This window comes from Macaca thibetana, chromosome 4 (genome assembly GCF_024542745.1).
Source record: "Macaca thibetana thibetana isolate TM-01 chromosome 4, ASM2454274v1, whole genome shotgun sequence".
Lineage (NCBI taxonomy): Eukaryota > Metazoa > Chordata > Mammalia > Primates > Cercopithecidae > Macaca > Macaca thibetana.
The window spans coordinates 99,330,995-99,403,083 of NC_065581.1; positions in this window are offsets into that span (position 1 = coordinate 99,330,995).

A 72,089-nucleotide genomic window follows, 5' to 3' on the forward strand; every position below is an offset into this window, starting at 1 on the left:
GGCGCGGTGGCTCAAGCCTGTAATCCCAGCACTTTGGGAGGCCGAGGCGGGCGGATCACAAGGTCAGGAGATCGAGACCACAGTGAAACCCCGTCTCTACTAAAAAAATACAAAAAATTAGCCGGGCGCGGTGGCGGGCGCCTGTAGTCCCAGCTACTCAGGAAGCTGAGGCAGGAGAATGGCGTGAACCCGGGAGGCGGAGCTTGCAGTGAGCCGAGATCGCGCCACTGCACTCCAGCCTGGGCAACAGCGTGAGACTCCGTCTCAAAAAAAAAAAAAAAAAAAAAAAAAAAAAAGAAAGATTTTCCTTTAGCCCTTGTACTCCACCCAACAAACACACACATGCATATATACACATTTCTCTATATCCTCGTCTTCTTTTAACTATTTATTGTGAATTTTTAAGATTACAGCTTCAGGATTTTGGACATTGCAAATAGCTCTTCCAGATCTGTGATCCATGAAATAATTTTGGTTGTGTTATTTTTCACAGAACACAAAACCTTTGTCTTTTCTTCGTTGCTTCTGTTTTGTGGGTATTAAATCTTTTTCCCACTCAGTTCTACTTTTTTTTTTTAAGTTACTGTTTTGGTTTATTATCCATAATTGCAATCTCGTTTGGTATAATCTACTGGGAACTTATTATTTATATGGTAATTATATTTTATAAAGTGATCTAGTTATGCAATGTCATCAGTGTTTTCTCCCACTGATTTTTTTACACAGTATCTATCAGTTATTTTGTTGCTTTTGATATCTAGGTCCATTTCTGGGTTATGTGATTTTATTGTTTTATTTATTTGTTCCAGTACAATATTTTTATTATTATAACTTTGTAGGATATTTAAAATCTGGTAGGGTAAATTCTGATATTTTCTCTGTTTAAAAAACTGTGCGTCTTATATTGTAAATTTTAATTTTTCTACTTAAATTTTACATCTATTAAATTTCATATTGTTGAAATCATGACCAGAATTGCATGTAATATATACATTTTCAAAATCAAAGCTCATATAATTTAATGTTTGTAATTCTACATATGAAAATGATATATTTTGTGTATATTAGAAAAACTTATACTTAATTATAATTCTTATCTTTCCCTTTACCTTAAATTCCAGGTCTTTATTTTCATTAATTTTTGATGGGTATTGCCCAGCAAATATCCTTTTTAAATTTTTTTAAAGGGACATACAGTAAATATAACTCTAAAATTTCCAAAGTATCTTTAGTTTGCCCATGTATGCCTTTGAAGAAATTTTTCTAAACTCTTCTGGCATCTATTGTTGTTAACTTTATTTCCATTATGTTGAAATACATTGTTTTTATTTTTTGGAAGATTTTACTAGCATCTTCATTCTTATCAATCTACTTATTTAGAAATTATTAACAATTTTGTCTGTTTATGAAACTTTCAAATTTCAATTGGTTTTTGTAGACATGGATTTGCTTATGGATGTGGATAGATTTATATAGATAAGGATACACAGTTATCTAGCACAATATCTGTTTTTAAGTGATTCAACATATCTGCCTAAGCCACATTAATTGAGAAACTCTGGTTTGTTTATATTTGTTTATTCTCATTCCTTTAAGAAAGTTTATTCCATTAATTAAAAAAAAAAAATCAAAAATGGGTATCTGTAAGCTCTGACTTTACTTTTTTATTCCAAACATTTTAGATAGAATGTATTAACTGCATTTACAAAATGCTCTAAAATCATAGATATTTATTTAAAGAAGGGTTATTTCTCACTCATGTTATAAGACAGTATGAACTGGAAGAGAGGAACACTCTATGTCATCATTTAGGAAGCCAAGTTCCTTTCTTTTCGTGGTTCAGGCATCCTCGTGGTCCTCAGAATCCTCCACTGGACCTTCTACATTCATCAATAAGAAGAGTGATAAGAGAGCATTGAAGAATCCTACCAGATTTTTTTATGGCGTCAGACAAGTATCTGTTCACCAAACTGTGGAGAATTCTGAGGAATGTAATGTAGCTTTGGGCCCAGGAAACGTGAGGAATTAACTTTAATGAATAGCTACAGTTGTCTCAGTCTCAGTTTCCCTTTTTTGTCACCAAATGTGTCAGTATGCTTCGAGTAGAAAAGCAGAACCACTATGAGTGAAATACAGTTATGAATATATAATTGGGACTGGGCATGGTGGTTCACACCTGCAATCCCAGCACTTTGGGAGGTGGAGGCAGGCAGATCACGAGGTCAGGAGTTCGAGACCAGACTGAGCAACATGGTGAAACCCTGTCTCTACTAAAAATACAAAAATTAGCCGGGAGTGGTAGTGTATGCCTATAATCCTAGCTACTCAGGAGGCTGAGGTAGGACAATTGCTTGAATCCAGGAGGTGGAAGTTGCAGTGAGCCGAGATGCACCACTGCACTCCAGCCTGGGCAACAAAGTGAGAGTCAGTCTCAAAACATAAAAAATAAAATAAAATAAAATAAAATAAAATAAAATAAAGAACATACAATTGGGATTCAATCTTACACAAGTCTGAGAGCAGCTGTGGTGGTAGCATCCACTTATTGGATATGGAAAAAAGACACTAAACAAAGACTGAAGAGCTGCTGGTGAAGAAGTCTACAGAAGGCTGCTGTATCTGCATCTGGTGATTAATCTGAAGTTGTTGTAGGTAAGCCATACAAGTAGACAAGAAAGTAAGCTCAAGCAAAATAGGGATAAAGTAGAATAGACAGGATGACAAAAAAAAAAAAAAAAAAAAAAAAAAAAAAAAAAAAATTGGAATCTACAAAGACAAAGTGCAATTTCTGAGAATGAGCTGGAACCCACTTCTGTGTCTCCTGATATTTAACATTGACAACATGAAAGACTTGCAAAAAATACTAAGTGCCCTTTTTCACAGAACTGCGCATGTGCTTAATCTGGGACTCATACTAAAGGAGTAGATCTTGCAGGTGTAGAAGGACCCGTAATCTAGTTGTCTAACTCAGAGCCAGATTAGTAAATGTGAGCTGCAGTGATGCCTTTGGCTCTGTACTGATTGTTGAGAAAACTTGCTGCTCCTTTACTTCCACTTTTTAAATCTAGCACAAATTTCTCCTGTGACCAAGTCTGACCTAGAAGCTGATGAATGAAAATCAGACAATATAATTGCGATTTAACTTCAACTAACCACAAAATAATTTAAAATGATTTTGAAAACCCCACTGTACTATGCAGATATATCATTCTGACTCTGTGGTTACAAAATTACATTGGCAAAATAATTGTTTTATGTGCCCTGAGGTTCTCCATATTAATACATTCTTATGCTATAGACTCAGTAGTGCCCGTCAAGTATATAATTACATATTAAGCTCATTTAAAAAAATCATAGGAGCCCGGGTGCAGTGGCTCATGACTGTAATCCCAGCACTTTGGGAGGCTGAGGCAGGAGGATCACCTGAGGTCATGTGTTTGAGACCAGCCTGACCAACATGGTGAAACCCCGTCTCTAATGAAATTACAAAATTAGCTGGGTGTAGTGGCACATGTCTGTAATCTCATCTATCTGCAAGGCTGCAGAAGAATCGCTTGAACCCAGGAAGCAGAGGTTGCAGTGAGACGAGATCGTGCCATTGCACTCCAGCCTGGGCAACAAGAGTGAAACTTTGCCTCAATAAATAAAATAAAATAAAAATGTCACAGGAGAGAAAACAATGCCTCATTTATTTCTAGACTCATGGAGGGGAAGTATCATTGACACAGTTGAAAAATCATAACAACATTTTATAATTTTACTAATTTCATTATTTTCCTTAAAACTAACTTTTCAAATTCTGCAATCTTAAAGAATGTAAAGCTGTAGACTCTTTAAGATGTAAGCCTCTTAAGTTCAGCAAACTTTCCTAACAAAGTTTGCTTGCCAAGCAATTTTTCACCAGTTCTCACAGCTATCTAAACACAGCTCCTTTTTTCAGTATCTGACCTAAATGTATTTTCTTTAAATGGAAAGAACCTAAAGAACAAGGCCTCAGGGATATGGTATTACTTGAGCCATTCACTTTGAGACAAAGGAAACATAAATTCATTCTTTCCAAGGTAGTGGGGGTTTGGGAGGCACTGTAAATTGTTTTGTGATAGATGAACCCTAGGAAAATACATTGGCTGTGGAAGAACAATCAAAGAAACTATATTCGAGTAAAGAAATACACCCTAGGGTACATAGAGACATTATGTTATGAAGCTAGTGGGTTATGACCCTTCTATGTATGGCACGGTTGAGACAATGGTTAAGATACTACATATAGTGCCATAGTATCTGAAAGATGCCAAATCCTTACAACCAGGAAAATGTCAACAGAGTCGAGGTAATCATATAACCCAGATACTACAGCCAGGCAGGATGACAAATGATTACTTTAAAATATAAATGGATATATTAATATCTCACAATTCTGAAAAAAATATACACTCTTATGTAGTGCTTTAGAATAATCAATTTTTCACATATTTGCTATTATAGGGAGAAGGAAACATTTGTCATTCATCCCGGCTTTCTCTTTCTGGGTTTGTAGGTTATAACATTCATCATAGCTGATGAAAATAGAAAACAAAGAAATATTTTGCTTTACATTTTTCCTGTGTTGTTTCTCTTAAGCAATCACCTAATTTTGCTTTGAAATTTGATTTTTTCTTTATAATTTCTCAGCTAAGTGAAGTTACATAATATTGTAACTGATGTTAATTAAGAGAAAGGAGGAAAAGATGATGGCAAAAATGGAACATTTATATATAAATGGAATCACATATAATGTTATATAACTTATGCAATTATATATTGTGTGTTATATATAATGTGTATATATAACTTATAAATATATTAACATATAAACAGATACATGTTTACATTTCTAAATATACAAATTATCTGTTTACATAAATGTATAAACAGTTTATATACATGTAATATATTAAAATATATATTCACTTTCTCTTTCACATTCTTACTTGAAAAATAGAGAACTATTTTCTTCTAGTTCAATGTGAGGTGATGCAAAAACAAAATGGGAATATGTGGGGTTCTTGTGACTACATTTCTGTTGATGGATTGATGAGACTGAGATAAAAAAAAAAAACAGATCCATTTCTGAATGATTTTTCAGGGGTTGTTTAATTCCGATTTGGGTTTAGCTGAGAAAAATTAAAGAGAAAAGACTCTGTGTATTCTAATACAAGGAGGTTAAATAAACACCCTAGAGTAGAGAAGAAATTTTCCCTTTATCCTTTAACTGTACTTAACTATGTTATGGAACAGGAAGTAATGAAAACAGCTTCTCCTTAGAAGAGCAGTGCTAATACAATGTAGCATAGTTTGACATAATTTCCCAGAAATAAATACTAATTCATGTACAAATTTTATATTACCACAAAAGAATAATAGTTGAACAAGGGACTGAATTATTCAAGAAGGAAACACATTTTCAGGTCATCATCCCAAGACATACCCACAAATATAAGCATGTATGAAATAACAGGTGGAATAAAGTTAAAATTACTATATATAATTCTTATATACACAATATATAGAATATATTACTGTTGTGTTTAAAAGCAGAATCAACCAAAATGAGATTAACAGATTTGCCTCTACAAACATGTAAAAGTTTCTGTCAAAATAATAACCACAGAACCAAAATGAACTTATAATTAAAATGAAAGGACCCACACTAATTTAGGTAAAAAAATTTTGCTACAAGTATGAAGATGATCAATATTTATAATAAATAAATTCATATCAATCAATAAAGACACTGATACAAGCTTAACAAGAAAAAAAAACACAGATCAGAAAGAGAACATCTATATAAAAAATACAAAGGACTCTCACATATTTTTCAATGTTCAGCTTCAGGAAATTAATAAAATCAAGTAACAATCACTAAAAAATATTTCTGTACCGAGCAAATTAACAAAATTTGGAAACATTATAATATTATAATATTTAATTCCAATTATTAATGTCAATAAAGATAGTTTCGGCCGTGCATGGTGGCTCATACCTGTAATCCCAGCACTTTGGGAGGCTGAGTCAGGAGGATCATGAGGTCAGTAGACCAAAACCATCCTGGCCAACATGGTGAAACCCCATCTCTACTAAAAATACAAAACTTAGCCAGGCGTGATGGCTCACGCCTGTAGTCCCTGCTACTATGAGGCTGAGGCAGGAGAATCGCTTGAACTTGGGATTCAGAGGCTGCAGTGAGCTGACATCATGCCACTGCACCCAGCCTGGGCAACAGAGTGAGACTCTGTCTCAAAAAAAAAAAAAAAGATAGTTTCAAGTAATATTAGTAGGAGTTATATTTGTTAAAACATCTTCTAAGTTTTTTAGTCTATTAATTCGTTAATTATATTTAGTGTGATAATTTTACTCCTGATAAATCTATTGTTGAAACTAGCTAGAACTGCCAATCAGTATCAGGAAAATATCCTAAGACTTACACATGGGCAAAAGGGACTACTGAGTATCCTTTTGTAGATACTTTATAATAGCCTCTTCTAAGATAATCTGATAATATAAGGAAATTAATTAGAATGTGAACCTTAGTATGTATTAGGATATAAGCATCTGCATTTTTGATTTTCATTCCAATGTCCAGTCTAGTTGATAGCTCTGTAAGTGTACAAGCTGTTTTGTTGAATAATAATAACAATACAAATTACTCTTATCCTTAGCAATGCAAATGGATGCCATCCACTACAGATAAAATGGGCTTATCACCTCAAAAACATAACCCTAACCATTACATTTTATATTATCAGAGGACACAAAACAAAATTATATTATTAGCATATTAAGTTGAGCATTTCTAATTGTTTTTATTTATCTCTGGTTTTCAAATTTTCCTTTGCAGTACTTAACATCTTAATGGTTTCCTCATTGATCAACAAGTTGAACAAAATATTTGGTGAGTGATTGATTATATTTGCATGACACTCATAATGCAACATTTTGAAAAGTACATTTTAACAAAAGATTATGCTCTACAACATGCATTGTAGTTTTATTTACAATAATAATTTTATAATAACCAACAGTAATAAAATGGATAAAGGTAAGATCTTAGGATGGAGCAACATACTTGAGAATTTGTAATAACCTTGAAACATTCTTATGTTATAATGTAATTAAAAGCAAATATCACATTAGATTTGGAAAAAGAGGGAGTCTAGCAATAAATACATCAAAGCTAATAGAGTTTTTCTCTATTTATTTTTCTTTTCTGCATTTTTTCATTTTATATTATAATCAAGTTTTACACTTTATTTTATTGACTAGCCTTACGTCTAAAAATACTGTTGATTAGAAATAAGGTAATAGAAATATAAGATGTCATATACTTTTGCTAAACAAATGCTGTATAATATCTAATTAGTCAATAGTGAGGTCTTTGTCTAAGAGGTTAGATGTTACATTTACGAAAAAATATGCTATGCACACTTTTCTAAACACACTGGTCTACTTTATAGTGTAATTTAGAGAGGCACTTCATAAAGATCTCGCTCACAATCCTAATAAATGCATATACTGCTTCATTATGATTTTCTAAACCCACACTAATATTCTAAAGGATGACTAGAATCTCTGCAGCTAAGTTAAGACCATGGATTCAACTACCTTCAGGAAAACCTGAACCCAGACAGGAAAAAAAATCTTCTGCATCAAACTGAGCTTCATATTCTCTGTATAAAACAAAACATTATTGGCTCTCCTCAAGACGTGTAAAGTCCCTTTGGTAGTTTCATACTACCTTATTTAGATCATTAATTTTCTGAGGATAAATGTGTTTTTCTCATGTTCACATGTGCCTTCCAAGCACTCTCTATAGATAGTCTTAGAGTGTTTGAAATTTATGATATCAAATTTGAAGAAACTATTCATATAATTCATAATTAATTCTGACTATAAACAGACTATGTGAAGAAGTCACACAGGACATTAATATAAGGGAGAAATTGAATCAAGGATTAGCCATCAACAATGAATTTGGGCCCAAAATAAAACAAGACAGAATTACCCATATCAAAGATGAATTCAAAGAAAATATATGTAATGGGAGAGTCAGCAAAACATTTACATATTAACATAATTTAAAAAGGAAATGAAGTGACAAATAACGTTTCGTGGTAAAGAAGGAAAGAACCTTTTGTAGAAGTGATATATTCAAGAAAGAAAATATTTCCCTCCTCTAATAAATACTTCTAACTCAACACAGTGGAAAAAGTGATGTAATAAGAATTGCAAAATCAATTAAAAGAAAACTGATTAGGATGAAAAAGCAAAATTATATAATTTTAAAAAATCTATTTGACTCCAAAAAGATCATTATTATATAATCAATAGAGGAACAAAATTCACCAGGCAGAAAATTCAATCAGATAATTAAAAAAGTTTCCTGGTAATGATAAATGCACAGCAAAGAAAAAAACAATTGGAGGAGATAGTAGTTTTCAAAGATAGGTAATCGAGACAGATCACAGACACTGAGGGTATTCTATAACTAGACAGAAGATTAACTATATACCAACAATCTTAAAAGTGTTAAAGATAAAAAATTGTCTTAAATGAAGAAATAACAGAATCTACACATTTAGGACAATATATCACGCTAATGAAAAATTCAATTCAGTCTAATCAACACTACTTAGATTTTGTCTAAGTTTTTTCTTTTTTTAAGCAAGAAGGAAAAAACATCAAGTCCATAAAAGAGAATGTGTCAGATGGCTGCATAGCCTGTATATACACATTCAAAAAAGTTAAGTAAGGTCTAAATGAAGTAGCTTTGAACTCAATAATTTTCCAGTCAAATTTCCTTTCAGTCATAAATGCAACGTAGAAATTTTTAAACAGTCAAGGCCTTGGGGCACAGTTCTATTTCTTCTCTCATCCTTTTCTTTCTGTGCCTTTTATCTTAAACAAAGGGTAACATTTTTCTCCAGTCTGGGAGTTGGCATATGTAGGGTATAAGGGAATATTTTAACCTTGTGTTAATTCTATAGCCTTTTAATCTATGTTAGAAATCTTCTGCAGCCTCCTATAGATTAAGCAGTTTGGCACAGCAAATCTAGTTTTAATTATACTTTTTGCCTTGGTGCATCCTCCCTCTGAGGTAAAGAATACGAAGTGATTTATCTGATTTTATGATGGTGGGGTGGGGAAAATAATTAGAAAAAACAGGAGCAAATTTTAATCTCAAAGAACTAACACACAACAATCTATTAATAATAAATATTTGCATCCTTATTATATCAATCAAGGTCCCATCAGGAGGCAAAATTATACCAGTAATTTGAACAGGGAAAATTTAATGTCAATGTGTTAAATAGTAAAGGGGAATTAGCTACTAATAAAAATAAACATACATTTATAAGAAACAGGAATAGCAGATATGAAGGTACAGCTAGAACTATTGGGGCTGAAGTACATTACCTAAGGAAGAAAAAGACTTGGGAGAGTCACCAACCTCCTATCTTTAGTATCCTGAAGCTAAAGTTAAAATATGTTAAATAAATTTAATCTCTTACCTCCGATACCCTAAAGCAGAGCTTATTGTGTTAGCACACTTCATAACAAAGTTAACTGAAGAGAAACTTGCTGTGGTGGACAGCAGAAAGCTTCCCACTGGGGTGCTGGCTAGACTTGTTTGGAATCTACTCAATAAAATATTGTAAAAATTCCCTCAAAGTCAATGGTGTGCCATAGCCCATCTGGAGTATTGCAAAGGAGAGAAAAAAAAGGGTGAATTTTAACAAAGAGCCAGTAAGTTGATAACTAACTGGTAAACCCATAGAAATAATTACTATATCCAAACTTTCTCTCCTAAAAAATTAGAACTTGGACATCTATACTACATTGAGTTTACCATAACCAAAACTGCAACACTAAAAATTCCTTTATTATTTAAGGACATGAATTTAAATTCAATTAATGTGTTTGTCTTATTAAAAAATTAAGTTTATACATTGTTCTTCCAAGTACTATTGCATTGAGTTTTTCTTGTTTTGTTTGTTTGTTTTGGTGTGTTTTTGTTTTCTTTTGCTATCAAGAAAGGGGAAAAGCAAATAAAACTTTGCCCTGCCTACATTGATCAAGGGTTAAACAAATGAATAAAAACAGTTGAATATCACCAAGGAGATTTGAAGAGAACCTCATAGTTATAAACAATTAAGAAATCCCTCTGATTAAACTCCACATGATGTGATCAGTGGCAATGAGAAATTGTTAGTAAATGTCTTGATTAATTCAGAGACAAATCTTAAAGCAAGTGAGAGTAAATAATCAAGTTACTCTGCTATTCTAACAAATTGGTGATATGTTTGTTCAAGAAATATGAGATTCAATAAAAGATGAGAACTCTTAAGTATGCTGCTTCTAGTCAATGCTCTCCAAATTAGAGGCCAGAAGATTCTTCCAGGTGCAGTTACAAAAAAGTCAATCTCCACCTGGTTTCTAAATTATACATCCTTCCTGAAGGAAAAGTCATCAGCCTAATCCATTACCAAGCACACAATTGTTTTTAACAGGACAAGCATAATAGGTTTGAGAGAACATGCTGTGGGTCTCCTGTCGATAGTCATCTGAAACTCTGGTTTCTTAATATTTGGCCAACATCATATTGACTTGGTTTGCTGGATTTTTACATTATAATTTTTTAAAACTTTCCCAAATACCTATTGATTTAAAGATAGAACTTTTATTTTTAATTAACTTGCTGGTCTTAGCCTTTTCTAAAAGATAGGATAATGAATTTTAGCCTCTCAAAAATGGAAATATCTCTGTAGAATTTTCTATTTAATTATTAGCAAAATTAATCCAACTTCATATTGAAATTTGATATTAATTTTATATTTGTCTGGTGCATATTTTATAAACTAATTCTATTTAAATATTACATTTATATAATCTTCATACATCATGACCAGGTGGGGTTATTCTAAAAATGCAAAGGAACACAAGACAAGGATGCCCTGTCTCACCACTCCTACTTAACGCAGTATTGGAAGCTCTGGCAAGGGCAATCAGGCAAGAGAAAGAAGTAAAGGATATTCAAATAGGAAAAGAGGAAGTCAAATTGTCTCTGTTTGCAGATGATATGATTGTATATTTAGAAAACCCCATGGTCTCAGCCCAAAATCTCCTTAAGCTGATGAGCAAATAGCAAGTCTCAAAATCATTGTAAAAAAATCACAAGCATTCCTATACACCAATAACAGACAAATAGGGGGCCAAATCATGAGAGAACTCCCATTCACAATTGCTACAAAGAGAATAAAATACCTAGGGATCCAATTTACAAGGGATGTGAAGGACCTCTTCAAGGAGAACTACAAACAACTGCTTAAGGAAATAAGATAGGACACAAATACATGGAAAAACATTCCATACTCATGGATAGGAAGAATCAATATCGTAAAAATGCCCATACTGCCCTCAGTAATTTATACATTCAATGCTGTACCCATCAAGTTACCACTGACTGACTTCACAGAGTTGGAAAAAACTACAATACATTTCATATGAAACCAAAAAAGAGCCTGCATAGCCAAGACAATCCTAACCAAAAAGAACAAAGCTGGAGGCATCATGCTACCTGACTTAAAACTATACAACAAGGCTACATAAGCAAAAGAGCATGGTACTGCTACCAAAACAGATACACAGATACATAGACCAATGGAACAGAACAGAGGCTTCACAAATAATACCACACATAACAACCATCAGATCCTTCACAAACCTGACAAAAACAAGCAATGGGGAAAGGAGTCTCTATTTAATAAATGGTGTTGGGAAAACTGCCTAGCCATATGCAGAAAACAGAAACTGAAACCCCTTCCTTACACCTCATACAAAAATTAACTCAAGATGGGTTGAAGACTTAAATGTAAGACCTAAAGCAATAAAAAATACTAGAAAAAAACTGTAGGCAATACCATTCAGGATATAGGTGTGGGCAAAGACATCATGACTAAAACACCAAAAGCAATGGCATTAAACACCAAAATTGACAAATGGCATCTAATTAAACTAAAGAGTTTCTGCACAGCAAAATAAACTATCATCCAAATGAAGAGGCAACCTACAGAATGGGAGAAAATTTTTGCAATCTATCCATCTAACAAAAGTTTAATATCCAGAATCTACAAAGAACTTAAACAAATTTATAAGAAAAAAAAACCTCATTAAAAAGTGGGCAAAGGATGTGAACAGACACTTCTCAAAAGAAGATACTTATGCAGCCAACAAACATATGACAAAAAGCTCATCATCACTGATCATTAGAGAAATGCAAATCAAAACCACAATGAGATACCATCTCACACCAGTTAGAATGGCAGTCAATAAAAAATCAAGAAACAACAGAGTCTGAAGAGGACGTGGAGAAATAGGAATGCTTTTACACTGTCGGTGGGAATGTAAATTAGTTCAACCATTGTGAAAGACAGTGTGGTGATTCCTCAAGGACCTGAAACCAGAAATACCATTTGACCCAGCAATCCCATCACTAAATATAAACCAAAGGATTTTAAATCATTCTGCTATAAAGACACATGCACACATATGTTTATTATAGCACTGTTCACAATAGCAAAGACTTGGAACCAACCCAACTGCCCATCAATGATAGACTGGATAAAGAAAACATGGCACATATAAACCATGGAATACTATGCAGCCATAAAAAAAGATGAGTGCATGTCCTTTCCAGGGACATGGATGAAGCTGGAAACCATCATTCTCAGCAAACTAACACAAGCATAGAAAACCAAACACTGTGTGTTCTCACTCATAAGTGGCAGTTGAACAATGAGAACACATGGACACAGGGAGGGAAGCATCACACATCAGGGACCTTCACGAGTGTGTGGCTAGGGGAGGGATAGCATTAGGAGAAATACCTAATATAGATAATGGGTTGATGTGTGCAGCAGACCACCATGGCACATGTATACCTATGTGATAAACCTGCACGTTCTGCACATGTATCCCAGAACTTGAAGTATAATAATAAAAAAGAAAAAAATGCAAAGTTAGTTCAATATTTTGAAATCAACAAATATAATTACAATGTTAATAGAGTTCAGTAGGAAAAGGTTGTATTATCTTCATTGATATAGATAAGGCATTTGTCAACATCCAATACTTTTTTTCTATTAAAAAAGCCTCAATAAAATAAGAATAGACAAATATTTTCCTATGTGTAATATGCACTATAAATATTTATATATTACATATAAATTCATATGTGTATTTAGTATGAAAAGCAGTATCTTAGTTGGGAAATGATGTAATTAGGAGTAAGACAAGGATGCTCTTTATCTTCCTATTTAGTGTTATGTGGAGATATTACAGAATGCCATTTGACACAACAAAACAGATTAGAGGCATAATAATTGGAAAGGTTAGATGGTATAATTGCATGCGGAAAATACCAATTATTCAAGGGAAAAACACTACCAAAACAAAGAGAATTAATAATATAAGAAATCATAAAATCAACATAACAACAAAAAATTTTTATAGGAATGATGAAAATTTGTCTACAGATAACAGAAAAGAGAATTTGAAAACAAAACAGAATAAAAACTGTAAATGCAAACTTAATAAAAAATGTGGATAACATATATGAAACCTATAATAAAGTGCTCTTGAAAGGCAGAAGACTTGAACAAATGCTAACACATACTATGTTCCTGGATAGGTAGATATAATGTTGTAAAAATATCACTTATCTTTAAGTTATAACCAGAATTTTCTTCCGAGCGAGAGCAATGGATTACAAGGTTCATCTGGAAGAAATCTGCAAGGATAAAAAGGGAAATTATGATGAAAGAGAATCAATGAAGTGGGAAAAGATTGATACTAAAACATAAAATCTCTGTAATTAAAACATGACATTTGTACATGATTAGATAATAAAACCAATACAATATAAAATCCAGAAAGTGGCCAGGCACGGTGGCTCACACCTATAATCCCAGCACTTTGGGAGTCTGAAGCAGGCAGATCATTTGAGGTTAGGAGTTCAAGACCAGCCCGAACAACATGGTAAAACCGCTTCTCTACTTAAAATACAAAAATAAAAATAAAAATAAAATAAAATGAAATATAAAATCCAGAAAGTGACCAGTTTTATATAGACATACAATAAATAATAATGATTTTTTCAAATGAATAGTGAAAATATGCTACTTTTAACAAGCGATGTTTGGATAACAAGAAGACATAAAAATGGAAAAATAAAATTAGATTATTGTTTTTATATCAAGCTCCAGGAAACATTTTAAATAAATGAAACATTTTAATGTAACATACCAGAAAATACAAGTTTTTAAAGACAATGTGAGTCTATGTCTCTCTGTTCCAGTTACTATGTGTGTGTTAGAGCCCAATGTGAGTCTATATCTCTCTGTTCCAGTTACTATGAGTGTGTTACAGCCCAGGCACCAGAGAAGTAAGTGAACAAATCTTAAGGTGATTTCTGCCCCCAGCCTTTAAGTGTTCCAACAGAGATCACCAACACCATTGTGAAGCAGAGACACATTGTCCCAACTCTGCCCTGTTCAAATTTCTGGCCCCTAGTATGCATGAACATAATAATTTATTTTTTATTCTATTAAGTTTTGGGAAAATTTGTCTTTTCATACTGCCAGAGAAATTGGGAAAGTGTTTGATATTTGGTAGAGGGGTGCTGCTTTAACAAAAATAAAAAAAAAAGTAGTAGTAACTTCAAAATCAGGTAGTGGGTAGAAGCTGGAAGGACCATGAAGATGGTATTAGTGGAAGCCTAGTGGCCCTCAAAGAGGCTGTTAGTAAGGCCTTGACAGAAAGTGAAGAAAATGATATTGAAAGCTGGAAGACAGGGTCACTAATTAGGAAATAGCAAAAAGGTAAGAAACACTGTCTCCTATAATGTCGTCACTATGGGAACATCATAGAGTGTAGTCACATACACCTAGAGGATCTAGCCTAATGCATGCCTACGCTATATATTATAGCCTCTTGCTCCTAGATAGTGTAGCCTCTTGCTCCTAAACCACAAACCTGTACTGCATATTGCTAACTGAATAGCACAGGCAATTGTAACACAATGGTAAGTATTTGTGTATCTAAACATAGAAAAGGTACAGTAGAAATACAGTATTTCAAGATGTTGTGGCAAATTAACCCTATCTCCTAATCCTCCAGGAAAACACCTGCAACTATAGCACATAAAATATAGGTGAAGTTGTACTATATTCTGACAAATTGATTATTTGCCTTGGAACATATTAAATTAAGACAAAAAAGTCTCCATTTTTGACCCTTATTCTTTGAAAAAATATTTTTACATAACCCTTGGCATTTCTTAAAAGAAAGTTTGTTTTCTGACTATTGTTAATGATAACTTGAAAGAGAAAACTTTGAGGATACCTAAATTTGATTTTATGTAAACATAATTCTTGTTTAGTTTATCATATAATGTAATTTTGAGTAGATGAGTACTGACTTTCCAGGCTCCTTAGCAACCATGCTAAAGAAATCATTGAGCCATATCCCCTTAAAACTTCAGCATGGGTGAAAACATTCAATGCTTGTCTTTCTATGCCTGACTTATTTCCCTTAACATAATGATCTGGAATTTTTCTGACTACATAAAGAACCATAACCATTTATGTGTATGCAAAATTAGAAATTCGGTTTTCAGAATGTTTCTTGATCATCCAGGCATTTCTCTTTTCTCTTTGTAAGACCAAACAGGAGTTATAGTTAAGATGATTCTGACTGGAGAGTTATAGAATGAGAACAAAGAAAGTTACAAAATAATAATGATGAAACAATAAAATGATGTGTTCTTAAAATGAAAGTAAATTGATAAAGTTGATATATATTTGTATATTAAGTTGTGACTTTAGTGAGGCATGAAAAGAATAAATGTTATAGGAGCTTTGAAATCATATATAATTTATAATTATTACATATATAATTTTCTATAAATGTATATAACAACTACTACACGCTACAATTATTTATACCTGTAGAATAATTTTTTGAACAATGCGTGAATAATACATACGAACAGTAGTATACATATTAATAATAGAACGATATATATATAGTCATGACTTGGAATACGTGGTGGATTTTTCCAAGATCCAAGATACTTGTGTATACCAAAATCAGCTTATTTATTTATTGATTTAGAGATAGGTTCTCACCCTGTTGCTCAGGCTGGCACACAGTGGCACAATTACAGCTTACTGTAGCCTCAACCTCCCAGTCTCAAGTGATCCTCCCACCTCAGCCTCCCAAGTAGCTAGGATCACAGGTGGCACCGTCATGCTCAAGATAATTTTTTATTTCTTGCAGAGAGTGAGTCGCCTGATGTTGTCCAGGCTACTCTCCAGCTCCTGGTCTCAAATGAACCTCCAGCCTTGGCCTCCCAAACACTGGGATTACAGGCATGAGCCACAATGGCCAGCCTCAAAATCAGCTCTTATTCAAGTCCTTAGTTGTCCCTGTGGAATCCATTTATATGAAAAGTCAGCTCTCTGAACACATAGGTTTTGCATTCCATGAGTTGTTTATTTTCTATTTGTGTTTGATTGAAAAAAAAAAATCCTTATAAGCTGAACCACATGGTTCAGACCTTTGTTGTTCAAAGGTCAACTATATCTTTTCATTTGCCACAAAGCTGCTTTCCTCAAGATGTGTTCCATGAAATAATAACTTACATGTATTCAGAAACTGGGGCACCCTTTGTTATTCTGTGACATAGATAAATATGATCTTACATTTTACTTTTGAAATAATCAAGATTTAAATATTTGCCCCGAATTTTATCTACAAAGAAATAGAGCTGAAGTTTGAATTTGGCAGCATATGTTAGTTGCTAGAAATTTAAGTGAAAAGGTGTCTGTGGTAAAATTGATTTGGGACAGAGTTTAACAACATTGCACATGTTGCTTCACTGCTGAAATTTTCAGTCTTTAATACACTAATTCATATTGTGTATATGTAAGAAACATATAATATGCAGACTTGCTCAGATTTATTGTATTAGATCATTCTTGAATTGCTAGAAAGGAATACCTGAGGCTTAGTAATTTATAAAGAAAAGAAGTTTAATTGGCTCACGGTTCTTTGGGCGTTACGGGAAGCATGGTACTGGCATCTGCTTCCAGGGAGGCCTTGGGAAGCTTACAATCATGGCAGAAGGTGAAAGGGGATTGGGCATATCACATGACCAGAGCAGGAGCAAAAGAGAGAGAGTGGGGTGAGAGGTGCCACACATATTTAAATAACCAGGATGGCATGTGAACTCAGTGCAAGAACTCACTTATCACCAAGGGGTGGGCCCAAGCCATTCATGAGGGATGTGCAAACACTTCCTACCAGGCCCCATTTCCAACATTGGGAATCTCACAATTCAACATGAAATTTGGTGGGTTCATACATTCAAACTGTATCACTTATTGACCACATACTCCTTTATATTCCCCTCAAAACATTTTTAGTACTATTATTTCAAGAAATTATTTTGCAAACTACTACTAAAATAATGCATGTAAAACCACTATCATCAGAATGCATTTATTCCAGAAATTAGGTAAAATGGGAACTGAGCACATTAAAGTAATATCTGATATTTTGTCTATGGATACAAGTTATATACAAGTAGGTAAAAAATGACAAAAAAAAGGCAATCAATCTTCTGCACCTTTACTTCTTTCTTCTGACCTTGCTCCCACTTATATTTCCACTGGTTTCTTATTTAGGTTGTTTTTTTCCCCCAACTTTATTGTACATAAGAATCATCTCAGGAAATTGTAAAAAATGCACATTCTTGTTTGTAAGGCTAAAACCCAAGATTGGGCATTTCTAGTAAACTCCTAGATAATGCTGATCCTGCTGGTGTTGGACCACACTTAGTAGTTAAGAGTTAAGGCGTCTTGCTCTACTAATAAGTGTAATTTGAAAAGGTTTTAAGAGTAACTGAAGTCTATCCCAAGCAAACTCTGATCTTATATAGTTGTTCTACCGAAAAACAGTAATGTCATAATGTGGTGAAAACGTATAATAAGAACAAAGTGCTTTTTCCTTCTTCTGAATATTTGTATTATAGCAAGATATAAACATACTTTAAAAAGAGATATCTTAGTGGAAACTTCTTTTGTGTTTTGATACTAATTTTATTGCTTTTATAATGTTATAAAATAATTATGAAATATATGTCAAGAAAGATGATTCTGTAAGAATAACTTGGGAGAATTTGGCGAGATGGTGTTACGGGTTCAATGCGGGTTTTTCCCAAATTTATATATTGAAGTCCTAAACTCCCGTACCTCAGAATGTGACTGGATTTCACAATAAGGCTTTCAAAAAAGTAATTAAAGTTAAATGGGATCATTCATGTAGGTCCTAATTCAACATGACTTGTGTCTTTAAAGGAAGAGGAAATTTAGACCCAGATTTCTGCATACGAAGAAGAAACACCACGTGAGGCGGCCATTTTCAAGTCAAGGAGAGAGGCAACAGATGAAGCGAAACCTGCAAATGTGGCTCTCCAGGTGATAGCCTCCAGAGCTGTGAGAAAATACGTATTTCAGTTACTTAAGACCCCTAGTCTATAATATTTTGTTATGATAGCCATACCAAGCTAATACAAAAAGGGTTCATCCAGAATTTGTGGCTACCTTTTAAAATTAAGGCTTCATTGTGTTAAAGGGGCTGCAACATTGTAACTAGATAGCTATTCTAGATTTCTTCTTAAATAGAATGTAATGTAGAGGTGAAGCCTCAGATTAAAAAAAATGAAATGTGTCTGAAAATGTGAATTTTTTAGAAAATGTGTGTGTACTGTGTAATACACTTTACACTTTCAACCTTAAGTTAATACAAGGTTTAAATATTTCCTACTTGTCTTTAAAGTTTGTTATTCGAAGGTAATAGTAACCAGCTAAACTTTTTTGTCAATGAAAAGAGAATGAATATACAATATATACCACAGTGCCTAGAAAAACTAAGTAATTACATATAATCTATTATTATTACAAGTACTCCACCTACCCTGCCCTGATTTTGCTCCTAAATAAACTTTAGTGAAAAGACCCATTTATTTTTAGGATGTTACATTATTAGAACACCTGTGACTATGTTAAGTCAGTTTATTAATGTTCATGACTACCTCTGTGGACATGCTTTTCTCCCATTCCTTTACACTTTTGCCAACGCAGCGTTATTAATTATTACCATTAAAATCATTTTGAAGGAATGGGATTAGGTATAGGGAAATGGAAATAAAAAAGAGTAGCATGTATACAATTGTCAGTTCTTTTCCATATGAAATATGACATAATGTTGGTAGGAATAGGGCAGCCACATAGTAGTTAGGTTGTCCATTTGCCCTGGTGATCTGTATGGTATAATGGAAAAAATCATAGTAAAATAAAAGTAAGAAACATTACAATCCTAGTGCATTACAAGAAAAAATTTCATTGAAATAAAATAATAATAATATAAATATGTCTTTAGTAAAATAAAAGTAAAAAAACTTCTTAGATCTCATTAGCTATTTTTATATATAAAAGTGAACATTCTCCAATATGTTTTTAAATTATTAAAAATGGCACTTTCCTTGGTGGCCTGAAAATGTTGTAACCCTAGAGTAATTTTCCTACCAAGAATCTTACTGTAATTTATTAATTCCCCAAAGTTTTATCTTACTTAATTGTGAATATAATGATAATGTTGCAGCATTAAACTGCATTGTGAATTACTAAAAGCAGGTTCTATCGTTTTGTAAAATCATACGTTTGCATTTGTAAATATTCATCTCTATACAGTTATTTGCAGATGAATATTTGTGATAAAAAGGAATAAAGCTGACATCATTTAATCCAGGTAGTCTTACTTGCAATATAAAATGGTACAATTGCAAAAACATGAATGTAAAAACACTTGAAACAGACATAGATAGATATTTTTGTATTCAGAGTGTGGTGCAGCTGACCATATTGAATGAGACCTCATTTACTCTCTTTAATTATGGTTTAACTGTAAGTTAAAAGTCATTTTTAAACGGTTAGTCTTATATAATCATATGCTCTTATAATACATTCTAAAAATCCAAATTCATTCTTGATTGAAGTCACTACATAAAGTTTAAATGTTATCTCATGGACACTAATTTTCTCCTCCATAACTAGTTGTGTGAGTCTACATTTCAATTCTAAAGCCTTTTCCTTTTCACTGTAAGGTATCTTGAAAGATTTAAATCACACATTCAAAAATAATTGCCATTTTAAATTGAACTCAGAGCAGAACAAACCAATTACTGTAGTTGCATCAGTGTAAAGCATTTCACTCTTCTATCAGTTGTAGAAGTGTGCATACTTCCTCCATCACAATTATTATTACATTACTATTGCATTTGTATTCACCAACTGAAATAGACGAAAAAGCTTCCACGGGGATGAATATTCTTGAAGTTCATATTGGCTTTTAATAGTCTTATTCGACACAATTTAAAATATGAGAAACCTAGAGTTAAACTAATTTCTATTCCTCCTCAAGTCATCGGCTAAATTCTCATAGTAGAAATGGTAAAAATGAAAACATATACACATACAATACACACTTTATGATCCTATTTAACACAGCTGTTTAGAGAGATCAAAATCTATGAATGCATATTAAAGAATAGCATCTTAAAACCTAATGCTTTATTTATGACATAATAGTTATAAATATCAGATAATCTGACTAATAATGTTCTATTATTATTTTTATCTTTTAAATCAACTTCGTTGAGCTATAATTTACCTATAAAAAATGTACCCTATTTTAAATGTATAGTGTGATTCATTTTGACCAATAAGTGCACTTTGGTAGCCACTGCTGTAATCAAAATATTGAATATTTCCTTCACTCCAAGAAATTTCCTTTGCCTCTTCACAGTTAATCTCACTTTCACTTTGACCCTTGGTAACCACTGCTTTGTTTTCTCTCACTATAGGTTAATTGTGAGGATTTTAAAATTTCATATAAATGAAATCATACAGTAGATACCCTTTCTGTGACTGACTTCCTTTGTGCAACATAATGTTTTTTAATTTGTTCATAGTGCTCTATTTATCAGTAAGTCATTCCTTTTAACTTTAATTTTAATTAAACGACTCTACCTGTATTCGTTTATTTATTTATTTGTTGATGAACATTCAAATTGTTTTCCCTTTGGAGTGATTAAAAAATCAGGGTGCTAGAATTAATCCCTTTGGAGCGATTAAAAAATAAAGGTGTTACCAGTCTTTTTTGAGCACATATTTTAATTTCTTTTGGGAAAATGACTATCAGTGAAATTGCTGGTATATAATAGTAAGTGTATGTTTAACTGATATGGTTTGGATCTGTGTCCCTGCCCAAATCTCATGTTGAACTGTAATCCCCAATGTTGGAGGTGAGGTTTTGTGGGAGGTGATTAGATCATGGAAGCAGTTTCTCATGAATTGTTTAGCACTATCTTGATTCTGTTCTTGTGATGGTGGGTGAGTGGTCAGGAGAATCTGGTGCTTAAAAGTGTGTAGCACCTCCTCTTTCTCTCTCTCTCTTGCTGCTCCAGCCATGTGACGTGCCAGCTCCCCCTTCCCATTCTGCCATGATTGGAAGTTTCCTGACACCTCCCCAGAAGTCAAGCAGATGCCAGCATCCTTCCTGTGCAGCCTGTGGAACCATGAGCGAATTAAACCTCTTTTCTTTATAAACTATGCAGTCTCACATATTTATTTAGAGCAACATGAGAAAGGCCTAACACATTATGATTATAATAATCTGCCAAAGTGGTTGCATAATTTTATCATCCAACCAATAATAAATGAAATTCTAATTGCCTCACAATCTCACCAACACGTGATAGTGCGAGTCCTAGTGGATGTGTAGTAGTATTTCAATGTGGTTTTAAAATGCATTTCTCAAACGCCTAATGTTTATCATTTTAAAATGTGTTGACTGGCCACTTACATACCTTTTATGAAATATTTGTTCAAATTTTTGTCCTGCTTTTATGCATTGTTTCCCTTATTATTACTGGATTATAAGATTTCTTTACATATTGTCGATACAAGTGTCACACTGGCACCATTAGTATGGTGCTATAGGAGAGGCTACCAAAGCAATTACCTAGCTTTTTATAGCCTTTATAGTGGAAGACAGGCAAGTTTTAAAGAGCTCGTTTGCATTTGCATTAGCCAGTCCGGATTGCTTTCTATGGTTAGAAATTCACATTTATAACAGCATTAGTAATTATTATAAATTGACATGTAACAATATGTGTGGTAATAAAGACACATGTGTGCACGCACACACACACACACATAGTTATGTACACAGTATGTAGTGTCAGGTAAGGAACCAAAGAGCACCCTATTTACTTTCTGATTAAAAGCAAAATGAATAAAACAGCTAAATAAGAGAACACCAAATACTACCAGGTTTTACCATTGTAATGTGATATCTAATAAAGAAAATGTTACGTTATTCTTGTCCATTTTATTTGTGATATGCTGAGATTGATTGGTGGCTTAAAATATCAATTTACCATCTACTTAAGGAGAAACATGATGGCATGTGGATTCAAATGCTATGCCATATAAAAACACAAACAATGAGATTTATAGGCATTCATTGTAAGAGATTGCAAATAAAGGATTATAAAGCAAGTGTGGATTCAATACAAATTAGTACATACAATAAAAGAATAAAGCAGGGTTTTCTATGTAAAGTGAGTCTTGACCTGGGGCCGTGGCTCATGCCTGTAATCCCAACATTTTGGGAGGCCGAGGAAGGTGAATCACGAGATCAGGATTCCATAGACCAGCCTGATCCACAGGGTGAAACCCCGTCTCTACTAAAAATACAAAAAAGTTAGCTGGGTGTGGTGGCGGGCACCTGTAATCCCAGCTACTCGGGAGGCTGAGGCAGAGAATTGCTTGAACTCGGGAGGTGGAGGTTGCAGTGAGCTGAGATCACGCCACAGCACTCCAGCCTGGGAGACGGAGTGAGATTCTGTCTCAAAAAAAGTAATAATAAAATAAAATAAAAAATGAGTCTTCAAAGATAGAAAGGAAGGCATTGAATATTAGAAACAGAAAAAAAAAATGATGCACATTTTCTCCAATTTGCTGTTGGGTGTACCAAAGTGATTCATATAGTTAGAATATATGTAGTTAGTATACATGTATGCATGTATCCAGCTATATTCAAAAAGAAAAAAGGACACAAAACAACAACAACAAAAACATTTAGGGAAAAATCAGAGAACACGGCATTTGGAACCAGGCTGCATTAGTCAGGTTCTCCAGAGAAGCAGAACCGATAGGCTATTGAGTTAGTTATTATAAGAAATTTGCTCATGTGATCACAGAACCTGAGGATTCCAAAGATGTGCAGTTTGCAAGTTAGGGATCCAGGAGAGCTGATGGCATAGTTCAGTCTGAAAGCTGGCAGGAATAACACCCCAGAAGAGCTGATGTCTTAGTCTGAGCCTGATAACAGGAGAGACAGATGTCCCAGCTCCAGGCAGTCACACAGGACCTTTACTCAGCCGTTTTGTTCTATTTAGGTCTTCAATGTATTGGATGAGTCCCATCCACATTAGAAAGGTTAATCTGCTTTACTCAGTCTACAGATTCAAGTATTAATCTTATTGAGAAATACTGTCAAAGATACACCAGAATAACATTTGAACAAATGTTCAGGCACCTTGGGGCCTAGTCAAGTTGCTACAAAAAAATTAACCATTATGGCTACATTTCTTTTTAAATAAATAGTAAGTCTCTACATTCACTACCACTTATCTCAACTTCAGCATACAGAAAATGCAATAAATGTGAATTATGTAACATTTTCTTTGTTACATACAAGTAAAAAATGGTAGAATTTGATTATACTTGTTTCTTTGGCTTTCTTGCTTAAAGGCACATAATGGGACTCTGCCTTTCCTTTTACTCTCTGTTTGGTCTTCTCTCATGTTACATGTTACTATTTGCTTGTTTTATTATTACATTTTGGGCCATCTTCTTGGATCTAAACTTTCTTGAGGTTAGAAAACATGCTGCAATATGTATTTCTATTTTGTTACAATGCCTAAAAGAATTCACACACTTTGGGGTCAGTCACTCTTGCAGGTTTTAATTTTTGTGGTAAGTAAATATTTGGTGGTAGAGATTAATTTTGCTTCTGTATTGTATGAAGGTTGATGACACATGAGGATTTTGCTGTGTAGTCAGTTATTTCCAGATACCGAACTTTCCACTGGGTATTCAGGAGCCCATTGTTGTGTTACTACTGTCTTTTCTCCCTTTGAATAGTTTTCTGGAGTCTTCACCTGTGATGTATTCCTAATCCCGAATTCTGTTTCTGGTTTCTACTGAAGGAAAAACAAATATATTCAAACTTCTAAAGATCTCCCTGGCCTCTAGTCCACTTGGCCACTTACCATGCCAGACTTGGTCTTTCTATATGATTCTGTATTGTGGCTGTAATAATTCACCTGTTTTAACCCAATTTATAGCATATTTCAACTTGGTTGTGCTAGCCTGTGTGTGAAATGAAACCATATTTCAATTCAGGTTAACAAAAAATTGTAATGATGTACACAAGTAAAGATGAGAGGAATAGATATATCTCAATCAAATAATGCTGGCGTGTCTAGAGCCATAAAGTGGAAGAAATTCAAAAAGACAATGCAGTCCTTAGAACAAAGAGAACAGAACTGTAAAAGAAACAGAAGCAAAATGGGTCACAGCACTATTACTCTACTGAGAAGAAACTATTATTCATTTTATTTTGATCATCTTTTTTGAGATGCCATTAATTTTTTTGCCAAATTATACTCCATTCTAAATAGTAATGTTCAACCTCAAAAAGGAATACCTTGAATGTGACATTCGCCTTTTTACATTTTGGTCCAGGTTAGCACTACATCTAAGCCGTCCTGGAGTACAGATTATTCTACCTTTGTTAATCTCTCAAATGTGTGTCATTATCTTTCTTATTGTTCTTATTCACTATTTGTCATCTCTCAATGTCTACTGCCTAAATTTATTTATTATTACCTAAAATAACATCCATTATATCTAAAGATATTTCTTTTTGCATTGATATCATTAAAATATCATCAAACATCTTAAAAACCTTTATATATTGGCTAGTGAAAATACAATGTTAAATAAATGGCAGTCCCTTTCCCTAACTCCCTTTTGACTAATAGGCTTGGTTTTTTATTTTCATATCAAATATGACAATTAGAGTAATTTAAAAAATTTGTCTATAGCAAGTTGAATAATGATAATTTATTATACTCTAAGGTACCTAGATCTACAGGGTAATTAATAGCAAAGTCCATTAAGTGCACATTATTCATCTTGTCAAATATCCAGCTCCTGTTAACATTTATTATAGCTATTTGTGTGTTTATTTCTTTTTAGTGATGAAAAATAAAGGTAAAATAGCCATATGTTCAAAATTATAGGCATACAAAGACTTACTTAGTCTTAAACTTTTTTCCCCACACAAAAATTTAGAATCATATTGGCAAGATGACTTAAACACTAGAGGAATGAAATGGCATTCAATGTGTTATTAAATGTAAGTAAATGATGGCATTTATTAAAGAAAGATTTAATGAAATTTTTACTAGGTACTTCAAACATAAAGGGCAACAAGACATAGTCCCTAAATTTAGAGTTCATGTAACAAAAATATTAAATCATAGTATAAAGCAATATCATACAAATACCATTACATCAAAAACACAAAGTAAGTTTGTGACTTGAGAGAAGAAAACTGACCCATCTTCATGAAGTGGATGATGACATAAGACCTAGCTCTTGATAGATGTCTGGGAGTTTGTCAAATCATGAAAGGATCAAAAAACATTCTGTGTAAAAAATGAATAAACACAAGGCATAGATATCTGAAAGACTCTACCATGCCACATTTGGTGAAGTAGCTGGAAAATAAACAAAGACAACTTGGTATAGTCTTTACACTCCTTACTTAGTAGTTTAAACTTTATTCTCCTTCAGCGTTTTGTGTGGGAATAATATGAGCAACTGTCCCTTGATGCTAGGTGACTCTAGCATCAGTATGAGAGATCAGTGAGAGTATGGCAGTTTTCTACCATTCTAAGCAAGAGAAAGAACTAGGAAAAAGGTATATAAAAAAGAATGACAAAAAATAGTGTCCATAAAATGTTCGAGAGAGACATAAATAATTCTCTGACAGCCTGAATAAAATAAAATAAAAATGATAGGTAGAAATAAAGCATGAGTTTGAGGGTTCTATCTTGAGCCTGAGATGATCTTATTAATAGAGGTAGGCAATACAAAAGTAGAAGTGAATGAGTTGATTGGTTGGGGGCAAAGGAAAAATTTTAAAATTACATTTACATGCAAACTTCAGGGCCACATGTTTTTCCAGACCTTTTCCAAGATCCTAGGAGGTGGTCTTAGTAGAAATGTATTCACAAGATTATGTATTGCTTCTATTTCACATATTTTTAAAAATTTGCTTAAGTATTTTAATTTGAATTCATTATGGTTGCTGTCTTTTTTCCACCCAAACTACCCTTCTGTCACACTTCTTTTTTTTTTTTTTTTTTTTTTTTTAATTTACTGTACATTAAGTTCTGGGATACATGTGCAGAATGTTCAGGTTTGTTACATAGGTATACATGTGCCATGGTGGTTTGCTACACCCATCAACCTGTCGTCTAGGATTTAAGCCCCACATGCATTAGGTATTTGTTCTAATTCTCTACGTCCTCTTGTCCCCCAGACAGGCCCCAGTGTGTGATGTTCCCCTCCCTGTGTCCATGTGTTCTCATTGGTCTACTCCCACTTATGAATGAGAACATGCGGTGTTTGGTTTTCTGTTCCTGTGTTAGTTTGCTGAGAATGATGGTTTCCAGCTTCATTCATGTCCCTGCAAAGGACATGAACTCATTCTTTTTTATGGCTGCAGAGCATTCCATGGTGTATATGTGCCACATTTTCTTTATCCAGTCTGTCATTCATGGACATTTGGGCTGGCTCCAAGTCTTTGCTACTGTGAGTAGTGCTGCAATAAACATACGTGTGCATGTATCTTCATAGTAGAATGATTTATAATCCTTTAGTTATATACCCAGTAATGAGATTGCTGGATCAAATGGTATTACTGGTTCTAGATCCTCGAGGAATCGTCACATTGTCTTTCACAATGGTTGAACTAATTTACACTCCCACAAACAGTGTAGAAGCACTCCTATTTCTCCACATCCTCTCCAGAAATAACACCACACAACTACAACTATCTGATCTTTGACAAACCTAACAAAAACAAGAAATGGGGAAAGGATTCCCTATTTAGTAAATGGTGTTGGGAAAACTGACTAGCCATATGCAGAAAACTGAAACTGCACTCCTTCCTTCCACCTTATACAAAAATTAACTCTAGATGGATTAAAAACTTAAATGTAAAACCTAAAACCATAAAAACACTAGAAGAAAACCTAGGCAATACCGTTAAGGACATAGGCATGGGCAAAGACTTCATGACTAAAATACCAAAAGCAATTGCAACAAAAGCCAAAATTGACAAATGGAATCTAATTAAACTAAAGAGCTTCTGCACAGCAAAAGAAACTATCATCAGAGTGAACAGGTAACCTACAGAATGGGAGAAAATGTTTGCAATCTATCCAGATAACAAAGGTAATATCCAGAATCTACAAGGAACTTAAATAAACATACAAGAAAAAAACAAACAACTCTATTAAAAAGTGGGCAAAGGATATGAACAGACACTTCTCAAAAGACATCATTTATATGGCCAATAAACATAGGAAAAAAGGCTCATCATCACTGGTCATTAGAGACATGCAAATCAAAATCACAATGAGATACCATCTCACACCAGTTAGAATGGTGATCATTAAAAAGTCTGTCGTACTTCTTATTAGGCTGGCATACATTGTAGAGGCTAGAGTATTCGTGGGATTTGACTAAGGAGGATTTGAGTTGGAGATACAGTTAATTTTTGGAGGATTATATGGCTACAGACATTTCTATATTCAGATTTTTAAAATAATAGCCAGCTATCCTCTTGTACAAATAACTTTCAGAGATATTTCTTTTGTCCACTGTGTGCCAACATACCTACAATGTGACACAAAATCTCAGGACCAGACCTAGTCTTGTATTAACATAGTTTTTGTTGTTTGGCAACAGCAGTATGTATTTGTAGAAGAGAAATAGGATTTGAGACATACTGAGCCAGAAGCTAATGTTCAGACTATTCTTCTAATTATCATATAAATAACATTGCCAGTGTGAGGAATAAGTTCTTATTGATGCCTAATGAAAACTGATCCCTTTTTCTGTCATTCAGTAATGTAGCATAAAAATCATACACATGCTATATGTCCATATTTTTTCTTTCTTTCTGAATACATAATTTATGAGGACTCCTAAGTTTGCAAGGAACACAACTGTAGCTGCTGTATGACAGAAGGTTTATCTGTAACAATTCATGTCTGAAAATACTCGATAGAAATTTTCCAAATGTAATAAAATTTCTAAGAATTATATGCACCCCAATTGCCCATGAGAGGAGTTTCACTTCCCATAGGAGGGGATCGGAACTATTTCCTCTGCCAAGCTCTCTTACTGGTTGGGAGTGGCCTAGGAGAAGTGTGTCCTTGGCATGAATACAGAGGTAAATTAGCAGGATGATAGCTGGAGCTATTAATCAAGTATGTGCCACAAAGCAGTAAATCTGAGTGGTACATTTCTATAGTCACTATATTTCACCCCTTATGTTTCAAAATCTCCTTTTTCATGTGGGTTTGAAAAATAGCCCCTCCATTGCCACCACGTTCTCCTCTTCCAAGTGTAGACTTAAAAGAGGGAGGTTAGTGTGAAGAACTATGCATCCTGATACTATAGTTGGCCTTGGGGTGGCCTAGGGGTGCCACTGGTACTCATCTTCTTGCTCTTCCACCATGCATCTCAAATTAACCTCGCCCTCATCTGTCACCTGGTGATGTGATTCAAACCAACATTCCGGAGCAGTCTGAGACAAATCTTACCCTTCTCAGGCTGGTGCTATGTCCACTCGTTTACAGATATAACAGGGCAATTGAGTGCTAAGAGACACAATAATTGATCTCCTGGGCTCCACACATATTTTTTTCTCTTTGTCTATTGAGTAAAAGCTGCTGGTATTTGGATATGAGGAATCCCTATCATGTTGGTGGCCATAGCTTATAGTTTAATGTGGCCTTTGTGTGCCCTGGAGAGAGTCTGTCTCCTTTGGGAGCCTGGAGGATATCTAAACCTGAAGAGCTAGAAGTTGTGGGGATTGACATTTTCCCACAAATTTCCACCATGAGTTATTAGAGGTGATAGAAAAACAGGTTACTTCTATTTTAGCCTTTCATTCCTGGACCAATATATTATTTTTTACTGGGAACATGGCATCATTTAAAGACCTCTGATTTAATGAATACTCAGTATATGGAAGGATAACACTTCTTTCTTTCAGAAGATTGCTGCCAAACTATGAATTTAGCTATGTCTTGAGCAGGTCATTCCAGGTTTCCATGTGGATGGCTGTTTCTGGGTAGTACACTGGTAGGTTCTATGGTCATGGGCCTCTCTCCTCTACTGTAAAGTAAGGGGCCTATTTAGATGCTATGCTTACTCCTGTGGATCTGACATTCCGTAAGTTCCATGCTGGTTAAGGCTCCGAATGCAGGAACAAATATCTATACTCAGAAGAGATATCTATTCCTATGAAGACAAATTTTCAGCCCTCTAGGATAGAAGGGGCTCAATAAGAAGGGGCTCAATAAAGATAACTTACTACAAAGTTACTATGATCTCTTTAAAGGATTGTTTTGTTTGAAGATTTAATACTGATCTCTGTTGCTAACAATTTGGATATTTATTGGCCATAGTAACTACGCTGGCATTGGTAATTTGAAGTGTATGCTCTTAGGCCTATATATGACCTGCGTCTGTGGCCACGGTTTTCATGTGCTCATCATGCCATTTCCAGAGTACCTTCTTTGTGGTAGAGGATGTGGCATGTGTTGATCTGCTTTTTGCATTAAGGAAGCTATCTTGGCATGCTCCTACATGCAGGACCCTAAAACTTCACTGAGTGCTCCTGCAACTTTGTAGGTTTATCATGTGCCTTTTGGATGTTATGTGTCTTACCAAGGTCTCCAGGCATCATCTGTTGGATCAACTTGATGTTGCTAAGGTAATGGCTGTAATATAAAGCTTGATGTTACATGAGATATCCAGGTGGTACAAATCTCTTCAGACTCTATCGTGATGTAAGATAAAATGGTTAACATATGCCTCAGGTAAAATGGTAAATAGCTATAATTTTCTACTCTATATGAATTAAAACTGTTGCTAATTCTCTTTGGAACGTGAAATAGAAAATAATGTGTTCACCAATCCCATGGCTCTATGGCATGTACCTATGTATGCAGTACGCCTTGTAATCTTCTCTAGCAATGAGACCTCATTACAGTGATTCTCCAGGATCCATTCTGTTTCTGCAGGGATGTAATGGTAATTCAAACCATGACATGACAGGTACCACTGCTCCTGCATAGTCTTTAATGTTGGCAGTAAGTTTTGCCAGCCGTCCTTCTAGAAGGCAATATGATTATAATTTAGTCTCAGCTCTGTTTCCACTTGAGTTTCCCCAGTGTGTAATAGCTTAGTCTCAAAGGGCAAAAAAAAGAAAAAATGTGGAGGTTACTTAACTTCCAGATATATCAACTCTAATCACATCCCCAGGAGTGGGAAAATGACCATAAACTCAGTCCATAGAACAAGTTAGACTTCAGCCAGAATTCATGTATTATTTGGTCCCTGTAAATCTTCACTCTGACGAGTGGGACATGATGGTCGATTGGATTTCTAGATATCAATTGTTTCCAACAGGCCTTAAAATGTCTTGACACTCATTTTTATTTAGTTCATAAGGTCAATAGTCATAGGTCGCCTTGGAAAAGAAATGGCCTCAGTACTTTATATAGTTATGCAGGTGTTGCAGGATCTTTTTTTCTGGGATCTGAGCCACCTCTTCAGTCAATGGATTTTGAATCTAAAAATTGGTTTGAATCTGAGAACTGAGCAAGTGATTCATAACATTTTGTTGGAATGATTGCCCTCAGCCTCCTGCACCTTTTTTCTTGTGTTCTGGTTATAAATGTTAAGAAGTCCCCTTGTTCTCTGCCCATTCATTTCTTTCTTAGGGTTACCAAACTGTTGTAATCGTAAGATTTAGCTTCCTTAGTTGTCCCTCTGAACTGCCATTATTTATCATGGCAACCGTGGTCTCCTGGCTTCTGGTGATTAAGTGCTGCCATAGGGCCTCTGTTACTTCAGGACCCCGTCATCCCTCTACATTAAGGAGTCCAAATCTGTGAATACCTCTCCTAATTCATCACTGTCCTGCCGAGAGGAGACATTATTGAAAGTTCAGTGTTTTGTTTGTACTCTTGCCAGCATATTTCTAATGGCTTTGGGTGTGGCATGTCCTCTTGGTCATCCCATGGAACGTAATCCCTGGCGTGTCTTCTGGCACCACACAAAAAGTCTATTACAGTGTATTCACTTCCCCTTACTCTGTCCTGTACCATCTTCCAGGGAAATTCAGGCATTTTTATTTTGCTCAGTATTCATCGTCTTTATTTATTTATTTATTTATTTATTTATTTATTTATTTAGGTTTCTAAGATAGAACCACTGCGCCTGGAGTTATTTCCAGAATGTACAATCCCATGTCATGAGAAAGCATCCCTAAATGGATGTCTGGTCTAACTACTCTTAAGTTCTTACTTCATTTCCTATCAATATAACACCCTAAAAATCCAATTCCAGGATACTCTCCTGGCTTCTGTTACTAAATGTAGCCAATGCTTGCAGCTCCTATAGTGCACAATCTTTTTCCTCCCCTATCAGGTCACCTGTATTTCCTGTAGCAGGATGTCTGAGAAGTGAATTTTCATGGTCGCCAGAACATCATTTCACATTTAATATTGTATATTCTTTATCCTAACAAGTACCTCTCAAATCATATATGCTTTACTCATAACATTTGGTCAACTACTAGGCCGAAAAATAAATTTGTAGTGTGGTAATTTCGTGATATTCTCTTATTTTTTTCTGCCAATGAAACAAAAACTAGTTTGACTGTTGATAAATAGGTAGGAGTCAAATATTTCAGAAAACATAAAGAGATATCTAAGTAAGGAAAAGAGTAATGTTATAGAAACAAAACAAAACAAAACAATGGCATTAGCAAACTGAACCACTTGGCTGGAGCAAAGAATGATATGCAAAGAAACAGAAAATTGAAGAGAGGTTTTTAGTACCAGAGCTGAACTGAACAAAAGCATCAGGTAAGACAGCAGAGAAATTATGCTGAAAGTGTCATTCTAGGGAGATATGTCTGGCAGCTTTGTAAAAAATAGTATTTGGAATGTAGAAGTTGGCCTTACGCAAAGTGAAGAAAGTACAGAAGAAGGGGTAGAATTTAATGAGCAAAAAATGATTACTTCACAAAGAAATTAACTAATCACTCCATTTATAATCACAGCCAGCATAAAAATTTCTCACACATGTGAGTATTGGGAACAACATACCAGTACTTTGCTGGTGAACAATTAATAACTGTTTCTTCAGAAAAGAAAAAGGAAAACAAAGAAGCAAATGAAAAATCAATTTATTATACTTGCCAATATACATGGTACAAATATACTATTTGTGATTTTAAACTACCAGTGTGCCCACAAAATTCCTGAACATCAACCGCTGGCTCTCAATGCCTGATAGGAGCCTGCTTGCTCACTTCACTCTGAAGCTAAAGAATGACTTCCATTAATAAGGCTACCAAGATAGATACAGAAAGACTAAATTCCCTCAAATGGCCCTTATTTAAAGTAAGCATAGAAGAAAAAGGCAAACCTAGAGCATAAAGTGTAATTAAAGATAATTTCAGATATTGATTAAACCCAGGAGTATTCTTTATTGACCATCTAATGTGGGTTTTAGGGGGTTTCTGTAAATCTGAAAAACAACTATTGTGGCCTTATAAAAGCTATGCTTTGGGGAGTATTATTTCTAGAATAAAGTAATGATCCTTACAAAGTAAGTACTTCCATTTCATTTTTCAAAACTGTTTTTCCTCCGTGTGAATGAACTTAACAAAGTAAAATGCTTGTCTCGTGACCCCTGGCAGCATAATTACCTAGAAAATGAAAATTCTATTATATGTCTTTATAATTCTTGTTTGGTACAGGCACAAGGGCATATAACTCAATACAGCATCTGTTCCTAAATATATGGCTTTAAACATATGAAGTAATTAGAGGAAGGTAGGAAAATTAAATTCTGTGGAGCTAACAATCTAATTTTGAAAATTCTACTTGAAATATTTGCTGAATAAGTATTTTGAATTTTATCTTTCAAAAACTTGAACTTCAACTACATCTTCTTGTGTGTGTGTGTGTGTTCAATTAAGTCACTTTACCAAATGCATTGATCTAAAAATCCCTTTAGCTAAATTTCTTATATTTATGCTATGTGAACTTAGCAGTAAATTTGTTCTACTTTTAAATGTCTTTTCAATGCAAAGTAAATCATATAAATATTAAATATATAGTTGAATCTCTTATACTTAGGTGAGTTTTCATAAAGATTATTTGATATATAGATCAGTGACTAAGAATTTCAGAACCATATAATGCATCAAAATATGTAGATTAAAACAAAAGATAGGCATTTAAAATATGCAATTTCATTAAGGCATATGAGCTGTATGTTTAACAGTTCTGCTAATTATATCTGATGACTTTTTCTTTTCATAAATTCTCACATTTTTGGTGCCACAAGAGCTAGCTTACTGAACATGTGAACTTTGATTACTTTGCAAAGGCATAGGAGGATGTGCAGTCTGCAAACTAACATTATATAAAGCATTCTTTGACCAAAGTTTTCCAAGAATGCTAACTTTAATAAGCAAAACTCTTTACATATTTTAGATCTCTTACAATGGACTTGAGTCTCACTTAAATGTAGATTTAACTTAAATTTTTCCCATTTAAAAAAATTTATTGGAGTCTAGCAATTAAATGCCTACAAGTAACATACAAAACAATTTGATATTTTAATATAATTTTCAAAATGTGTGATGTGGTTTATTTTGTTTGGCTTTGTTTGGTTTAGTTTGGCCCAAATGCATATTGTGTTATTCTAGGTTTAGAACGAACAAACTATGAAGGAAAACTGCTTGGTAAAATCTCCCCTCTACCTGACCAACAGCAGTTCTTGAGTTTAGGTTAAAAATTAATTGTGTGAAACACAATAACCTTCAATGAGCACCACATATACATAGATTTCAGCCACAGTAGAGCAGAGGTCTTGTGGTTCCCAGGCATAGATGCTAATGTACCCCGATCACTGTGACTTTGGATATACTGAGCTTCTGCAGACTACATCAAATGAGAGAAGCCATCAGCTCCTTAACTTTTACTTCTTAGTGTAAATATGTAACCTCTTCAGGAGGACATGTCCAGCTTCCATATAGTTCACCAACACTTTTTTCCCTCTATACTTGATAAATTATCTTTATAATAAGAAATATTTACTTGTTCCTATATATTATAATGCCTGAAATATTTTCATTTATGTGGTCCTGGAATATGAATGCTCACTAAATTATCGAGTTACTTTTTCAGGGAAGATTTAATGGGGACTAAAATTTTCAGACATCCCTGGGGCTAGGGGAAAGCCCAGAACATACCTGTTAACTCTTTTTGTCCATTGGGTTCTAGAAGAGACCAGTACAAGCACAACCCATGCAACCGAGCAGCATGAATATTTTCTTTTTTAAAAATGAAATATTGAGGTTTCCAAAAGAAAACAGCAACAACAAAAAAAGGATGAACTGTAGTCTGTAAAATAAATGAAAAACATAAATTATAAATAAATAAATAATAAATTTATTAATTAATAGTTTTAAGAAATATAGCATCACCACAGTTTTCAACCATCAGAAAATTAGAAGTCAAAGCATTCTTAAAATTATGTTAGATGTCAATATTAAATTATATTTCCTTAGACTTTGTTTTTACTTGGATAACATTGTTCTTATTTTAAAAGAATTTTTAAATTATATTGTCATTTTTATGCCTTAAGACCTATATTTGATCTGGAAGTAGAAAGATTATAAAATAACCAGATTTTGCTAAACATTCTTAGGAAACCAAAATACATCTATGGTGATATAGATAAAATCACTACTTCACTACTCAATTACCTATATATTTTGAAGATATATTTTGAAATATTTATCATGAAAGTAAGTTAATTATATTAGCTTAACATGTTTTATACCAAAATATCATATTATAGTATATTTTTGTGCTAAAATAAAAAAATTTAAAAATTGTAATATTTAGTTCCAGCAGTATCATTGGTAAAATATTCCTCATTAAGATTATAAAGTTTCTTTTTATAACTTGCATAGTTATAAGAGCAGTTATTTAGAAATTAATCTAAAATATGAACCACGGGTTATAAGGTATGCAGCAAGAGAGTGTTTTTAATATTTTTATGATGAGATTCTATATTATAAAATAAAGTAAGTTTATGAGAGATGATATAACACACTTTGCAATATGGCATTAAACTGACACATGAACACATAATCAAACAAAATTAGTTTGTCTTAATTTTAAATGAAATACAGTCTACACTGGAATGATAATATTTTAATCTGAAATCTAATAACGAGATGATAAATACTAATTAGGTTCTATTTTCTATCTATATATTTTAAGTCTCAGTGTATGTTTCTTAGATGGTAAAGAAGGACAAAAACATCAGTATCTTTACTGATACATTAGATACGTTTATTCATTTGTCAATTTATTTTTACCAAATTTTCGATTCTTAAAACCCACATGTTGACCACATTTCTTTCCATGGGCAGGCAGATCCATTTTGTACATAGTGAAGATAATAAGTCAGAAGATTTCTTACTATGTTTAGAGTCACAACAGAAAAAGTTAAATATATAAAGTGTTTGATATTACTAAGACAAATTATTAATACATTTCAAATAACAATTATATTTGCAGCTGAGATTGAAAAACTTAAATCCATCAGCCACAACTAATTATATCTATCACCTCATTAGGAAAGGCATTATGATGAGATGAAATGCTAAATGTCTGATAGTTGGTGTTCCTTATGCCCCAGATAGTACTAGGTAGGCAATGTCTTATTTTATCTTCTTCAGTTATAAATGGAAACATACATACTTGAAGAATATAGCAAAGAAACTTTAAATGTAAAAAATTAAATTTTAAAATAATTTAAAATGTAATAAAAGTCTCCAGATCTCTCCATCTTGCCTCTGTCCTCAGCCTGAAACCACTCTCAATTGATAGTCATTTCGAACAGAAGTGAATGAAATAGAGACATGAAAAACCATTTAAAAAAAAAAAAATCAGTGAATCCAGAAGCTGGTTTTCTGAAAAGATTAACAAAATAGACAGCTAGCTAGATTAATAAAGTAAAAAAGAGAAAATAATTAAATAGACACAATAAAAAATGATAAAGGGGATATCACCCCTGATCCCACAGAAATACAAACTACCATCAGAGAATACTATAAATACCTCTACTCAAGTAAACCAGAAAATCTAGAAGAAATGGATAAATTACTGGACTCATACACCTTCCCAAGACTAAAACAGGAAGAAGTAGAATCTCTGAATAGACCAATAACAAGTTCTGACATTGAGGCAGTAATTAATACCCCACCAACCAAAAAAAGCCCAGGGCCAGAAAAATTCACAGGTGATTCTACCAGAGGTACAAAGAGGAGCTGGTACCATTCCTTCTGAAACCATTACAAACAATAGAAAAAGAGGGAATCCTCCCTAACTCATTTTATGAGGCCAGCATCATCCTGATACCAAAACTTGGCAGAGACACAACAAAAAGAGGAAAATTTCTGGCCAATATTGCTCATGAACATCAATGCGAAAGTCTTCAATAAAGTACTGACAAACTGAATCCAGCAGCACATCAAAAAACTCATCCACCACAATCAAGTTGGCTTCATCCCTGGGATGCAAGGCTGATTCAACATACACGAATCAATGAATGTATCCATCACATAACCAATGACAAAAACCACATGATTATATCAATAGATGCAGAACAGGCCTTCAATAAAATTCAACATCCCTTCATGCTAAAAACTCTCAATAAACTAGGTATTGATGGAACATATCTCAAAATAATAAGAACTATTTATGACAAACCCAGAGCCAATATTATACTCAATGAGCAAAAGCTGAAAGCATTCCCATTGAAAACCTGCACAAGACAAGGATACCCTTTCTCACCACTCCTATTCAACACAGTATTGGAAGTTTTGGCCAGGGCAATGGGGCAAGTGAAAGAAATAAAGGATATTCAAATAGGAAGAGAGGGAGTCAAATTGTCTGTTTGCAGATGATATGATTGTATATTTAGAAAACCCCATCATCCCAGTACAAAATCTCCTTAAGTTGGTAAGCAAATTCAGCAAAGTCTCAGGATACAAAATCAATGTGAAAAATCACAAGCATTCCTATACACCAATAATAGAGAAACAGAGAGCCAAATTATGAGTGAAATCCCATACGCAATTGCTACAAAGAGACTAAAGTACCTAAGAATATAACTTACAAAGGATGTGAAGAACCCCTTCAAGGAGAACCACAAACAACTGCTCAAGGAAATAAGAAAGGACACAAACACATGAAAAAAATGTTCCATGCTCATGGATAGAAAGAATTAAAGTTGTGAAAATGGCCGTACTGGCCAAAGTAACTTATAGATTCAGTGCTATCCCCATCAAGCTACCAATGACTGTCTTAACATAATTAGAAAAATCTACTTTTAAACTAATATGGAACCAAAAAACAGAGCCCATATAGGCAAAACAATTTTAAGCAAAAAGAAGAAAGCTGGAGGAATCACATTACCTAACCTCAAACTATAGTACAAGGCAACAGTAATTAAAACAGCATGGTACTGCTACCAAAACAGATATATACAGAACAGAGGCCTCAGAAATAATGCCACACATCTACAACCATCTGATCTATGACAAACCTGACAAAAACAAGCAATGGGGAAAGGATTCCCTATTTAATAAATGCTATTGGGAAAACTGGCTAACCATATGCAGAAAACAGAAACTGGACCCCTTCCTTACACCTTATGCAAAAATTAACTCAAAATGGATTAAAGACTTAAAAACCATAAAAACTCTAGAAGAAAATCTAGACAATACCATTCAGGACATAGGCATGGGCAAATATTTTATTACTAAAACACCAAAAGCAATGGTAACAAAAGCCAAAATTGACAAATGAGATCTAATTAAACTAAAGAGCTTCTGCACAGCAAAATAAACTTCATCAGAATGAAGAAGCAACCTACAGAATGGAGAAATTTTTTGCAATCTAACCTTCGGACAAAGAGCTAATATCCAGAATCTGCAAGGACTTTAAACAAATTTAAAAGAACAAACAACCCCATTAAAAAAATGGGTGAAAGATATGAATAATCTTCTCAAAAGAAGATATTTATGCTGTCAACAAACATATGAAAAAAAGCTCATCATCACGGGTCATTAGAGAAATGCAAATCACCACAATCAGATACCAACTCAGGCCAGTCAGAATGGTGATCTTTAAAAAGTCAGGAAACAACAGATGCTGGAGAGGATATGGAGAAATAGGAATGCTTTTGCACGGTTGGTAGGAGTATAAATTAGTTCAACCATTGTGGAAGACAGTGCGGTGATTCCTCAAGGATCTAGAACTAGAAATAGCATTTGACCCAGCAATCCCATTACTGGGTATATACCCAAAGATTTATACATCATTCTACTATGAAGACACATGCACACGTATGTTTATTGCAGCAGTGCTCACAGTATCAAAGACTTGGAAGCAACCTAAATGCCCATTGATGATAGACTAGACAAAGAAAATGTGGCACATACACACCATGGAATACCATGCAGCCATAAAAATAATGAGATTATGTCCTTTCCAGGGGCATGGGTGAAACTGGAAGCCCTCATCCTCAGCATACCAACACAGGAACAGAAAACCAAACACTGCATGTTCTCACACATAAGTGGGAGTTGAACAATGAGAACACATGGGCGCAGAGAGGGGAAAATCACACACTGGGGCCTGTCTGGGGATGGGAGGATAGGGGAGGGATAGCATAAGGAGAATCTAATGTAGATGATTAATGGTTATCATGATCAGGTTAATGGTTGCAGTAAACCACCATGGCACATGTATACCTATGTAACAAACGTGCATGTTCTGCGCATGTATCCCAGGACTTAAAGTATAATAATAATTTAAAAAAATAGTTTTTTCATTTCTAATTTTTTTGTAATTATTTTTATCTCTACCTCTATTTTTTGATTTATCCATTTGGTATTGTTTTTTTCCTCTCATAAATAAATCTATGAGGAATTTAGTACATTTCTACACATACCCAACTCTTTTCCTTCCTTTTCAATTCTTTGAGTTTACATGTGCACACACACCCATCCCATACCCTCAACACACACACATATGACATATTTAGTTTCCCCTACAGTCACCTTTATTATGATACAACATAATTAACTCTGCTCATCATTGGAGATAAATAGATTAGGAAGACATGGATGGCCCCATAATAATTAAATAATGGGAGGAGTAGTCATTGACAGTAAAATATTTTTACTTATTTTTGTTAGAGGAAACAGAATACATGTGACAGCATAGAAGGTCTCAACATGTGCCTGCAATAACAGAAGGAAACAATTTAGTTATTTAATTCTATTTGTCCTGACATCAGCAGGGACAGGGACTGAGAGTGGGACTGAGAAAGGTTACTTGAAGTTCTATGTAGTGGAACTATGTTTCTTGGACATCCTAAACTCTCCTCCCCAGAGTAGAGCTAATAAGAGGTTTGTTACCTGAAAAATCTCTATATCCTTTATGTGAAATTTTAAAAAATTAGTAATTTTCTATAGAAATAATGCTAGTATTGCTGTGAATGCCTCAGAACAAGACCAGCCTTTCCTGGCCTTACAAAACATTTAGGACTATGCACTGTAACCTGAATGCTGCCATTTCACAAAACTTGCATGTCACTCAGAGTTTATTCTCAATGGAGAGGCCAGTCAAGGTAGTACTATTCATCTAATAGCAGAGGGAACCCGTTCCCACTATTTTTCTTTTCTTTCATTTATAACAGTGATTATATTATTAGATTCACTTGATATATGGGGAATGTCACTAGCATGGCAAAGGAAGATAAACAACAAGTTAACCTAGAGGGGAAAAATAGATAATTTAAAAATAGAATGAAACTTTAAACAAATTCTAATTAATACACTCAGTATCAAATGAAGTACTTCTTTTAAGCCTCTAAGTTTTGCAGTAATTACTTTTGTAGCAATAGTAATTAGAATATTCATCATAACACAATCAACTATTCTATAATCTTTAATTTTTGTAACATGCATATAGTATTATTGTGATAATAGCAAATAAATACACATGAAAGTAATAGGTCAAAAAAGTAATATGAAGATAGTTAATCATCTATGTTACAATCTATCAACTTTGAATCAAGTCATGGAGAACATTCTAAGATTTAAACAATGTATTATTTTTTCTTAAGTGCTATGACTATTTTTAAATTACAGAAAATTTTATTTAATTTTAATATTGATTATATCATGACCTTTCTATTTTTTGGAGTTTCCAATTCTATTTCTTCTATTTATTATTATTGCACAAACTCTATGTATTACTCCACTCTCACACTGCTGATAAAGACATACCTGAGATTGGATGAGTTATAAAGGAAAAGAGGTTTAGTGGACTCACAGTTCCATGTGGCTAGGGAGGCCTCACAATCATGGCAGAAGGCAAAATGCACATATTACATGGCAGCAGGCAAGAGAGAGAATTTGAACCAAGCGAAAGGGGCTTCCCCTGATAAAACCATCAGATTTCTTGAGACTTACTCACTACCATGAGAACAGTGTGGGGAAAACATCCTCAATGATCCAATTATCTCCCACCAGGTTCTCCCCACAACATGTGGGAATTATGGGAGCTACAACTCAAGATGAGATTTGGATAGGGGACACAGCCAAACCAAACCACACTATATAACTAGCTTCCTGTTTTAACTAGAAACACTGTGTTCGATGTTCAATACATATTCTTCTTGAAGCTATTTTTTATGTATTCTTCCAAATTCCTCATCTAATTTAAGATAATTTTCTTGTGGCTCTGTTATACATCTGTCACTACAAATTTGTTTATGTGTATATATAGTTATATGTAAAAATATACCCAGATATATATACACACAGTCATATATGTATATATACATCTATATAGTTAGTACCATAGTTTCAAACATTTTCCTAAGACTCCCCTTTTGTGTATTCTTACATTATGCTGCTGGAGTAGTTTCCTTAAAAATGGCTCAGCAAATCCACAATATACTTTACCTCTGAAATCCTGGAGTAATTACTTAACATATTTCTGAAAAATTCTGAGACATTTTATGTCTAAAAATGCATTCTCAGTTTGTCATGGTATACAATTATAGGTTGAAGAAAATACTTTTGTTCCTCAGAACTTTGAGCAATATTTTCTATTATTATTATTATTTGCACATAGTGTTGTTGATGAAGAATCTGGTTCTGCATTTTCCTCTCTGTAATCTATTAGGACCTGAGCTGTATTTTGATTGTCTAAAATTTAACCAAAGTATGCTTAGATATGATTCTTTTTTAATTCACCCTACCCCTCCAAATTTGTGAATAAAGTAATATGCCATTGGTATAGACAACTCTTGTCTTTTCATTTCGAAATCAGAAGTCTCCAATTTGTCTTTCCCCAAATTGGAGGCACACTGTAAAACTGGAAGAAAAACAGTCTTACAGTCTTCATTTAAAAATGCATGGGTAGAGGAATAGGCAAGCAGGCTGTGGACCTACTCACTCTAAATGCCAATTTTAGAATGACTTTATACTCTAAATACAGCACTTTCTCTAGTTCTCTTATGGAAAGAACTGCTTTCTTTCTTTCCTCCCTTGTAATTCCAAATACCGTTTTAACCATTAGTATGATGATATTATATATTATCTATTTCCAGAAATCTACTGTTTTCATCTATTTCCAATATCAGTTGTGTTTCAGGATTTTTCCCTGTTGATAATATTTTCTGTTGATACAAGAAGATATTTACTTATTTGTTTATTTATTTACTTTAATGGAAGAAAGTAAACAAAATTATTCATACTCTTCTCTTGAACCAGACATCCAAGTTCATTAAAATTTCTTCAATTCCTTATGAAATAAGCAATGCCTAAAGAAATAACAGAATGTTATTTAATGGCAGAGTTATTTGACAACATGTATGTGCAAGTAATAAAGCCAATGTCACCTTTGCTCAAATTCTTAAATTACAAACCATTTTGTTGATGAAGAGAAAAGCATATGTGTATCTGAATCAGTCATGACAGTGTTGAGGCTGTGACTCACACGAAGGACAGTGTTCAATGTGCAACTCATTCTTGTGAGTGAGGCATAGTCATAAATGGCTGAGATAACAGACTGAGACATAGTCAAGGCATGGGGCACATGTAATGCTGTGCTCTAACTCACCCCCTTTCTCTCAGTTCTTCACTGCTTGTCAGGGTGTGATGATATAGTGGTTGATAACTACTAGTTTGGAGAACTGGATATCATAGAAGCTTGTCCTCTTCTGCCAGTGGGTATAACACGCAGTTTGTAAACAATAGTGGCAGTAACAAGTAAAAAGCTGTGCTATGATGCTTGATCCACTTCTTGGGGACCATGTCTACACAGATTTTTTAAAATTCTAGGTATGTCATGCAGTGAATCTATTTCATGTTTGTTATAGTTTTGATCTTTCTTATTGTGTTTTTTATATATGTTTAAAAATAAACATTTAATTTTGAGATAAGTTTAGATTCACGTGAATTTTTTGAGACAGAGTCTTGCTTTGTCGCCCAGGCTGGAGTGCAGTGGCGCGATCTAGGCTCACTGCAAGCTCCGTCTCCCGGGTTCACGCCATTCTCCTGCCTCAGCCTCCGAATAGCTGGGACTACAGGCGCTCACCGCCACGCCCGGCTACTTTTTTTTTTGTATTTTTTTGTACTTTCACCATGTTAAGCAGGATGGTCTTGATCTCCTGACCTCGTGATCCGCCCACCTTGGCCTCCCAAAGTGCTGGAATTACAGGTGCGAGCCGCTGCGCCCGGCAGATTCACATGAAAATTTGAAGGAATAGTCCGGAGAGATCCCATGCACTCTTCACTCAGTTTATTCCAATGGTGACATATTGTAAAACTATAGTATATCTCAGGCAGGATATAAGCATTCATACAGTCAAAAAAAAAAAAAAAGTTTTCTGACACATTTTGGAATTAATTCTGCATTCACAAGAAGAAAGATACAAAATCTCATTAAATTTTGATATTATAATCTCTCAGTGAAACTTAAAAACAAAATAGTATCAGAGCATTGTACTCCTGATTACTACTTCTCTTTGCACACCCACCAACCAAGAACATTCTTTCCTGTTTGGATATAATCACTGCCCCAAGTGATCATATAAAACATCTTCTGGCTTCCAGACCTTGCTTTGGATTCAATGTCAGGAAGAGGTTTGGCAGCGCTGACGATGCCTCTCAATAGCAGTCCCTCAATTCACTCCTCACTAACTCTTTTAGGATTTCTCACAATTCTCAATACCACTTTTCTGCCAAAATGCTTTTTGAATAAGCTTGCATTTCAGATGTAATTCATTTATTTAAGCATCTTTTATTCTGTATATCCACTGTGTGTCTGGCTCCATATTAAGTGCTAGGGATAAAAAGATTACTAAACTGAGGATCAAGTCTTCCAGTACTTCACAAAACAATGAGTAGACAGAAAAGAAAAGAAACATAAGTCAATATGTTGTTTACAATTGCATAATAGAAACACAAGTGAAATTGTTTTTTGTGGTCAGACGAGATATAGTTACTAAAAATTACATGAAGATGGCCGGGCACGGTGCCTCATGTCTGTAATCCCAGCACTTTGGGAGGCTGAGGTGGGAGGATCACAAGGTCAGGAGATCAAGACCATCCTGTCTAACTCGGTGAAACCCCATCTCTACTGAAAATACAAAAAATCAGCTGGGCGTGGTGGCGGGCGCCTGTAGTCCCAGCTACTCGGGAGGCTGAGGCAGGAGAATGGCGTGAACCTGGGAGGCGAAGCTTGCCGTGAGCTGAGATCGCGCCAATGGACTCCAGTCTGGGGACAGAGCAAGATCCCATCTAAAAAAAAAACAACAAAAAAACAAAAAAAAAAGAAAAGAAAAGAAAAGAAAAGAAAAAAAACATGATTACATGAAGATAAATTTGGGTTCAAAAAGATGAACTCTGTAATAGTCTTGATGGGAAGGTGCTGCCTCAAGAGATGGTGAGTTCTCTGCCACTACAGGATTTGGGGCATAGACTGCAACCACTTGGTGGGGATCTAGTAGAAGAAATCCAAACATTGTCTAAGCACTTTTACTAGAAGCCTTTAAAGGAATCTTCAAACCCTGATACCTTATGAAAACTATTCACAGCTCTGCTTGGGACTACTGCCTAATTTGGAAACCACTGGCTTCCAAAATCTTGAGTTATGTTTAAATATTAATAGAACACTCTTAGAGCAAATGTATTAAGTATCACTTTAACACTTTCCTATTATTCTGAGAAGAGTGTTTTATCTACCTAGTCCAATTCTTTACATACAATGATAAAATGACACTCTACATTTTGTCTTGACAGAACAAAAAATATGGAAAATATTTATGTTGCATTTAAAAAAAAATTTTGTCCATAATATAATAATAAAACATAATAAAGAGTTTATGTAACACAATTGGCATTATACTTTCTTCTTTTAACTGCCTGGTTCTTTAGAAAACGTAAACATAAAAACGATATTTCAAAATGCTTTTTCATGCAATTGATATAGCTAAAGTAAAGCTACTTATGGGAGGAGGAAATTTTTGGAATATAGTCATTGAAATACCATTTATTGTTGGCAATGGATATTCCTGAATTGATTTAAAGATAAATTTCTGGCTCTGATTTCAACTTATAGAAGTATTTTAATTAGTTTTTTTATGATTAATACTAATTTTTTATTTATTATTTTCTAAAAATTTAACTTTTATTGTTACTTACAAGAGGTATCTACACAGATTAGTTACATTAGAATATTGAATGATGCTGAGGTTTGGAAAATGGATCCTTCATCCTAGTAGTAAGCATAATACCCAATAGGTAGTTTTTAAAACCACCCTCCTCCCTCCACATTCTAATAGCCCACAGTGTCTATTGTTCCCATATTTATGTCCATGTGAACTCAATGCTTATCTCCCACTTATATGTGAGAACATGTGGTATTTGGTTTTCTATTCCTGTGTTAATTTTCTCAGTATTATGGCCACCAGCTCCATCCATGTTGCTGCAAAGGACATAATATCATTCTTTTTTCATGGCTGCATAGTATTCTATGGTGTGTATGTTTATCCATTCTATTATTGATGGGCACCTGATTTGATTCTATGTCTTTACTAGTGTGAATAGTGCATTGATGAACATATGAGTGCATTTGTTTTTTGGCAGAATGTTATATTTTGTTTCGAGTATATATATTCAGTAATGGGATTGTTGGTTTGAACAGTAGCCCGTTTTTAGGTTCTTTGGGAAATCACCAGACTGTTTCACCAGCGGCTCAACTATTTTACATTTCCATCAACAGTGTATAAGCATTCTCTTTTATTTGCAGTGTTGTTTTTTGACTTTGTAATAATAGCTATTCTGGCTGGTGTGAAATGGTATCCCACTGTGGTTTTGATTTGCATTGTCTGATGATTGGCTACATGAAATATTTGTACATATGGTGTTGGCCACCTGTACGTCTTCTTTTGAGAAGTGTCTGCTCATGTACTTTGCCCATTTTGTAATGGACTTATTTGTTTTTCTCTTGTTGGTTTAAGTTTTCTATAGATTCTAGATATTAGTACTGGGAGAACTGGCTGGCAATATGGAGAAAATTGAATGTGTACCCTCTCCTCATACCATATGCAAAAATTAACACAAGATGGATTAAAGACTTAAATGTAAAACCCAAAACTATAAATGCCCTAAAAGAAATCTAGGCAATACCATTCAGGACATAGGCTTGTGCAAAGATTTCATGACGAAAATGCAATTGCAACAAAAGCAAAAATTCACAAATGGAATCTAATTAAGCTAAAGACCTTCTGCATGACAAAAGAAACTATCACCCTTTATTTTTTTCATCAGAGTGAACAGACAACCTATGCAATGGGAGAAAATTTTTGCAATCTATCCATCTGACAAAGGTCTAATATCCAGAGTCTATAGGAACTAAAGAAATTTACAAGAAAAAAAAGAAAACCTTAAAAAATGGGCAAAAGACATGAACAGACACTTCCCAGAAGACATATATGTGCCCAATAAACATGAAAAAATGCTCAACATCACTGGTCATTAGAGAAATGCAAATCAAAACCACAATGAGATACCATCTTACGCCAGTCAGAATGGCAATTATTAAATAATAATAATAATAATAAAAAAAAAAAAAACAGATGCTGGAGTGTTTGTGAAGAAAAAAATGCTTTACACTATTGGTGGGAGTACAAATTAGTTCATCCATTGTGGTAAACAGTGTGGCAATTCCTCAAAGACTTAGAGGCAGAAATACCATCTGACCCAGCAATCCCATTACTGGATATATACCCAAAAGAATATACCTCATTCTATTATGAAGATACATGGATGGGTACATTCATTGCTGCACTACTCCCAATAGCTAAGTCATGGAATCAACCCAAATGCCCATCAATTATAGACTGGATAAAGAAAATTTGATACATATACACCATGAAATACTATGCAACCATAAAAAGGAACGAGATCATATCCTTTGCAGGGACATGAATGGAGTTGGAGGCCATTATTCTCAGCAAACTAACACAGGGACAGAAAACCAAATACCACATGTTCTCACTTATAAGTGGGAGCTGAATGATGAGATCACTTGGACACATGGTGGGGAACAACACACACTGGGACCTGTCAGAGGTAGGTGGTGAAGAGGAAGAGCATCAGGAAGGATAGCTAATAAATACTGGACTTAATACTTACGTGATGGGATAATCTGTGCAGCAAACCACCATGGCACACATTTACCTATACAGCAAACCTGCACATCCTGCACATATTCCCCTGAACATAAAATAAAAGTTGAAATAAAAAAAAAATAGGGAGAAAAAAATATTCAACATCACTAACCATCAGGGAAATGAAAATTAAAACCACAATGAAATATCCTCTTGTCCTAGTTAGAAAGGCTGCTATCAAAAATAAAAAATAAATGCTAGTGAAGATTCAGAGAAAAGGAACTTTTGTACACTGTGCTTGAGAATTTAAATTTGTACAGTCATCATGGAAAATAATCTGGAGGTTTCTCAAAAAACTAAAAATAGAACTACAATATTATCCAGCAATCCTACTATTGGGTATTTATCCAAAGGATATGAAATTAATATATTGAGGAGACATCTGCATTCCCATGCTTACTGCAATGCTATTCACAATAGCCAAGAAATGGAAAAACTCTGAGTGTTCATAAATGGATGAAAGAATAAAGAAAATGTAATACATATGCAGTATGAGATACTATTCAGTCATAAAAATGAAAAAAAAAATTGTTAATAAGATGGAATTTCAGTAATTTAAAGGCCATTATATGGCCTTTATTAGTGTATTGATGACTAACTACTCTTATTATATAAAAATAAATGTAGTAAATATTGGGGAAATTAAAACTGTAAAAATGAACTTGGATTCCATTGTTTGTGATGAATGAAGGGACTTAATTCATATTTATGTGATTTAAAATAAGATTTGTGTACGATGTGTGGTGTGTGTGTAAAACATATATGTATATACGCATATATATATTACACTCATATATACTACATATATTTAATATATATGCATGCAATGCACATATAATGTATATAGCCATGTATATACAATATTTATGTACTTGCATAATGTATACATAATATATTAATATTTATGTGTTGAAAGCAGAAGGCCATGTAATTTAAATGAAAAACCTTAGACAGCAAAAGGAGGGGAGAAAAATAGCAAACCTCAGGTACATCGTTCCTTTTCAAACATGTTCCCCTAGATTGTAGGATGTAACAAAAAGATGTTAGAGTGTGATAGCTGTCCTGTATGTGATAGATATTTTTAAAGCACTGATTTTAAGAATAAAATAATTTATGTCATGACCAAGAGATATATCTTGCACTTATGCTTGCATTTTAATCTAATTTTTAGAGAAAATTTGATATTGAATATAACAGATGAATTTAGTTTTGTGTAGTTGTTTTAGTTCTTCATGGCTTATAACCAGTGATCTCAATGGACAAATAGTCTTGCTTGCCTTTTTCTCAGAAGGCCTTCAATCCTTATTTAATAAACAATTATTCAGTTTTGCAAAATCTTTTAAGTTAGTCCTCAAAGAAAAATAAATAATTGTAAATGTGAAAATGTTTTAGTTACTTCTTTTGCTATGGATTCTGAATGATTAAATTATTTGGTGTTTTAAATTTGTATCACTTCTCAAAAAACAAAAAAATTAAAAAGAACCAAATCACAGTGACTTGAGCTCTTAGAAATGGACCTGGATATACTACTGGGAAACTCATATGCCGAGGGAAATAAATAAATAAAAGGATTTCTTTTAACCACTTATAATCTATCTTTAATGCCCACTGAGCGTGATAGCTCTTTATACCTGATAAAGTTATTTGATTTAGAATACAACTGTGATACAATTTAAAAGACTAATTTTGATATATCATAATACTCTAATATGGTAAGAGGCCTAAAATATAAATAAAAGAAATGCTAATTAATCTTTATAACTTGATATCATGAAATAAAGCATTGACTTAAAAACTTTTTAGAAAATTTTATGTGCATAAATTCATGGCAGGAATTATAAGCATTCGAGTTACCATGCCCATGATTTTGATTAGGTAGAGGTTTTCAAGCATCAGTTTGACACACAAATTGTTGAAATTGTTGGTTCAGTTATTGGTTATCAAATTTTACCTCATCATAAATAGGAAAAAAATGTGTGAAATTAAAAAAAAAATACTAAGCTACTGAATGAGGTGACTTTTGAAGAATGTTATAACTAGCACAGAGAGTGCCATTCAAAGGGATCTCAATTATTTTTGGAAATTATATTTAATTTTATTTATGACTGACATATAATAGTTGTACATATTTATGGTTTTGATACATATGATATATAGTGATCAAATCAGAGTAATTAGAATATCCATCGCCTTAAACATTTATTATTTCTTTGTGATGCAAATATTCAAAAACCTCTCTTTGGGTCAGGCACAGTGAGTGGCTCACACCTGTAATCCCAGCATTGTGGGAGACCAAAGCTGGGGAATTGCTTGAGCCCAGGAGTTGGAGACCAGTCTATGACCTCATCTCTACACAAATTTTTTAAAAATTTAGTTGGACATGGTGGCACCCACCTGTAGTCCCAGCTACCTGGGAGGCTGAGGTAAGAAGATTGCTTTAGCCTGAGAGGTTGATTCTGCAGTGAGCTGAGATCACACCGCTACTGACCAGCCTGGGCTGGTCTCACAGAGTGAGACCCTGTCACAAAAACAAACCAAAACAAACAAACAAACTGATTTTCTAGCTATTTTGCAATACAGAATACACTACTGTTAATTCTACTATGCAATAGACCACCAGAATTTATTTCTCCTATCTAACTTAGCTTTGTACCTATTGTTCATTCTCTAAACATTCTCCTTTTCCTCCCCTTCCTGTTGATAGTTACACACATTAAATCTATTTACTAAATCTGCAAGTATCAATTAGATGTCAGTGTACAATTAAATGTAAGTTTTCCACTAATGTAAATAATAAAATATGTCTAGACTGTTGAGAATATAAAACTAAACTATTTAACGCTGTTATCTTTTAAAATATTGTTTCAAAATTTGTTAATACATTTTTTGTGAAGTGAAAGGACTACTAGGACTGGAGACTAATTGTTATAAGAACATGGGCTGGTACTTGACCAGAAGGGGCTCCTGGCACGTTTGGTGTATCTTGGTTGTACATCTGGTATGAGTCAGATAAGGGACAGAAATCAGCACAGGCAATGAATTCCAGAGAAAGACTGAAAGAAGAGTACACCAGGATCCTCCATGACAGCATGGAAAGAAATTCAACATGTGGGTACAAAAGCAAAATAGAGGGGCTTTACATGTTGAGTTAATGCTAGAATTTTCACTGTCTGAATAGAGTCCAAGAACTGTATATTTCATTTTTTAGCTATATAGTATATTATGTGCATTAACGTTCTCAAGTCTTTATAAAAAAAGAATCCAACTGTTTCTGTTGTCACTATAGTTGAGACTGAATGCATTGAGACATATGTCTCACCCTTCCACTCGCATTTCATGGTTTACAATTTTATTGTTTCTTCATTTGAAATAAAATCTACTGTTTAGCTGTTATAGCACTACTTTTCCCAGTGCTATAATTAAGGTTGTTTTATCACTTCCAATGTAACCTTATTTTTCAAAGTTTTAACCTGTACTATGAAAATTTGAAAATTGGCACTCAATGTTTAAAGGGTAACTGTATATTTCTGCAATTATAATAGAAAAAAATAATTGGTTAATTTAAAGTGATTAATAAGTATATGAAGGTATTTTCATGATTTTAAAGCTACCATTTAAAGATTTGATACATTTTTAAATGCACCAACATGTATATAGTGCAAGTGACATCCTATGGAAGATTCAAATGTAATGAATACACGACTCTCAGAGTTCCCTCAGTTTCCTGGAGACTAGTTCTCAACAGGCAGAGATTACCTCTCCGTGGTATTGTGAAAGGGATTGACTGAGGGCATGCTCTCAGGAGAAAAGTGTAGGAAGCAGAGAAAATCACAGGAAAGAGGAAGGTAAAACAAGAATGCTGAAGAATATTACCCTTGCCACTAAAGAAGTACAAAAATCTAGCCCCGTGGAGTGAGATGGTTTCAGTTAGTTTATATAGTTTGTACTGCAGAGCTTTCCTGTGATTAATCTCCATGCCAATAAAACATTTTTGTTTCACCTTCTTCCTTCCTGTGATTTCACCTGCTTCCTATACTCTTCTTCTGAGAGCATCCCTCAGTCAATCCCTTTCACAAGAACACTGTCTATTTTTAGGGAACCCAATCTATGGCATTAACACACCTCCTTTTGTTTTTTAATGGAAATTCAACTAAGCTCAAAACAAATGCTGCTAAATAGAGGGTAATCTCAATTTAAGATTTTCCCTTTAAATGTGTAAAGATTTGCACAGGCACCATTTTTTTAATCAACAAAGTGCTCTTTATAATAATATTTTAATGAAATGAAACAAGTAAGATCCCTACATGCTTCTTTCGAATAGTCTCCCAAATTCATGCATTGCAAAATCATAGGCTTTAGCAAATCTTTTCTATTTTGCTAAAGAACATATATTTACCCAATTAAAAATAGGACTTCCATGAAAAGACTCTTCCTATAACTTAAGATATTTTGTAGTGCAAATAGGAAACTTGAGCATTTGTACACATATTTCATGTAGTCCTAAAATGCCTATTCATATCCCCGAGGGGTTTCATCAAATCCTGGCCTGTTGAGCTGCAGGCCTCATACCACCTGTAGGTCAAATCAGTGGTCACTTTGGTACAACATATTGCTGTGCCACTTGGAAACTGATGCTTCTCTTACAACTACCAACAGAGAATGAGTTCTTGCTCACATTTTGGTCATTTTTCTTTGTGATTTTATTAACAAATGCTCTGCTCTCTGTTCTTAAAAGAGAGGCTCTTGTTACATTGAATCTTAAAAGAGTAAGGGAAATAGAGATCGGTCAGATTTCAGCATGTGGCTATGTGACCTTTCTTCACCGCAACATGGATCACCCATATTACCAGACAAGACCAGGTTAGAGCTTGAAGTACCAATTTTCAAACCAATTTTGACTTATTTAAATAACAATACTTTGGTGAGAAAATAAACACTCTGGGCCAATTGAAAACTATATGGGCTACAGTAACCTAACCCTATCAGTATGATATATTTAACAGAGTATAACTTGTACCTGGACCTCCAGTCTTCCTCCACTCCTATGAATTTTCCACACTAAAAAAGGGATATTTATAAAATTCAAATATGATAATGTAAAAGAATTCCTTCTGTGGTCCCATATGCTTCAGAATAAAGAACAAGGCCCTTCCTGCTGTTCTCCCTCTCAAGCTCAACCTGGCCTCTCTACCTTTACTTCCTCAAACATACCAGTTCCTTCTGATGTTTTTGCACTTTCCTGAATTGCACTTCATCTCCCTTCCTCACTCTTTTGCATACTTTATTCACCTGCCTCTTATTAACTTTCAAAACTCATTTCAGGTATTGTCTCTTCCAGACAACTTTGGCCTGTGTATCCACATGTAGATTTATCCACACATGGATTTGTTGTATCTCCTTGGGCCCCCATGGAACACTGTGTATACCTCTATCATGGTAGTTATGGAAAGGTATTAAACTGATTGGCTTAATTGTTTTTTGTAAGCAACTATAGTGTAACATTCAGATGGAAGAGTCTAATTTTTAGCAACATGTCCAATAAAATCTTCCTAAATATTTGACAAAAATATGGAAAAAAATTTTAGTTAAAAAAATGGAGAGAGAACGTTTTCCCCTGCCCCTAAAGAGATGGTTATCTAATGTGAACAATAGACCCTTTAAACATACTAATCTATGTGCAACAATTAAGAATCAATTTTATCTACAATTTTTGTTTAGATTTAAATACAGAGTTAACTTTTTTTTTTTTTTTTGGCTGACATACATACTCTTATGTGCCAACTGTGAATCAGGTAACAACCATCTGCTCTGAGCACACAAGACCGCCTTGTCAGTGTACTGGAAACACCTAAATGAGCCTCTACTCAAATGTTCTCATTTGAAAGTTGTCTTTGTGGCTCAAGCCTGTAATCCCAGCACTTTGGGAGGCCGAGACGGGCGGATCACAAGGTCAGGAGATCGAGACCATCCTGGCTAACACGGCGAAACCCCGTCTCTACTAAAAACACAAAAAATTAGCCGGGCGAGGTGGCGGCGCCTGTGGTCCCAGCTACTCGGGAGGCTGAGGCAGGAGAATGGCGGGAACCTGGGAGGCGGAGCTTGCAGTGAGCTGAGATCTGGCCACTGCACTCCAGCCTGGGCGACAGAGCGAGACTCCGTCTCAAAAAAAAAAAAAAAAAAAAGAAAAACCGGAGAGGGACAATAGCAGTCAAACTTTGGTGAAGGACAACAGAAAATGTGATAAAATATTATTTGTGTGTCATGAAAGGAGCTGGCCAAATGCAATTGAGAGTACAGGAAGGGAAGAATAGGTTAGTGATGCAGTGTAAGGTTGAACACTGACCCTTCCTCATGGAGGTCCAAAACTTTTTGCTCATGCCTCTACATTGCTGTTTATCAGTGACTAAGCCAATAAAGCTTAATCAAAATCACAGTGGTAGAGAATCGGGTGGGGTGAATTTTTCAACCAATACACATTCGCTGTAAATAAAGATACAATGCTTTTGAGTTTATTTTCCTTATATCCATCTAATTATTCTCTAATTCTCCCCTCCCCACAAACACACACACACACACACACACACACACACACACACACACACTTGCCATTAGAATTATTAAGTGATGATTCAGTGACAATAATAGGAATATGTTACATTCCTCAGATAATAGCCACAGAAAAAAATTGAAATCTATTAGTTCATCTGTCGTTAAATAAAAGAGAGAGAGAATATGGTAGCAAAATGTGGAGGAAAAAAAGGAAATTGCTAATGTATTGAGTTATTCCACATATTCAACCATCAATAATTACTGTATATTACAAGGGTAAGGTATTTTTGGTTTGCTTGCTTTTTAAATTGTTGATATATAATTAACCATATATTATGCTTAAGTTATGGAACTGAAAGGTCATGGGAGGGCCAGAACCATTTCCTTACTAAGACAGAGAATATGCAGTGAAATTAAAACAAGAGGGCATCACAAAGGATAAGAAGTTTGACTGAAGTGCTTGAGGCAAATGCGATTATTTCGCTCCATTGTGCTCCCTCATCCTTATTTCTAAAGAGTCTCAGTTCAGGGAACGGAAAGGACCAAGGTCTTCAAATAGCTGGGAGGTCTATTGGATTGAGACACATAGTAAGGCAACTCTTACAGGAAACACAAATTGATCAGATGCAGGAGGCATTTTATACATACCCAGATAAACTGCAATTGTATTCAGCATTGATTGAACACCATGACAATTATTACATAAGATTTTACTTTCTTGAAATTAGTTAATAAAACTATTGCTTTAGCATTTTTCACCAAGCTCCAGAGTTTGTTATACTTAATCTGTGTTATAAAAGTGACAAAATTATTTATTATTGTGTGATACATTGTATGTAAATCATCTATGTAAATAACAGAATTAGAGGGAGCTTCAAGATGGCTTATGAGAGACATCTGGCACTCACCACCTACATAAATAAGAGCCCAAATAGCAAGTAGATAATCAAACTTTAATAGAACACCTAAAGAACACTGAAATACAACAGAGAAGTGATAGGAAACACTGAAGGCATGGAAAGAAATGGAAGTGAGGCAATCTGCTCTGCTAGAAATGAGGAAAGTCTAGAGAAATTCCCCAAGGTGGGAAAAAGGTAAATGAGAGATCTACAGTGGTCCATATGCGTACTGTGGACTCCTGGAATTCTACCCATAGGAGAGCCCCTTCATCCTTGCAGATTTGAGACTAGCAGAGGGAGCTTCCTAGAGACAGCATGAGGATACTGCTCTAGAGAAAGAGCCAATTCTGGAGACCACACAGCCCTGAAAACTTTGCAACTGCAACGTGGCACATTTTGAGGCCCTGGCCACCACCACACTGCATCATTTCCTGGGTCCCAACAGCCCTTGCATCCCCACATCCCAGAAGACCCACTGATATCTTTCATGTATGTTCGAAAGGCTAGGGAGGGAGTTCCATTCTGGCCCATGATGGGTCTAGAAATGCTCTCCAGGAGATAGAACCTGGAGTCAGGAACCTTAGGAATCTATCTGGTGCTTTATTTTATTGTGACTAGCTGGTGCCCAAGTTGTAAAATAAAGCCCTGCTTATTCTTCCCTCTCTTTTCCTTAGGCAGAAAGAGTCTCTCCCTCTGGCCACTCTCACCCAAGACTTGCTGGATAGCATTTATAGACCCATAATGGGGCCAAAATGGAGTTCCCTCCCTAAAGGAAAAGACACAGCGGGACTCACTACCTGCTGACTAAAGTGCATTTGACCTTTGAATAAAAATCAATGTTAGCAAGGCAGTAGTCACTGCAGGTCTTGGGCAAAGTCCAATACTATGCTGGCTTCAGGTCTGACTCAGCTCCAGTGGTGGTGACCACAGTGGTGCCTGTTTCACACCTCCACTAACTCCAGGCAACTCAGCATGAAGAGGAATGTCATTTGTTTAGGGGAAGGTAAGGGGAGAGAACAAGAGACTGACTGGAAATCCACAGAATTCTCCCAGATCTTACCCGAGACAACTAATGAGATATCTCTATGAATCTGAAAGAGTCAGAATTTTACTGGATTTGGGTGCACTTTGATGCTGCTGCAAAGCAGATATGGCTGCAAAGTCCAGTGTTAGATCACCACACTCAGTTACAGCTGAATACTAGGAAAGCCTTCTCAAAAATGAGGGGTATGACCTAGCCCAGACCGAGAAGCTAATGAGACGTACCTAAATCTTCAATGTCCAGATATTGACAAACATAAAAAGCATCAAGACTATCCAGGAAAACACGACCTCACCAAATGAGCTTAATAAGTCACCAGTGACCAAACCCAGAGTAACAGAGATATGTGACATTTCAGAGCAGAAAAAATAATTCAAAATAGCTCTCATGAAGAAGTTGACCAAAATTCAAGATAGCAATAAGAAGGAATTAAGAATCTTATTAGATACATTTATAAAGACATTAAAATAATTTAAAAAAATAAATAGGAAATTCTGGAGTTGAAAAATCCAATGACAAACTAAAGAATGCATCAGAGTCTCTCAAAAGCAGAATTGATCAAGCAGAAGAAAAAATAGTGCCCTTTAAGACAGGCTGTTTGAAGATACACAGCCAGAGGAGACAAAAGAAAAAAGAATAAAAAACAATAAAACATGCCTACAAGAACTAGAAAATATGCTAAAAGGAGCAAATGTAAGAGTTGGCCTTATAGAGCAGGTAGAGAGTGAGATAGGGATGGAAAATTCATTCGAAGAGGTAAGAACAAAGAGCTTTCCAAACCTAGAGAAAGATATCAATATTCAAGAACAAGAAAGTTATAGAACATCAATCAGATTAACCTACATAGAAGTATCTCAAGACATTTAATAATCAAGTTCCAAAAGTTCAAAGATAAAGTATCCCAAAGGCAACAATAGAAAAGAAACAAATAACATGCAAAAAAGCTGCAATACACCTGGTACCAGATTTCTCAGTGGAAAACTTACAGACTAGAAGATAGTGACATATTCAAATATGGACATATTTAGGAGATAGGATATATAAATATACATATATATAAAATATATTATATATTAATAAAAATATATATAATACATATTTTATATATATATATGTAATGCTGAAGCAAACAAAACAAAACAAACAAAAAACCCTTTTATCCTAGATAGTATATTCTGTGAAAATATCCTTCAAACCCAAAGGAGAAATAAAGACTTTCCTAGAAAAACAAAAGCTGAGGGATTTCATCAAGACTAGACCTGTTCTACATGAAATGTTAATGGGAGTACTTTAATCAGAAAAAAAAGAAGACATTTATGAGCAATAAGAAATCATCTGAAGGTACAAAAGCCACTGGTAATAGTAAGTACAAACCAAAATGCAGAATAACACTGTAACTGTGATGTGTAAACTACTCATAGTTTGACTTAGAGGAGTAAAGATAAACTTATCAAAAATAATAAGTACAAGTTTTAAAGACATATCATAATAATATATGAATAGAAATAACCAAAAGTTAAAAAGTGAGGGAGATGAAGTTAAAATATAGAGGGTGTTGTTGCTGCTGCTGCTGTTTTAGAAATGGGGTCTCACTATGTCACCCAGGCTGGTCTCAAACTCCTGGGCTCAAGCAATCCTCCCGCCTTGGCCTCCCAAAGTTCTGGGATTGCAGGCATGCGCCACCATGCCCAGACAACAATTTTATTAGTTTCCTCTTTGCTAGTTAGTTAGTTTGTTTGTTTATGTAACTAGTATTAAGTTGTCGTTAGTTTAAAATAATGGGTTGTAAGATGTTATTTGTAATCCTCACGGGAACCACAGATAAAAAAAACCTACAAAAGATACAAAATAAAACTAAAAGGCAAGAATTTAAAATATACCACCAGAGAAAATTGCTTTCAGAAGAAGGAAAAAAGGAAGACTACAAAATAATCAGAAAACAACAAAATGTCTGTAGTAAATCATTACCTATCAATCATAATGCAGAATGTAAATGAACTAAATTCTCCAATCAAGACATAGAGTGACTGAATGAATACAAAAATGAGCTCCAACTATCTGCTGCCTTCAAGAAACACACTTAATACGGCACACATAGACTGAAAATATTAATAAAATGATGGAAAATGGTGTTCCATGCAAATGGAAACACAAAAAGAGGAGTAGCTATGCTTATATTAGATAAAATTGTGACCCATCATCTCAACAGAATGAAGGACGAATAACATATAATCCTTTCAATTGATGCTGAAAAAGCATTTGATAAAATTCAGTATTCTTTCATGTTAAAAACACTTAAAAAAACTGCATATAGAAGGGACATACCTCAATACAATAAAAGCCTTATATCACAGACCCTCAGGTAGTATCATACTAAGCTGGGAAAAACTGAAAGCATTTTCTCTAAGATCTGGAACATAATAAGGATGCTGACTTTCACTGTTTCAATATTGCTAGAGCAATCAGAAAAGGGAAAAAAATAAAGAGCACCCAAATTCTAAAATAAAAAGCCAAGATTTTAAAGGAAAACCATTAAAAGAGACAAAAACCATCATTATATAATGATAAAGTGATTAATTCAGAAAGAACATAAAATAATTATAAATATATACGTACTCAACACCAGAACACCCGGCTTATTAAAGTAAATATTATAAGAGTTAAATAGAGAGGTAGATGCCAATACAATAATAATTGGAGACTTCAACAGTTCACTTTTAGCATTGAACTGATCATCCAGATAGACAATCTACAAAGAAACATTGGACTTAATCTAAAGTGTAGAAAAAATGGGCCTCATAGATATTTACAAAATATTTTATCCAACAGCTGCAGAATACACATTCTTCTCCCCAGCACATGGAACATTCTCAAGAATAGACCATATGTTATGCCATAAAATAAGTCTTAAAAATTAAAAAAATTGATATCATATCAAGTATCTTCTCTGACCACAGTGGAACAAAGCTGGAAATCAATAACAAGAATGCTGGAAACTGTGCAAACACACAAAAATTAAAGAATATGCTCCTGAGTGAGGAGTGGGTCAATAAAGAGATTAAGAAAAAAATTGAAACAGTTACTTGAAACAAATGAAAACTGAAACACAACATACCAAAACCTATGGGGTAGAGCAAGAGCAGTACTAAGAAGAAAGATTGTAACAATGTGTCTACATTAAAAAGTAGAAAAACTTCAAATAAAGAAACTAGTGAGGCATCTTAAAGAACTAGAAAAGCAAGAGTAAAACAACCAAAATATTAGTTAAAAAATTAAAGATCACAGCATAAATAAATAAAATTAAAACAAAAATACAAAATATCAATGAATTGAAAAGTAGGTTTATTTTAAAATAAACAAAATTTACTAACCTTTAGAAAGACCAAGAATGGAAGAGAGAAAAAAGAAGCAGAGATTAAAAAACATATTACATCTGATACTCCAGAAATTCAAGGGATCATTAGAGACTAAAATGAGCAACTATAGATCAGTAAACTGGAAAACCAAGAGGAAATGGATAAATTTCTAAACACGTACAACATACCGTCATTGAATTATAAAGAAAACCAAAAGCTGAATAGACCAGTAACAAGAAATGAGATCAAAGCCTATAAAAAATAGTCTCCCATTAAAGAAAAGCCCAGGGACAGAAGTCTTCACTGCTGAATTTTATCAAACATCTGGGAAAGGACTAATGCCAATCTTACTCAGTATATTCCATAAAGCAGAGGACGAAGGAATACTTCCAACGTCATTCAACAATACCAGTATAAGCTAGATACCAAAACCAGAAAAAGACACACAATCAAAAACAAACCAACCAACCAACCAACAAACAAAAAAGCTACAAGCCAATATCCTTGATGACCATTGATGCAGAAATCCTCAACAAAATACTAGCAAAACTGAATTCAACAGCACATTTGAAAGATGATTCATCATGACCAAGTAGAATTCATCCCAGGGATGGAAGGATGGTTCAACATACGTGAATCAATCATTGTGACCCATCATCTCAACAGAAAGAAGGACAAATAACATATAATCTTTTCAATTGATGCTGAAAAAGCATTTGATAAAATTCAATATTCCTTCATGTTAAAAACACTTAAAAAAACTGCATATAGAAGGGACATACCTCAACACAATAAAAGCCTTATATCACAGACTCTCAGGTAGTATCATACTAAACTGGGAAAAACTGAAAGCATTTTCTCTAAGATCTGGAACATAATAAGGATGCTGACTTTCACTGTTATTCAATACAGAACTAGAAGTCCTTGCTAGAGCAATCAGAAAAGGGGAAAAAATAAAGAGCACCCAAATTCAAAAATAAAAAGCCAATTTACTTGCATTTTCAGATGATGTAATCTTTTATTTAGAAAAACTTAAAGACTCCACCAAAAGACTATTAGTGTTGATAAATTCAGTAAAGTTGGAGGTTACAAAAGAAACATACAAAAATGAGTAGCATTTTTATATGCCAACAGCTGTCAATCTGAAAAAGTATCAAGAAAATAATCTCACTTATAGTGGCTACAAATAAAAGAAAATGCCTAGGAATTAACTGAAGAAATGAAAGATACCTACAATAATAATTATAAAATATTGATGCAAGAAACTTATGAGGACACAAAAAGATAGAAAGGTATTCCATGTGCATGCTTTGAAAGATCTATACTTTTTAAAAGCCCATACTACCCAAAGCATTCTACAGATTCAATGCAATCCCTATCAGCATGCCAGTACATTCTTCACAGAAATAGAAAAAAATAATAATTCTAAAATGTATGGGGATCTACAAAATCCAGAATAACCAAAGGCATCCTAAGCAAAGATAATGTAAATGGAGCAATTACATTATAATACTTGAAAATATACTACAGAGCTTTATTAACTAAAACAGCATGGTATTGGCATAAAAACAGACACATAGACATATGGAACAGAATAGAAAACCCAGAAATAAATCTATATATCTGCAGTGAGCTAATTTTTAACAAAAGTGCCAAGGACCTACACTGAGAAAAGAACAGTGGCTTCAATAAATGATGCCAGGAAAACTAGTATCCATATTCAGGATAATGAAACAATAGCCCTATATTTTGTCATATATAAAAATCAAATGAAAATGGATTAAATAATTAAATTTGGGACTTCAAACAATGAAACTACTACAAGAAAACATTGGAGGAACTCTCTAGGACATGAGACTAAGCAAAGATTTCATGAGTAATACACCAAAAGCACAGACAACCAAAGCAAAAATGAAGAAATGGGGTCATATCAAAGTAAAAAGCATCTCCACAGCACAAAGAACAATCGACTAGGTGAAAACACAACCCAGTGAATGGCAGACAATATTTGCAAACCATCTATCTGACAAAGGCTTAATAGCCAGAATAAACAAGAACCTCAACTCTATTGGAAAAAATCTAACAATCTTATTTAAGAATGGGCAAAAGTCTGAATAGCTATTTATCTAAATAAGACATACAAGTGGTAAACAGGTATATAAAAATGTGCTTAATATCACTGATCATCAGAGAAATGCAAATCAAAACTAAAAAGAGATATCATCTCACTCAAGTTAAAATGGTTTTCATTCAAAAGTCAGGCAATAACAATTGCTGGCAAATATGTGGAGAAAATGGAACCCTCATACACTGTTGGTGAGAATGTAAGTTAGTACATTCACCATGCAAAACAGTTAGGAATTTCCTCAAAAAACTAAAACTTGAGCTACCATGTGATCCAGCAATCTCATTACTAGGTATAAACCCCAAAGAAAGGTAAATAGTATATCAAAAAGGCATCTGCACTCCCATGTTTATTGCACCACTGTACACAATAGCTAAGATTTGGAAGCAATCCGTGTCTATAAACAGATGAATGGATAAAAAAAATACGGTACTACTTAGCCATGCAGAAGAATGAGATCCCGTTCTTTGCCACAACATAGATGCAACTGGAAGGCATTATAAGTAAAATAAACCAAGTACAAAATGACAAACTCAAATCCTTTCTTTTTTTGTAAGAGCTAGGAGTTAAAATAATTAAACTCATGGAGATAAAGTGTAAAATGATGATTACTAGAGCCTGGGAAGGGTAATAGATAGGGGAATTGGGGATGGTTTTAATTGGTATAAAAATATAGTTATATAAAATGATCCAGTTTTTCATAGCACAACATGGTGATTACAGTCAACAACAATCTATTTTACATGTTAAAATAACTAAGAGTATAATTGGAATGTTTGTAACACAAAGAAATGATGTTTGAGGTGATAAATAACCCATTTACCCTGATGTGAATATTACACATTGTATGCCTGTGTTAAAATATCTAATGTACCTCAAAAATATATCCACCAATTGTGTATCCATAACAATGTAGGAAATGGGTATCTGTACCCACCATGTTTATTGCAGTGCTCTTTATAAAAATAAAGATATGGAATCAACCTAAGTGTTTATCATTGGATTAATGTATAAGGAAAATATGGCATATATACAGAATGAAATATTACTCAGCTGTGAAAAGAAATAATGAAATGCTGTCACTTGCAGCAACATTGATGAAATTGGAAGTTACAACGTTAAGTGAAATAAACTAGGTACAGAAAGACAAATATCACATGGTCTTACTCACATTTTGGAACTTAAACATTGATCTCGTGGAGGTAGAAAGTAGGATGATAGTTACCAGAGTCTGGGAAAGGTGTATGTTTGGAGGTGGTGGGAATGAAGAGATGTTGGTTAATGGGTACAAATATACAGTTAGATAGAAGCATATTATAATGTTTGATAGCAGGTAGGGTGACTGTATTAATCCATTTTCATGCTCTTGATAGACATACCTGAGACTGGAAAGTTTACAAAATAAAGAGGTTTAATGCACTTACAGTTTCACAAGGCTAAGGAGGCCTCACAATCATGGTGGAAGGCAAGAAAGATCAAGTCACATCTTAAATGGATGGCAGCAGGTGAAAAGCGAGACCTTGGGCAGAGAAACTCCCATTTTTAAAATCATCAGAACTTGTGAAACTTATTCACTGTCATGAAAACAGCACAGGGAAGACCTGCCCCCATAATTCAATTACCTTACGCCAGGTTACACCCACGACATGTGGGAACTTTGGGAGTTACCATTCAAGATGAGATTTGGTTTGGGTCACAGATAAACCATATCATTCCACCCATGGTCCCTCCCAAATCTCATGTCCTCACATTTCAAAACCAATCATGCCTTCTCAACAGTCCCATAAAGAGTTAACTCATCAGCATTAACTCAAAAGTCCACAGTCTAAAGTCTCATCCAGACAAGGCAAGTCCCTTCTGCTTATGAGTTTGTAAAATCAAAAGCAAGTTAGTTACTTCCTAGATACAATGTAGTTACAAGCATTCTGTAAATGCAGTCATTCCAAATTGGAGATATTGACCAAAACAAAGGGGCTTCAGGCTTCATGCAAGTCTGAAATCCAGCGGGAGAGTCAAATCTTAAAGCTTCAGTATGATCTCCTTTGACTCCATGTTTCACATTCAGATCATGCTGATTCAAGAGGTGGGTTCCCATGGTCTGGGCACGTCCATTCCTGTGGTTTTGCATGGTGCAACCTCCCTCTTGGATGCTTTCACGGGCTGGTGCTGAGTGTCTGCAGCTTTTCCAGGCACACAGTGCAAGCTGTCAATGAATCTACTATTCTGGGGTCTGAGGGATGGTGGCTGTCTTCTCACAGCTCCACTAGGTGGTGTCCCAGTAGGGACTCTGTGTAGGGGCTTCAACCCCACATTTTCCTTCTGCATTGCCCTAGCAGAGGTTCTCCATGAGTGCCCTGCCACTGCAGCATATTTCTGCCTAGACATTCAGGTGTTTCCATATATTTTCTCAAATCTAGGCGCAGGTTTCCAAACCCCAATTCTTGACTGCTGTGCACTGGCAGGCTTAACATCACATGGAAGCTGCCAAGGCTTGAGGCTTGTACCCTTTGAAGCCACACCCCGAGCTCTATGTTGGTCCCTTTCAGTCATGGCTGGAGCAGCTGGGATGCAGGACACCATATCCCTAGGCTGCACACAGCAGGAGACCTTGGGCCTGGCCCACAAAAACACTTTTTATTTCTATGCCTCCAGGCCCGTAATGGGCAGGGCTGCTGTGAAGACCTCTGACATGCCCTGGAGACATTTTCTCCATTGTCTTGGTGATTAACATACAGGTCCTCATTACTTATGCAAATTTCTGCAGCTGGCTTGAATTTCTCCCAGAAAATGGGATTTTATTTTCTATAGCATTGTCAGGCTCCACATTTTCCAAACTTTTATGCTCTGCTTCTTATAAAACTGAATGCCTTTAACAGTACCCAAGTCACATCTTGAATACTTTCCTGCTTAGAAATTTCTTCTGCCAGATGCCCTAAATCATCTCTCTCAAGTTCAAAGTTTCATAAATCTCTGGGTCGGGGGCAAAATGCTGCCAGTCTCATTGTAGAAACATAACAAGAGTTACCTTTGCTCCAGTTCCCAATATGTTCCTCTTGTCCATCTGAGACCACCTCAGACTGGATTTCATTGTTCATATCATTATCAGCATTTTGACTAAGCCATTCAACAAGTCTCTAGCAAGTTTCAAACTTTCCTATGTTATCCTGTCTTCTTCTGAGTCTTCCAAACTGTTTAAACCTCTGCCTATTACCCATTTCCAAAATCACTTCCACATTTTTGGGTATCTACAGCAGCACCCCCTCTTGGTACTAGTTTAATTTATTCATCCATTTTTATGCTGCTGATAAAGACATATGTAAGACTAGGCAATCCACAAAAGAAAGAGATTTAACGGACTTACAGTTCCACATGGCTGGGGAAGACTCACAATCATGGCAAAAGATGAGGAGCAAGTCACATCTTACATGGATGGCAGCAGGCAAAAAGAGAGAGCTTGTGCAGGGAAACTCCTGTTTATAAAACCATCAGATCTCATGAGATGTATTCACAATCACGAGAACAGCACAGGAAAGACTCACACCATAATTCAATTACCTCCCACCAGGTTCCTACCACAACATGTGGGAATTGTGGGAGTTACAATTCAAGATGAGATTTAGGTGGGGACACAGCCAGACCATATCAGTGATATAGTTAATGGCAAGGTATTGCATATTTCCAAACAGGAAGAATAGAGGACTTGAAATGTTCCCAACATATGGCAATGAAAAATACTGGAGATGATGGATATTCGAAATACCATGACTTGATAATTGCACACTCAATGCATGTAACAAAATATTGCATGCTCCCCATAAATACGTAAAAATACATGTATCAATAAAAAAGTTCTGAGCAGGAGGATTGCTTGAAGCCAGGAGTTTGAGACCAGACTGGGCAACAGAGCAAGATCCATCTCTGCAAAAACATTAAAAAATTAGAGGCACATAGTGACATGGATGCCTATAGTCCCTGCTACTAGGCCAGCTAAGGGAGCAGGATTCCTTGAGCCCAGGAGTTTGAGGTTACAGTGAGCTGTGATCATGCCATTGCACTCCAGCCTGGATGACAGAGCGAGACCCCTCTCTATAAATAAATAAATAAATAAAAACAGAACTACCTATAACATACAAACAGGATAGGATTTCCTAAGTACCTAATATATGATTTTGGTCGAAATTATAAATAGGTCATTTTAGTTTCTCCCCTTGGTTTGAAAGTTTGTTGTGAAGTAAACAGTCATGTTATATACAAGTCATTGGGTTAAGTAGAAGAGAGATATCCAACAAGGATAGAAGTGGAAACCAGAGATATCTAACCTCATTTGATTATGTTCAGCTTACTTAACTCTGCCTTCAAATGTATAAAAATAATATTATCGAACATTTAGATAATGTCTTTTGTTTAACTCTTGGTTAAACAACTGATGAAAGATGTTAGAATATTAGAAGAAACACAACTCTAATCTGAAAGTGGACTGTATTATTAACCATATTTCTCCTCTTCATCTCATTTCTTTTATTGCTTGTTTTAGATTTTTAATACTTATTATTACCTAGGATCTCAGCTCATTTTTTCCTTTTCTTGCCATCTTTTTTGCTTATACTCATCTATGGCTGAAGAAAAGGTATTTAAAAACTTATTAATACACATCTGCTGCTGATTCTGCTACTTAAATACTCTCAAAGAGGTATCAAATTTTCTCAAACTAAACTCTCTTCAACTTTATTTATTATTTATTTTTTAAAATCTTTAGCTTCTGTTTTCAGCTCTTCACTTTACCAAGCTCCAAGCTTTGGTCTCCTAAATTAACTCTTTCTCACTGTGGGTTTCATCCATCATGAACGATAAGCCTACCTTTTATTGTTGTTACGTTTTTCCATATTATTTAAGATAGTCATAATTGATACAAAGTGCCAACCTGTTCACCTAGAGCTTGTTTATATTTTTGTTGGAAATGTGAAATTATTAAACCATTGAAATAACACATGCTTTTAAACTGTTAGAGCGTATTATTTTACTATGATTCCCATTTAAAATGCATTGTTAGCTAGATAAACTTTCATCATGTTGAAAATGTATCTGTGTCATCTAGGAAAATGTAGTTGTATAATTACTAATTTCAAAAGCTCTATAACATGTAGTAACATTTTGGCCCATAAATCTAATTTTGCACACCACAGCTTTTTTTACTATCTTGTAAAATTTCCAAGTATGTAAGTGTTTGCCACTTTAATCTTTTGCAGCTCCACTAATTTGTTGAGAATACGTCATATTAATTTGAAATATCCTATGTATGTCTTGCAATGACCATGTGGTTTAATAATATTAATACCTTCTAATACCATTTACCCAGCTCATGATTAATCTTGACCTTGAGGTAATTAGCGCAATGTGGATGAAGAGATTTCTAGAAAGACTCCCTTGTTGTTATTCCAGTGTTCAATTATAAGAAAAAATATAAGGCTTAAAACAAGTATGTCAAGGAAGTTATGTTGAAATTACTTCTATATTATATTTTATTATCAAATTTTAAGAGCCATTACACTCATTATTGGCACAAATTTTTCATAAGCTTCCTTCATTTTCAAACTTATTGCTTGCCAACATAATTATTTGCTATAATAAAATACAAATATTTACACATACATGGAGAATCATTTATGGCTTGCATATTTAAACATGTTACAGGTCTAGGAAAGTTCAAAATATATATTTTTAGGGAGAAGAACAGAATTTAAAAGCACTAACTTTTTAAAGACTAAAAGTGTACTCCATATTTTCACAGATTATATTTTATAAAATATGGTCACAGTGACACTCCCAATCCCATATACTCTTTTTTTACGTTTTAAGCCTGCCACCCTCCCATCAAAAGATGAGATGTATATTCCTTTCCCTTGATTCTGGGTGGGCTTGTGTCACACTTGTAACCTACAATATGTAACAGAGTTGATGCTGTGTAACTTACGAGGCTAAGTCATGAAGGGCAAGGCAACTTCTGCCTTGTTTGCTACTTGGATCCTAAACAGGCTGTATAAGAAGTCTGACACCACTATGCTGGGGAGGCAATGCCCTGAAGCTCTTATCAACAGCCTCAGCTGAGCTCTCAGCTTACAGTCTGCTGGCCATGCAAGTGAGCCATCTTGACGGTCCAGCCCACTAGAAAGTTCTGATGACTAGAGCCCCAGCTGACAAGTGACTACAAAAGAGGTAACAACTTAGAACTGCCTAGCTTAGTCATTATAAATCCCTGTCTCACAAAATCATGAGCAAAATAAGTGGCTGCTTTACAATGTCAAGTTTAGAGGTTTCTTGTTACATAGAAATAATACTTAAGATAGAAATTTGATACTGGTATGGGGTACTGCCATTAAAAGAACAAAACAAAAGTAAGCAAAAACTGCATGGCATTTGCTTTGAGAATGGGCAGTGGACAGAAGACAGAATGTAGGAGGGCCTTGCGGATGTGGTTAAGACACCTGAGGGGCTTCAAGGATGCTTTTAGTATAGACTTAATGTGAAGTAAATAAAATGCTAGAGGTTAGATGAAGAGTAGACCCTTTTGCCTACCCAATTATCATGTATAAGAAATAGTAATGACTAGTTCTTTCTACTTTTGTCAGAGTTTAATTGTACCAGTTTTGCCATAACATGACATTCCTATCTGTGTATATGTTTTTGACATATCCAAATAAAGAGAGCAATACATATTTATACTTTATAGACAAATACAAAATTAGTTAGTTAAACAGAAGACCTACATACCATTACAGGAAAAATCCTTTTATTTCCATTCTTTTCCTTTTGTTCTGGGGATATTGGAATTTAAATTTAAAAAATACGTGTGTGAAGTAGTTTGGACATATAATATATAATTAGTACATGCCAGGTTCCACTCCTACTCCCCCTGGACCACGGGAGTCCCTGAAGACATGCCCTTCCTTCACTCCTTTCACAATGGCTCTACCACAGGCTGCCATGCTGCACCGGCTCAAATGCCTGCAGCCTCGAACAACATGGAACAAAGTACAAATCTGGGCAGTGGCTTCTGTGGTATAAAACTGGTGACTAGAAAGAGTGAGGTAAAATTCCACAACAATAATAAAGAAAGGACATCAGAAAACAAACCAAGGCAAACCAAATCAAAGAAAACCAAACAGCACACAGTCTCACTGCCCACCCTCCACAACAACTATTCACTTTACTGATTCCGTCAACTGTGCAGAGCAGTTTTTAATTATTTCATGAGATAGGAGAAAACTGAGACATGGAAAGTTTAAGTAAACTGTCAAAAGTAACACAGCTACTAATTGTTAGAATTTGTAAAACGAAAATAAACAGAAACAAAAACCAAGACAGTCTGATTTCAGAATGAAAATCATTAGCACAATCGTATATTTCCTCTAGAAAAGTGGCATCTGGAAGATAAGAGTGGTCTCTCAATTAATAGTTTTCTTAACATTGAGAAATTACTTGACCTAAGAGGTCTCTCAGTCCTAGTTTTATCAAATGTAAAATTAAATATTTACATATACCACAGATTCCATCGCATACATTGTAAAATAGAAAAGATTATAGGAAAGGTCATAATTTTACTATCATTGTGGTTGATACCATAAGAATGTTTCAGTGTAGGTATGCTGCTATTCCTCGACTGTGGAATAATATAATTTAACAAGAGAAAAAAGCCTGACTGTCTTCTCATTTGTTTCACTATCAATTTAGAAAATAATGTTTGTTCATGTTGTATAATCACAGAATCCTGATAGAGAGTTAGCCTACAGAGGAAAGACTAGAGAGTCTGGGAGCATATTTGAGTGTCTGTTTAATTTAACTATATCTATTATTTCTAAGTGTATTTCTTTTGAGTAAGAGGGAACATATCAGGAGGGAATCAATATAAATTATTTTCTATGAAGAATCATCATCAAAAAATATATAGAAATATAAATCCTTTGTAGTTCTACTTGGCAGAGTAAACTAAGACCTCAGAACAAACAGAAGACTTCTTAAGCCTTTTGTTTGTCTCCTGAGTTAAGATATAAGCAGTGAGCAAGCTCTATCTGTTAGAAAAGAATTAAATAGCAGCCAGTGATTTATGCCTTGTCTAATACATATGGATGTGGCAACTTTTCATGATGGCAGTAGCTCTGCCATGGGTATAAGAGAGAGAATAAGTTGTCTAATTCTCAGCTAAGGTCAGGAAGGTCAGCAAGAGGAGTGTGTTTGTTTCCTTTTAAGGAGTCTTGTATGGTTGCAGCTGTGGCTGGGAGATTACTTAAATGCAAGGATGACAAGAAAATATATTTTTAAAAATACAAGTGAAGCAGCAAAAACATAAGGGAAAACAATAGTGTATATAAGATAGTGGTTTTTTTTTTTTTTTAGATTTGTATATTAAGTGAATTGATTTGTCATCCAAACTATAACATCAATGAGAACTAAGTAAATACAAAACTTCTCATTAACCTAAACTTCCACTCATTACCTACATTTTCATTCAACAAAGTACAGTACTAAAATGTCAATAATAATAACAATTTAGGAAGCTGGAAGCAATAGGTTCAATGGCCCACAAACAGAATCATATTAGAGTGGCTTAGATGGCGAGAATTTCCCCTTATTCAGGGGCATCATATCATATCTATAATAGATTATTGTGAAAACAACTCAGAAGGAAAAGCACTGCCAAAAGAGTTTTCAAGATATTTGTCATTTTAGCACAAATTTAGATATTACTTAAAAAGTCAAAAAATAAGAGATATTGGTGAGGTTGCAGAGAAAAGGAACACTTATACAATGTTGATGAGAGTGTATATTAGTTCAACCATTGTGGAAAGCTGTATGGCGATTCCTCAAAGAGCTAAAAGCAGAAGTAATCATTTGACGCAACAATCCCATTGCTGGATATATACCCGGAGGAATATAAATCATTCTACCATAAAGACACAGGCACACAAATGTTCACTGCAGCACTATCTCAATAGCAAAGGCATGGAATTAACCTAAATGCCCATCCATGACAGATTGGATAAAGAAAATGTGGTACATATACACCATAGAATACTATGCAGTCATAAAAAAGAAACAAAAACAAACAAACAAACAAAAACGAGATCATGTTTCTTGTGGGAACCTGTATGGAGCTGGAGGCAAAGTAACTCAGGAACAGAAACCCAAATACGTATGTTCTCACTTACAAATGAGAGATTAACAATAAGAACTTAAGAACAAAAAGAAGGAAACAACAGACACTGGGGTCTACTGAGTGGGGAGGGTGGAAGGAGGTAGAGGAGCAGAAAAGATTACTATTAGGTATGGGGCTTACTGCCTGGTTCATGAAATAACATGTACAACAAATCCCTGTGACAGGTGTTTGCCTGTGTAACCTTCACCTGAGACCCCAAACCTAAAATGAAAGTAAAAAAAAAAAACAAGTCCAGTAATGTCAGAAAAAAAGTTTTAAAAGAAAAAATTCTGAAACTCAATCTTCATATTAACACATTGTCTGAATGTATGAGTCTGTGTATCATGCTCTTTGATAGTAAATTTAATGTAGATATTTCTTATCTTAACTAATGTATTAAACCTTTGATATTTTTAAAATAAATATTATAAAATTTACAATGTTTTTTGATTTAGTGGTATTATTATTTGATTCCATGTTCAAATAATATGCTAAAGTGTTTTAAAAAACATTTGGAATGTGTTTATTCTAGTGTGCTTATTATTTTTAATATACAATATGTTTGTTTAACAGATTGAACACAGACACATTATATTAGTTAATCCAGTAACTTAAAAAAATAAACTTTTTAGAACCTTGGATATTATAGATCTTAAATATTGATCTTTAGAAAGACTAAATCTTAAGAGTTCATTTGAATACCAAAAGACATTAGAGCTAAGAAGCAATAATGTAAAAAACAAATACAAAGCTAGACTAAAATGGAATATGGACCGTGTAATTGTTAGATACAACAATTGTGGGATCTTACATACACACACACACACACCCACACACACACAACCACAATTGATTATTTATGAGAGTTAAATAAAGCATCTCAGAAGAGGTATTACTTAAATTAAGCCTAGAGAAATAAATAGCTTGATTGAATCTCTACTTTAGTAAGGTAATTCTAACAGCAATGTGAAGAGTCTATGAAGACAGAAAAGCTGGAGGTAGAACATTTTTCAACATTTTAAAATAAAAAGTTTCAAAAACGTAGACAAGCTGAGTGGTTAGTTCAATGAACATTTAAATGCATGTCAACTAGATACAATGTTTTAAAACATATTGCCACATTTGCTACATAGGCATGAAACAACAATTCAGCATACATCTACTAAAAATGATATTTTATGAATGATAATAATTCCATTTAAGCAAGGACAATTATTACTATTTCTCTAAAATGGTTAATATTCAGTCCATATTCAAATATTCATAATTGTCTCAAAAATGCCTAAGATTTTCTCTGTGTTCATATCTTGTATACTAATATTTCTTTAGCCTCCTTTAATCTAGAAATAGACCACTCCCTTACATTTTCCGCATGGCATTACTTTTTTGAAGAGACAAATGCTGTTGTCTTGTAGAATGTCACACAGTTTGGATTTGTCTGATTGTGTCTTGAAGTGTTAAATGGATTTCTC